We start from the raw sequence: 54005 nt of genomic DNA, 5'->3' as shown, positions 1-54005 counted from the left end.
GCATTGCTGCTTCTTGCATCGTCCGTATTGTGATGCTCGGTTGCTTCCCACGGCAAATGGTGGGCATAGGCGCCCCCGCGAAACTCGTCGTTAGCATCACCCCTTCACTTTGCTGATCACCTACGACGGTGATGCACTTCTCTTTTGAAGATGGAAAGAGTTGTGGTTCCACTCTTGGCGTGGCTTTGATGGAGGATCACACTAGAGAGGAGTTCCGCTCGTGGGCTACCATGAGCTAGCCCCGAAGAGAACCGCGGTGGGTTCAAGTGAAATCATGAATGACATAGCTCTCATAATTAAGATCCGCCATGGAAATGGTGACTAGAAGGTCACTACACATCCATGGTGAAACGTTTTGGATGCTGGATGAAAATCCTTGTCCAGCCGTTTACACGTTGGATTGATGTGACGGAGCTGTCTGATTTACCCGGAGGAGAGGGTATACCTTTATTTTTCGATACCATCCTTTTTGGATCCTAGCAAGTGAGTCAAATTACACAGGAAGACCCTTTCTGCGAAATGCGCTGGACAAGGGCATAATTGATTTAGTGCCACAAATTGGCATGTCAATGTTTGGCATCATGCCAAATATTAGCTATTCATTGGTTGCCGAGTTTTGTTGCCTATCTCATATAATGTTGTCAATATTTAACAAGTCTTGATACCGCCAACATTTGGCTAGCTGAATATTGGCAACAAACCAATCATGCTCCAAGTCCTCAACCGATTCCACACGCCACGACCAATGAGCTAATCAGACACCACGAAAGCCAACAAGTGCCGTGAGACAACCAACGAAATATTTAAAATTGCTGGGGAATGTGGGTGCACGTACAAATAGTCTCCATTGCAACAACCGACGATGCATTCACAAAAAATAAAAACACGGACGCAGGTCCGTCTATTTTCTTCCTTTCTTCAGATCACAAGGGAGAGAAGTCCATGCCCCAGCGGGCACACGTCGGCATCACTCGCCCCCTCCTCCCATCTCTTGCCCGCGTAGCTTCCCGCAGTTTGACCACCTCCAAGCAGCCACCAAGCAGAACTGCACAAGAGAGGAGAGAGGCCGGCACAAGCGAAGCCGCCATACACAAACTGGATCATAGACAGGCGGCCAGCGGAGGGGGTCAACAGGCAGAGCGAGCGGCGAAGGGGCGAGGGCGATGGACATGAAGCGGGCGCGGAGCCCCCGGGCTCCGGCCGACGGCGGCGACGACGACAAGAGGCGGGCTGCCAGCGCCAAGTGGGGCGGCGCCGTCCGGCCCAAGATGGTGCTGGTCGGGTTCCTCGTCACCCTGGCCCTCCTCGCCTTCACCTTCGGCGGCCGCCCGGTCGCCCTCCCCTCCGCCCCCTCCTCGCCGTCCTCCGTCCCCAAGGCCGGCGGCCGCCACGTCGTCGCCGGCGCCGGCGGCAAAAGCGCAACGCCCAAAAGTAAGCTTCCTTTTCCCCGTGTGAATTTCGTTGCGGAGATCACGTCCCACGTATGGCCGAAAAGCCCGATCGTTGACCGCCAGTACGCGGAGGAATTCCTGGTCGGGGTTGGTTCGGTTGGCCTACGAGCACGCCGCCGCCGCCGCCGTCGTAAGCAAAATCCGCGTCTTTATTCACACCATCCAGCAGAGTAGTGCTAGCAGTGCGGAAATTGGCTTTTTGCAGGAGGTACGAGGATGCCATCTTCAGCAATTAGTGAGTACTCCTACTCGTTAATTAAAACACCGGCATTATCATTACCACAGATCTGGCCGGATTTGTGCCCGGATCGCTGGCGATCTCGTGGATCAGACCATCAGATCGCGCTCGCTAGCTAGTACTCCCTCCGTTTCAAATTACTCGTCGTTGAAATGGATGTATCTAAAACTAAAATACATCTAGATACATCTATACGTGCGACAAGTAATTCGGAACGGAGGAAGTAGCTAGCAGGAGCAGGGCGACTGTCCTGCTCCTGAATAGTCAGCTCTCCCTCTGGTTCTGGCGCTGTGGCGACAGTGCTGCCTCTGACGCTGGCGCATCCTTTTGCGGATCTTGTCCTGCCTCATCAATCTTTTCCCGAAGGGATGTGGCTTGTGCCGTAATGTCGGTGGATTGCCCCTGCAAAGGGTGCTCCAAAATGTCCACACCTTTTTACTTGATGATGAGTGGTCCCTCACTTTGTGAGACAAGTAGTAGTACTGTTATTCTTCAAGTACTACTCCATGTGTCCATCTGGCTGGGTGAGGCTCCGTAAAAGTAATAATTTGTTAAACTACTGAGGGCCAAAAGTGGTGAGCCTGACTCCAACCTGAGTAGTCTCTCAATCTTCGCTTGCACAATGTCAGGAAAACACTCAAAATTAAAATGTTACGCCGTTCCTGAAATCAGCTCTCAATTGTAGCACAGTAGATATTACTCCCTCTCTCCCAAAATATAAGAACGTTTTTGACACTATGCTAGTGTAAAAAATGTTCTTATATTTCGACAAGGAGGGAGTAATTGCTTGATGTTACTGACAAATCAAAGCCATTCTTCGTCTGCAAATTTTTGAACGGGGCACTACCCCCTTTTTCATCAACCGAATAACAACGGAAATACAGAGTTCCGAGCCTGAGAGTTTAAGGGGACGGGCGAGTAGAAAGCGAGTTACTAGCATTTTACTAACCATTCAGTTAACTTTTTCGTCTGCAAATGCCTCCAAGATATGTGATTCTAACCATTCAGTTAAAATTTTCTTGCAGAGAACGTAATCCCTCCGAAGAACGTAACCGCGCCAGCAGCCACAACTCCGTCGCCGTCGCAGGACAAGCTCCTGGGAGGGCTACTCTCGGCGGCGTTCGACGAGTCCACCTGCCAGAGCCGATACAAGTCGTCCCTGTACCGTAAGCCGTCGCCGTTCCCGCTCTCCCCGTACCTGGTGAAGAAGCTGCGCAAGTACGAGGCGTACCACAAGAAGTGCGGCCCGGGCACGCAGCGGTACCGGACGGCCGTCGAGCAGCTCCAGGCCGGGCGCAACGCCGACAGCGCCGAGTGCAGGTACGTGGTGTGGTTCCCCTGCAACGGCCTCGGCAACCGCATGCTCACCATCGCCTCCACCTTCCTCTACGCGCTGCTCTCCGGCCGGGTCATGCTCCTCAACGTGCCGCCGGAGCAGGAGGGCCTCTTCTGCGACCCCTTCCCGGCCACCTCCTGGGTGCTCCCCGGCGGCTTCCCCGAGGGCAACCCCATGAAGCTCAACGTCGGCGCGCCCGAGAGCTACGTCAACATGCTCAACAACGGCGTCATCCGGCACGACACGCCGGCGGCGTCGCTGCCGGCGCACGTGTACCTCCACGTCGAGCAGACCCGGCTGCGGCTGTCGGACAACATCTTCTGCGACGACGACCAGCGGCTGCTCCGCAAGTTCACCTGGATGATCCTCAAGTCCGACAGCTACTTCGCGCCGGCGCTCTTCCTCACGCCCATGTACGAGAAGGAGCTGGCGCGGATGTTCCCGCAGAGGGAGGCCGTGTTCCACCACCTCGGCCGCTACCTCTTCCACCCGACCGACCGGGTGTGGGGGATCGTGCGGCGCTACTACGAGGCCTACCTCGCCCGCGTGGACGAGAAGATCGGCTTCCAGATCAGGATCTTCCCGGAGAAGCCGGTCAAGTTTGAGAACATGTACGACCAGCTCACCAGGTGTATCAGGGAGCAGCGCCTGCTGCCGGAGCTCGGCGACCCGGCGTCCCCGGCGAACGCGACCGGCGACGACGGGAAGGTGAAGGCCGTGCTGATCGCGTCGCTCTACTCGGGCTACTACGACAAGATCCGGGGCCTCTACTACGAGAGCCCCACCAAGACGGGGGAGATCGTGGCGGTGTACCAGCCGAGCCACGAGGAGAAGCAGGAGTACGCGTCCAACGAGCACAACCAGAAGGCGCTGGCCGAGATCTACCTCCTCAGCTACTGCGACAAGATCGCCATGAGCGCCTGGTCCACCTTCGGCTACGTCGCCTACGGCTTCGCCGGCGTCAAGCCGTGGATCCTGCTCCGCCCCGACTGGAACAAGGAGGTGTCCGACGTCGCGTGCGTCCGCTCCACGTCCGTCGAGCCGTGCCTGCACTCGCCGCCGATCCTCGGGTGCCGGGCCAAGAAGGAGGTGGACGTGGCCCGCGTCAAGCCCTACGTCCGGCACTGCGAGGACGTCGGCTTCGGCCTCAAGCTCTTCGATAGCTAAACATGACATGGAGCTAGGAGCGTGTTCTGTTCAGTTTCTACGTTCGGACAACAGCATAAGTGAAGGTTTTTCAATTCTTCTTCTCCTCCCTGTGGATTAATTAGGTGCCCTCTTGCATTCGTTTCGTACTGTATTTAAATTCGTTCTTTGTACAACATGTCGCGTAAGTACGTACACGCGTATACACATTACACTGATCACTATTTGACCTCCGGCTATACACCTACCCATATCATTTTCTTTGCCGACATATTTTAAAAATCCATGAAAAATGCATGGCAAATTTCTGATAATCTTTATATGCATCATGGCAATTTTTACTTTAAAACATGATGAATTCTTATACAACAACATGACAAATTTATCTGCTTTCGCAAGGCAATTCTTAAGCGTTTGTTGGGAGTGTTTTTTCTTTACCAAACGAAAACATTTGTTTTGTCTTGGCTGGGGGAACGGTCGTTCGCTCGTTCTACCCTCTAGAGGGAACATTAGATGTACCTTGGTATCCTTTTATTCTCACCCGGTGGCTGATATAAACTGCGTGGGCGAGCTCTCTCCTCATTCCAGCTCACACGGGATCAACATGTAGCCGTGTTGGATATCCCACTCAATGGATTATGTTTTGGGATTTCAATCCAGATTTTTTTTCAAAACTATGATATATTTTATAGCATTTTCGAAAACTATAGCATGATTTTCTTAAAAATCAAAAGTAGTAGCCCGTCGGCTATCTCTAGGCCGAAGTAGGACTTTTCGGCCACAGCTAGGCCGAAGTAGAGTTTTCGGCCATCTCTTGGCCGAAGTAGGACTTTTCGGCCACATATAGGCCGAAGTAGGACTTTTTGATCAAGTCTTGGCCGAAATAGACTTTTTGGTCAAGTCTAGGCCGAAATGTACTTTTTGGTCTCATGTAGGCCGAAGTTGCATGGCTCATATAATACACTAAAATGTATTTTCTCGCCACCTGTTTCTTGCCAACCCCTTCCCGCCATATGTTCCCGCCACCCGTTTCCCGCCAACCCCTTCCCGCCAATCCTTTCCCGCCTTATTTTCCCGCCAATCCCTTCCCGCCTTATTTTCCCGCCAACCCTTTCCCGCCATACCGCAGTTATTCTTTCCCGCCGTTTTCTCCTCTGTATCTATAAAACCCCCTTCAGACGGAGGTGGATAAGCATTCCAGTGTAGTGTAGTCGAGATATCCCATTATCCATTCGATCGTAGTTTTCACCCTGAGATGAGTAGCACTCTGCTGAGTCTAGCTACCGATTTCAGGATGGACAATAGGATAGTTCCATGGGACGAACTCACCGGTAGTGACACCATAATGAATGAGTTGGCTCACGAATTACATAGGTCTGGGTGGCCTGAAAGGACCTATGAGGAGGTACGTAAAGAACTTCTTAGGTTGCATGGAAGGTGGAAGAAGGTGGTGGAGCCGAAGAGTGAAACTTTCAGAAGGACTGCAGAAAAGCATCCATTTTTATGGACTGAGGAGAGCGAGGACGACGATGATATCTTCATGCCGCCGCTTCCGGGTTCTGCATCCTCGAAGGGCAAGAGTTCTGCATCGTCCAAAGGAAAGAGTTCTGCATCCTCGAAGGGCAAGAGTTCTGCATCGACCAAGGGCAAGAGTTCTGCATCGACGAAGGGCAAGAGGACCGCATCGTCGAAGGGCAAGAGGGCTGCATCAACGGAGGATGACGATGATGACTTCATGTAGTATGTAAGATGTATTCCAGTTGTACCGTTTCATTTAGATGTATTTGCATTATTAGTTTGTATTGTATTATTGTAGGGCATTATGTTCTATCTGAATTTCATTTTGTAGTATGTAAGATGTATTGCACAAGTTCAGCCGCACCGTTTAATTCAGATGTACTTGTAGTCTATTTGGAAATGTAACTGGAATAAGAATGCGAATTAATAGTAATATGTCTCTCGCATACATAAAACAATATATGTCTCCTGATCACATAGAAGCAAGTGCGATAGTAACACATACATGAAGCATGTCTCATACATAAATACTGACACACAGCTGCGAATAGTCTGAAACTAACATAGATAATGAGTCATACATAGATAGATAAGCATATCACTGCGGGGGAAGGCGATAAGCGCTGAGGCGGTGGACGAGGCTCGCGATAACCACGACCATAGTTAACCTCGTCTGTCACGGTCTGTGTCTCCTGCCTCGGTGGTGGTGGTGGAGTGTGAAACACTGTCTGCGAGAAGTCATAAATGTTTGTAGCTTGGTCATCATCCTCGCGGTCGCCCTCAAAGTACGAAGCACCACCACTAAGGATCGGTGTCTGCTCTGAATGCATGAATGGTTGCGACTGGTTGCCGCCTGCGATAAAGTAAAACATGTAAAATTGATACAAATGCATGAACGAAGCACCACCAGTAAGCATCAGTGACTGCTGAGAATGCAAGAACGATTACTACACTGTTCAAAAGAATGTAGTGAGTAGTGTTACCTAGATTCATCTGCTGATGCCAGTAAGCGTTCCCTAGCTGTGAAGGAGGTGGCTCATGCCAGGAAGAGCTCCCTGGCTGTGAAGGAGGTGGCTCATGCCAGGAAGCGCTCCCCGGTTGTGAAGGAGGTGTCTCATGCCAGGAAGAGCTCCCTGGCTGTGAAGGATGAGGTTTTGCACGGTGCACAGAGGGTCGTGGTTCTGAACGGTGCACAGAGGGTCGTGGTTCTGAATGCTGTACAGAGGGACGTGGCGGACGATGTGCTGGAGGAGGAAGTGTGAGGGAGTCCTGGATTAGGGGGTGTCCGGGTAGCCGAACTATACCTTCAGCCGGACTCCAGGACTATGAAGATACAAGATTGAAGACTTCGTCCTGTGTCCGGATGGGACTTTCCTTGGCGTGGAAGGCAAGCTTGGCGATGCGGATATTCAAGATCTCCTACCATTGTAACCAACTTTGTGTAACCCTAACCCTCTCCGGTGTCTATATAAACCGGAGGGTTTTAGTCCGTAGGACGACTCGATGATACAACAATCATACCATAGGCTAGCTTCTAGGGTTTAGCCTCCTTGATCTCGTGATAGATCTACTCTTGTACTACCCATATCATCAATATTAATCAAGCAGGACGTAGGGTTTTACCTCCATCAAGAGGGCCCGAACCTGGGTAAACATTGTGTCCCTTGTCTCCAGTTACCATCCGCCTAGACGCATAGTTCGGGACCCCCTACCCGAGATCCGCCGGTTTTGACACCGACATTGGTGCTTTCATTGAGAGTTCCTCTGTGTCGTCGCTTTTAGGCCCGATGGCTCCTTCGATCATCAACAACGATGTAGTCCAGGGTGAGATTTTTCTCCCCGGACAGATCTTCGTCTTCGGCGGCTTCGCACTGCGGGCCAATCCGCTTGACCACCTTGAGCAGATCGAAAGCTACGCCCCTGGCCATCAGGTCAGGTTTGGAAGCTTAAACTACACGGCTGACATCCGCGAGGACTTGATCTTCGACGGATTCGAGCCACAGCCAAGCGCGCCGCACTGTCTCGATGGGCATGATATAGCTCTGCCGCCGAACAGCGCTTTGGAGGCCGCACACGCACCGGTTCCGACCATTGATTCGGAGCCTACTGCGCCGATCAAGGATCAACGGTTGGACGCTGCCTCAGGGGCTGCGATCTCAGAGGCGATCAAGCCGAACTCCAGCCCCGCACTCCGCATGGCCCGTGACTCCGAGGAGCCGGATTCCTCTCCGAACTTCGAGCCCCCCGCGCCCCTGCCGGTCGAATCCGATTGGGCGCCGATAATGGAGTTCACCGCCGCAGACATCTTTCAGCACTTTCCCTTCAGCGACATCCTGAATTCTCTAAAGTCTCTCTCTTTATCAGGAGAGCCCTGGCCGGACTACGGTCAGCAAGGTTGGGATACGGACGATGAAGAAATTCAAAACCCACCCACCATCCACTTTGTTGCCACTGTCAATGACTTAACCGACATGCTCGACTTCGACTCCGAAGACATCGACGGTATGGACGGCGATGCAGGAGACAACCAAGAACCAACGCCTATAGGGCATTAGACAGCCACCTCATCTCATGATGTGTACATGGTGGATACCCCTAAAGGAAGCAACAACGAGGAAAACGGGGATAGAAAGAGGGATCGATCTCTCAAAAAACAATCAAAGCGTCGGCATAAACGCCGACCCAAGCCCCGCCTCGATAAAGACCCAGCCATAGAGCAGGATGAGCCGGTAGATGATGAGCATGCCTTAGAGCAACCGTCCCAACAGGACAACCCGGATAGAGAAACCGAACATCCCTCCCCCGGCGAAAATGGCATTCCGGACGACCCTACGCCGGACAAGCCCACGAAGCAGAAGAACCTCCACAGACAGCTCGTTGCAACCGCACGCAGCCTGAAAAAGCAGAAGCGGAAGCTAAAAACTGCGGAAGATGCACTCAGGATCAGATGGAATAAAGTAATCAATACCGTAGACAAATATGGCGACAGTTGTCGCACTAAAAGCTATCCGAAGAGAAAGCTACTGCCTAAATTCGACGAGGAGGCCTTAGAGCCCTCGCATTCAAAAAGTAAGAAAGCCACACGGTCGGATAAACGACCCCATGGCCAGCATAAAGCGGCAAGCAGCGCCGCACTTAAGCCGGCATGCAACCCACTTAAGGATTCGCATCATGGCCGAGCCAGGTCCATTTACGGGCCAAGAAAGCAAGCTCTCGTAAGCAATGCAATAAAGCCATTATCAGAATCCGGCACACCCAAATACAGGGGTGCCGCACACCCCCTATGTTTCACCGATGAGGTCCTGGATTATGAATTTCCAGCGGGATTCAAACCCGTAAACATAGAGGCATATGATGGAACAACAGACCCTGAAGTCTGGATCGAGGATTATATCCTCCACATACATATGGCTAGAGGAGATGACCTCCATGCCATAAAATACTTACCCCTCAAGCTTAAAGGGCCAGCCCGGCATTGGCTTAAAAGACTTCCTGAAAACACAATCGGAAGTTGGGAAGAGCTCGAGGACGCTTTCCGAGCAAATTTTCAAGGGACCTATGTCCGCCCTCCGGATGAAGACGATCTTAGTCACATAACTCAACAGCCCGGAGAGTCAGCTCGGCAATTCTGGAATAGATTTCTTACTAAAAAGAATCAGATAGTCGACTGTGCGGACGCTGAAGCCTTAGCAGCTTTCAGGCATAATGTCCGAGACGAATGGCTCGCCAGACACCTCGGCCAAGAAAAGCCAAGAACAATGGCCGCACTAACAAGCCTCATGACCCGCTTTTGCGCAGGAGAGGACAGCTGGTTGGCAAGATGCAACACCAGCGACCCAAGTACATCCGAAACTAGGGATGGAAAAGGAAAACCGCGACGCAATAAGGACCGTCGCCGGACTAAGGAAAAAAGTCCGAAGAGCACGGCAGTCAATGCCGGATTCAAAAGCTCACGACAGAATCAGAAAAAGCCGCCCCTGCAAGATAATAGGGACGACCTATCCAACCTAAACAAAATCTTGGATAGGATATGTGAAATACACAGTACTCCCGAAAAGCCTGCTAACCATACCCACAGAGATTGTTGGGTTTTCAAACAATCCGGCAGACTCAACGCCGAACACAAGGGGCTTGACACACCAAGCGAAGACGAGGACGAACCCCAAAAGCAGAGTACCAGGAAACAAAAGAATTTCCCACAAGAAGTAAAAACAGTAAACTCACTCCACATAAAAAAACGTGCGGCGCCCATGAAGGTACGCGCCCCACGGCCTATCCCAAAGGAAACCCGCCACTGGTTGTCAAAACCAATCATCTTCGATCATCTGGATTATTCTAGAAGTATCAGGAACCCAGGCTGGACTGCCCTAGTACTCGATCCAATAATTTGCGGACTCCAGTTTTCAAATGTCCTTATGGACGGTGGCAGCGGACTCAACCTGATATATCAGGACTCAATCCACCACATGGGGATCGACCTAAAAAGAATTCGCCACAGCAAAACCTCCTTTCAAGGAGTAACGCCAGGTCCGGACACCCATTGCATGGGTTTTCTCCGGCTCGAGGTTATTTTCGGCTCTGCCGATAACTTCTGTCACAAAAAGCTGACTTTCCACATCGTCCCATTCTCAAGTCGAGCACTACTGGGACGCGAAGCTTTCGCCCGCTTTAACGCAATACCGCATTATGCATCTCTTATGCTTAAAACGCCCGGTCCACGCGGCATCATCTCCTTAAAGGGGAAGTAGTGAGGGCGCCTCCCCCAAGCGGAGGATTGTGTGGCCGCTTTAACAGCCCCACAATACAAATGGCTTCACCAGCCAGAACATCGGAACAGGTCATTAAGACCACGAACACGGATAGACGAGTCCGGCACAAAAGTATCGTTGATAAAGGCTTAGTGGCCATATACCCCTGCACTAGGGGCTTCACACGTATAAAATAAGAGACAATAAAGCTCAATTTTCCATATTTTACTTTACACTTTGTTTATTTCATATAACTTTTGTTCGGCACGCCCCTTTTTCAACTTAGTTGTTCTTTTTACAGATGAACGTCGTGCTGCGCCCGTCCAGGATACGGCACAACGGAGACACAGGCGCAGACGTGCAGTAGAGACCCGTTCCAAGGATTCTTTTCAGATTAAGACCCTGCGTAAACCTTTTTTACTGTCTCTTGTTGATACACATCCCCTGGTTCTATGACCAAGGAGGAGGCTGGCATCTTGGCATGTGGCCACGTCAGAATTCTTGCGCGTACCTGGACACTAGGGGCTTATACCTCAGAGCGTTACCTCGCCCGCTCTCATAAAGACCGAATACCTTAGGGAGTGTTCGGGTTGCGAGTTTGGCCTTATATGCATTAGCTCTGAGTCATGATTTTGGTCAAATGTTGGGTTGCCCGGCTCTTGTGTTCGGCCGCCTTACGTTCCGCTCTATTGGCTAAGGCGGCACCAGGAGAACTACTGCGATTGTGCCCTGGTTTGGCCAGGCAAGCACCTTAGTAGAGAAAGCCGAAAACCGACTTTCATGATATGGCATGAGACTGGTCAACCACTCGATGACTCTCTGGAATCTATAGGATTCCTCCGCATTAACGAAGGGCCGTTTTCCGGCCAGGCACATACGCGCCCCGAATTCGGGCGAGCGCAGTCGCCACCAGGGGCTACCTAAATAGTCCCATTGTCAAGCTCCTATGGCTAAGTGAAAGTGTTAAAGCATTATAGTCCGGTTGCCTAGCTCGCTGCGCTATCACCTCCTTTGTAGGACCAAGACGTTGGATTAAGTGTGAAAATGCGCCTTCTGCGAGCACCCCCGCACTATGTGCGTGGGGGCTGAAGCCAACGACTGCCATCTTTCAGATTTTGTATGTATATCTTAAAACGGCCGCACAGGAGGTGTTCCAAAAACTTGAAGGCACAAGTATAAAAGGCTACTACAATTCATCAAAATATTGCTTTATAATTACATATGCTATCAGAACATAGCATCCTTCGAGCACTGCGTCTCTATTACACGAGCGCCTTCAAGGACTTCCTGAAAATAGTGCTCGGAGGGTACTCGGCTTTTGTCCGAATCTCGGGATGCAACGATGGTCTCCATCTCTGCCCAGTATGTCTTGACACGGGCAAGAGCCATCCGTGCATCCTCTATGCACGCTGATCTCTTTATCGCATTGATACGTGGCATCGCGCCAAGGAATTGCTGCACCAAGCTGAAATAACTCTCCCGCTCCGATCTCCGCGGCCACAGATGACCCATGACGTACTTCATGGCGAGTCCCGACAATCTATTCCGCGGCCACAGATGACCCATTGAGCCAGACGACCGTCCACTGCCAGTGGACGCTCTGGATTGTGGAACTGCGACCAGAAAAGCCTTTCCACTTCGCGACCTTCTTGATCTCGAAAGTGTTCGGTTGCATCAGCAGCACTCGCTGCCAAATCCAGATAGGTGTCCTCCACACTCCACATCTGGTCCAACGGAGCAAACTTTGGATCGCAAAACTTCCTGCGCAGCATAAAGGGCTTTCCAGCCGCAATCTGTCCGGCCTGACGCAGCTCCTCCTTCGCAGCTCTCATCGCAGAGCGAGCGTCCTTGGCATCAGCAACGGCCTTCTCTAAGTCCGTCTGTCTCGCCCGGTCTTCTTTCTCAAGAAGCTTACAACGGTCAGCATCACTTTTTAACTTCACGGCCATCTCAGCCATCTCCTTCTTGCTTCGGCAATGAGCAGCCTGTTCGGCTCTCAGCTCTTCAAGGGCCTTCTCGGCAGCCGCATCACTTTTCATGGCTTGTTCCTTAGCTCGGGCAAGTTCCGCCCGAAGACTCTCCACGGCGGCCGCACCATCTGCGTCAAGCACACACATTGTAAGATACTGGCATAAAGCTCCTCTTACCAGATGCCGCCCGAAGAATTGCATACCTTGAGCCTCATCAAGCCGCTCGTTGACGAGCGCGATGTCGGCATCTGCCACGTCAAGTTGCCGCTTTAGTTCAGCAAAATCATCAGTTCGGCTCGATTCCGGACACTTTGCCCCCTGTATACAAAGGCGACATTTTAGACCTGGGATTATGATCCTCTGCGCGCCGTCAATTTTGACAATCCACAGAGTCTCAGGGGCTACTATCTACACAGGGTGCATCTTGTCTATGCGCAACTGACAAAGAAGTACATTGTCAAACATACCTCAAAACCCGTCAGCAAACTTCTGACGGCCTCATGCAATCCGCTTTCCGCGGACGAAATCCTTCCAATCACCGTACCCATCAATGCACGGTGCTCCTCTGAGATAGAAGCTCGCCCCAGCAGAATCATCAGCTCCTCCGACCGCGCATCGGAAGGTGCCGGACTCGTCCTATGACCTCCATCGAAGGCCGGACGCGGAGAACCTTGGGGGGCCATATGGCTACCTTCCACCCCTGTCGGATTCGGAGAAACCCTCCGCGGCGACACCTCAGGGTCGCCCGCCTTGCCAGGCGGTACGGCAGGGGGAGGCGTTCCACTCTCCATCATCTCCAGAAGAAGATCCCCCGAAGACGAGCTCTGCTGAGAAGGGCTGAGGTCCGAGCTACAAAGTAAAATTTCGGTTAATCTTCTCAGATAAAAAGCAAGGATTTCTCTCATTCCTCTAAAGGAAAATCTTTCTCTACTTACGGCTCGCTGGAGGGCTGATCCCTTTGAGGGCGTAGTTCGGCCGAGGATCTCCCCGGCGTCGGACCCTCTGACGAGGAATTTTCCCCCCGCTTTGAGGCCATGGTCTCCGGGTCGTCAGAGGCGGCCCTCTTCTTCCTCTTAGGAGAGGAATTGTCGGTTCCTCCCTTCGGAGCAGCCTCCTTTGAGGAGGCCATAGTTTCCTTGTCCTCCCCCTCACTTCCCTCCAAAGGCACGATCTTCAACATCCTGACTAGCACGGGATCCGCCCTGGTCTCAGGAAGGGGAGCCGGACACCTGATCAGCTTTGCCTTCGCTATCCACTCCTGTTTAAAAGGACAGCTCTTTTAGGGGCGAGTTTATGACAATTTTATGGATAGCGAGTCCGGGCACAAGTTACTTACTTGAGTATCCGGGCGATTGCAGCTTAAACCTGCATCCTCGGTCAAATCCGGGCACATTGCTTGTGATCCGAAGAACATTTTATACATCTCCACGGGCGTTGCGCCCATAAAATGCTGGAGAGATCGTGGTCCCTCCGGATTAAACTCCCATAGACGAAGGGAGCGACGTTTGCCGGGCAGTGTTCGGCGAATCAGCATGACCTGCGTCACCTTGACCAGGTTGAGGTCTCTTTCTAAGAGATCCCTAATGCGGCCCTGCAACAAGGGCACGTCTTTGGATAACCCCCAATCTAATCCTTTGTTGACCCATGACGCTAGCCATGGTGGGGGACCCGAGCGAAAGGCGGGAGGCGCCACCCACTTGGTGCTCCTGGGAGCGGTGATATAGAAACACTCTCGTTGCCACAAGCCGAGCTCCTCTTGAAAGGAGCCCTCGGGCCATGGAGCATCAGCATTCTTACTTATGACAGCGCCTCCGCACTCTGCGTGCCGTCCCTCGATCATCTTCGGCTCCACTCCAAAATTCTTGAGCCATAATCCGAAGTGAGGAGTAACACGAAGGAACGCTTCGCACACAACGATAAATGAGGAAATGTGGAGGATGGACTCCGGAGCTAAGTCATGAAATTCCAGCCCATAATAGAACATCAGCCCCCTCACGAAGGGATCCATCGGGAAGCCTAACCCCCGAAGGAAGTGAGACATGAACACCACGCTCTCACCGGGTTGGGGATTGGGAATAGCCTGCCTTTGAGCAGGCAACCTATGCGAAATTTCGCCGGTCAAGAACTTGGCCTCTCTCAACTTTAGCACGTCCTCCTCCGTGACGGAGGAGGGCATCCATCGGCCTTGAAGGTCGGAACCGGACATTGTCGAAGGTCCAAAGCGCCTGGAATTTGGAGCCTAGGGTGTTGGAACTCGAGGCGACGGGCGAACTTGTTTGACATTGGAGAAAAGGAGTAAGGCCTTGGTCTCTTTATTAGAGGTTGAATACCAGGAGCCTTCCCCGTAACCGTTTGGGACTCGCCTTTAATCGAGAAGACACGCTAACGGGCACGATTGGGTTACCCACGTCCGTATTAATGAGAATCCCGTAAATAAGGGGGACACGATCTCTGCTTTGGCAAGACGTGCCAAGGAAACCGCCTCGCAAAACACGCTGAGGTGGAGAGGTGAAAACGATTCGAATAAAGGCTTAGCCATAGTGTGATGGACGCTGCGGAATACGTCAGCAGATTAGATTTGTGTTAATATTATTCTCTCTATGGCAATACGTGGAAACTTATTTTGTAGAGCCGGGCACTACTCTTTGTTTACAAACTTTTATGAAGAATTTGGAGGAGGAACCCGCCTTGCAATGCCGAAGATAATCTGCGCGCCGGACTCGTCGTCATTGAAGCCTAGTTCAGGGGCTACTGAGGGAGTCCTGGATTAGGGGGTGTCCGGGTAGCCGAACTATACCTTCAGCCGGACTCCAGGACTATGAAGATACAAGATTGAAGACTTCGTCCCGTGTCCGGATGGGACTTTCCTTGGTGTGGAAGGCAAGCTTGGCGATGCGCATATTCAAGATCTCCTACCATTGTAACCGACTTTGTGTAACCCTAACCCTCTCCGGTGTCTATATAAACCGGAGGGTTTTAGTCCGTAGGACGACTCGATGATACAACAATCATACCATAGGCTAGCTTCTAGGGTTTAGCCTCCTTGATCTCGTGGTAGATCTACTCTTGTACTACCCATATCATCAATATTAATCAAGCAGAACATAGGGTTTTACCTCCATCAAGAGGGCCCGAACCTGGGTAAAACATTGTGTCCCTTGTCTCCTGTTACCATCCGCCTAGACGCATAGTTCGGGACCCCCTACCCGAGATCCGCCGGTTTTGACACCGACAAAGTGCAACATCCAAAGTCCGTCTACACGTAACAGCTGCGTAAATCCCGCGTAGCTTGTCATCAAGACGCCTCAACCATGAGACGCCCTCTCGCGGTGGGATAGTTTCTCCCCTCTGAAAGCGCCGCATTAAAGCGGAAACCTCCTCTCACGCCTGTACTGTCAAGTCACCCTGTACACAAAGAGTTAACCAATTATATCCTCATTGTATGATATACACCACGAATAGACAACCAAGCGAATATGTCCAGATTAACAAAAGACTTAACATATGAGAACCAAGGCATTTACCGCGTGGTGTCTGGTTCCCACAACAGAGGCAGTTGGGTACATATCGCTGGTGAGAGGGGCTTCGATCTAATCCGGAGCAGCTGATGGAACCAAGTAGATCCTCGTTGTATGCCGGTAACGCTGCAGATACAACCCGAACATTTCCCAGTTAAAGGGCCGAACCTCACCCCAGATATTTGTCGCAGCGGTAGTCCATTCGTCAACGTAAGGGGTAATGCGCTGAAGCCAATAAGCCATGGACTTGTTTCCTCCTAGGCGACTGTCCCTGAGATTGACATGCGCGATACATGATTAGGTATATTATGAATGCAGAGCTAACAACTAAAATAGTATTAGTACTTACTTGTGCACGTGTTCTGGCAAGTGTGGAATATCTGGAATCTCAGGCTCTTGATATAGACCGAACTGTCTCATCACCCTATGAAGAGACATCTCCTCAACCGTCACGTCGAACACTAACTTGGCCTTGTTCATCCAAAAGTGCCGATCTCTAGTGCACAATCCAGAAATCCCAACTGGGTACCTCGATGATATAGCCTGAGGCGAGTATGGCTCCCAAATAACTTGATCCTCATGCAAACTATCAAACTGCGCCATGAAGGACGGGTAGCATCCCCTAACCTGAGTATGCGCACACTGTCTCTGTGCATGACAACAAATAAGCATTAGTAATACTATTGAATGGCAAGAAATAATTGAATTAATTGTTACTTAATATAAAAGTACCTCTCGCCGTGTCCAAACAGATCCCATAGTAGGTAAGCCGCTGATAGCAGGCACATAAGTCCCAGCTAAGTCCTCCAAACCAAAAGGTTTATCAACGTAGACATAGGGTCGTCCAATAGGAAATCTCTCATATGACCAGAGCTGCAACAATAATGGACATCCAACAAGACTAGATTTTCTAGACTTCAACAAGCAAGCTTTGCACAGGCCTCTGTATGTAGCCGCTAACACAGCAGAACCAAAACTCCTCTGTAGAATATCCGCAAGGCAACGTGCGTCAACTATATCTCGTGCAATACCGATGAGTCATGCATCGACAGTGGTCACGTGGTTCTCCGTAAACATTGTCTTGCCGAACAGCCAAAGAATATATGCCTCTAGGGACCGGTCAATCTGTGCGTCCGACTACTGAATGCCGGGATGTCCTAACGAGACAATCTACATAGAAATGTAATAATTGTATGAACATCGGACAACTAAAAAACAACATTTGTTTAAGTGGCTGTGATGGTTACCTGAAACTGGCTCAACCATCTAAAAAGAGGTCCATGAGGATCGTTGTCTATGGCCCTAGCAGTCGGGACCGCAGCCAAAAAATGGGTCTGCATCGCTGCTTGCCACCCAGATTCTGCCTCTAAGGGACCTATGGCAGCACCGGCCAGAGGTAATCCCAACAAGTAAGACACATCCTGTAAAGTAGGCGCCATCTCTCCCCAGGAAAAGTGAAACGTATGTGTCTCTGGTCTCCATCTATCTACTAAGTAGGTAAGGAGTGACTTGTCGTAAGAGAAACGTTTCACTTGCCTCTTGTGTAACTGCAATGGTTCACCTGCCTCATCTAAGTCCGGACCATCAATCCACTCATCTAATGTATCCTCAACCAGCCGTGTCAAGGGTAGAAGTCCAACCCAACTTAACCTACAAAATAAAGAGATTGTTAGCGGTTATGAAAAGTATGTCAAACATAGTAAGTCATTATATGGACTCCATTATATGCACACATACCTATCAATCCATTAATCATGTATCAGCCAGTTAGTCTTTGGGATACGAGTGACCAACACGTCTAAGTTGTTGCCCGCTTCCGTAAGGGCGCCCCAGTGCTTTCTATCGATGTTACCATTAAGCAACGGATACGAAGACATATCTGCAATTCAAACAACAAATATCAGGTGCAAATAAAACATAGTACGGCATATTACAAATTATAACATAGTCCTGACATATTACGAATTAAAACATAGTCCTGACATATTACATATTAAAACATAGTCCTGACATATTACAAATTAAAACATAGTCCTGACATATTACAAATTAAAACATAGTTCTGCCATATTACATATTAAAACATAGTCCTGACATATTACATATTAAAACCCACTACGACACATTATATAGCTTGTGAGTTATTTCTTCCTCGTCCGCCCCTTCGGCCTCGACTGCCACGACCACGTCCGCCTCTTGCTCCTGTTGTGGCAGCCATCGATGTGGAAGCACTCGTCGATGCGGAAGCACCATCTTTGTTCAGGTCGGGACAATATTTCATCCTATGCCCATAAGCCGCGCATAACAAACATTGTCTGGTTGCTCCACCAGCTTCAGACTGGTCCATATCATTCCGGATGCGACGGGCCTTTCGTCTGCCCCTACTTGTTCGCCGAAGGTCTGGATGCGGGATGTATACTCTCTCACCGTCGTTTACCTTGTTGAAATTGCCGACGACTCTAAACCCTGTCATCTCGCATGTCGAGGTGTTGAGAACTGCCTCTTTTAAATAGTATGGGGACACGAAGGATATAGCATCCAACTCAATCTAGCCACAGGCAGCCAACACATGAGAGCAAGGTAGGTGCAACAACTTCGGTTTGTTGCATGTACACTCACATGTTGGATAAAATTCCGTTCCAATTTTTACCTTGTGTGTCTTCACCTCATTTCCAGAACCAAAACCATCGGTAGGAAGCTGAACCTCATACTTCCTTTCTTGATTCCCTATGAGTCTGACAGTGTGCTTCTTTGCTTTCTCTATCTTCTTTGCCATGTATTCCATGACAGGGCTACAATAAGGTGTGTTCTGATTATCTTCAATATGCTTCTTTGCTAACTCGTGCCTTTCTCTGAAATATCTCAAAGTGCTATGGAATACAACATCCACAATAGCTGTGAGTGGCAATGCTCTATTCCCTCTCAGCACAAAGTTATACACCTCTGCAAGATTGGTTGTCATGTGGCCATACCTAGCTCCATGTGTGTCATGCAGCAAATACCAATTCATTGGAGGCTCTTTCTCTATCCACTCAGAAAAATTCTTTATTGCCCTTCCCTTCTTTCTCTTAGTATTAGGAGGGTCAATTGCTGGCAAGTCACAAAGACCTACTGGCTCCTCTAGCTCCGCGATGAGTGCTGCTAATTTAACCTGATCTTCTTACATTTTCTTCCTCGCACGAACCTGCTTCTTAGTAAACTCATCTAGTTTTGACCAAATAAATTCGTATTTGCGCTGCTGGCTCTGCTTGCATAATTTTTTGAACAAGTTCATCAACCGCTTGTTCTTGAACTGTGAGAAAAAATTAGCCCCAAGATGGCGCATGCACCACTGGCTCTGCAAGTGCCTCCAAGGTGTTGGTTCGTCATCTGTTGGATTACGAAGTGTCTTCACGGCCTTCAATATACCAGCATGTCTGTCATGAATGACACACACGTTTGGTCGGTCATTCATGATGGCAATTTTCACTTGGCGGAAGAACCATACCCAGCTGAGAAAGTTCTCACCCTCCACAAATGCCATGGCAAGTGGGATGGTTTGATTGTTCCCGTCCACACCAATAGCAGTCATGATTTGCCCTCTATACTGACTGGTCAGGAATGTACCATCCACAAACATAACAGGAGGACAATGCCGGAAAGCTTCGATGCACATAGCAAAAGAGAAGAACACTCGTTTCAACACCTTGAAATCTGGTATACTCAGCAACCTCATGTGTTGTACGTTCACATAAGTGCCGGGATTCCTCTCCTTTAGTATGCCCAGGAGACGGACAACATTATCATATGAGTTGAAGAACGTCCCAAACCTTTCCTCCATAGCCTTCTGCTTAGCCCTCCAAGCCTTCCCATAAGGAATGACATAATTCCATCTGACCTTCACTGCTGTCTGGATGTGTTTTGCTTCCATATCTTTCTTCTCTACTATCTCAGTATACATGAGTTGCGCAATGAGACTTGAAGTCAGGTTCGGATGCTTGACCAGTAGGTTCTTCCTCACACAATTATGTGGGACGACAATGGTGACAACCCAGTGGATGTCATACTTCGGCATGTGCCCGTGCACCTTCCCAGGACAACCTGTTACAACACATTTCACGGTATAGTTTATTGGACTTGATATGTGTGTCCGGAAAACCCTCTGCGTAGACATAGCCCACTTTATCACCGCATACTTCAATTTTTTCTTTGTATCAGACATAGCCCCTATGTGTACTTGGTTCAGATTATACTGCCATGGAGTCTCATGGCCATTGTTGACCGTAAGGCCGGTGGATATGTCGTGCTCCCATGCAGAAGGAATCGGTACCTCCACTTCATCCTCAGAATTTTCAGAATCCAGTTCCTCCACCAATCCATCCTCGTCCTCTTCCTCCATCACCCTCTGCATTTCATCCCCTTCCTCATCACCATCAGCAATACCAGAACCAGCTAATATTATCGACTGGCTACTCTGCCCAGTATCAGGACCACAAACATTGTGTGGCACGTAGTCTGACTCTTTCTCGGGTTGGCTAGCATCCACATCTTATGGCTGTGACCCGGATAAAACAATCTCGTTAGCTACTTCACTGCCTTGGCCGGGTTCATACCCCCTGTGGAGTTGTACGATATTCTCCTCCTTCGGCACAGGTTGCACAAGTGCATATGGGTGGATTCTTCGGTCTCGGCACCGTCTTAACAAGGACAACCAATGCTGGCTCCTATCTACCGGCATCAACTCCCACTTGACATTTTTACAAGATTTGGTCCACAATGCATGAATACTGACGGAACATACTTCAGGATCCAGCCCGAAACTAGTTGTCAACCAGTACTTCAATTGTCTAATGTCCAGTCTGTCCGGGTCTGCTAGTGTCATGACGCCATTTTTAAACTCGCTAAGATCAACCCCCAACTCATTATATCGAACATTACCAGCGCCATAGTAAACATTCAGATTTACTGATTCGGACATTTTCACCTGTCAGACATTGCCATCTTCTCATTAATCACAACGAACACTAATATTATCCGCTACACTAACTAAAATCCGCTAAAATGCCACCACATACAAATTAGCACTAACACAATTTTTATTATCCCCTAAACTAACACAATCATTATTATTCTGCTACACTAACACAATTATTACTCCGCTAAAATGCCACCACATACAAATTAACACTACAATTCGCAATATAATTTATCTACGCTAACTAAACTATGCAACTCAGAGAAAATTTGTGAGGAGATGATTATACCTTAGCGGAGGTGCTTGCACCACCGAACAACGACAGCACCACCGCCGCCCCTCGACGATCGGAGGTTCAACTCCACTCACCCCCAAGCTGCACCTCCTCCTCCACAGCTGCTGCTCCCCCACAACTCCTGCTCCTCCTCATCAACACCTCCTGCCCAACCGCATCTCCTCCTCCCCACCATGGCTCCTCCTCCCCACCATGGCTACTCCTCCCCAAACGCACAGAAAACTATCCCATAGCAAAAAAAACACCGTAGGCCGTTTGAGATTGCTACAATCTACCGATTCAGTGGCTTAGATGTGAAAATGGGTGGCAAACGGAGGAGATCAGCTAGGGGTGGTGAGGTACAGAGAAGAAACGAGAGAGAGAAAGAAGAACAGAGGCGCACAGGCGAGAGGAAGGAGACGCCGCGTGGTGCCTTATCCGGCACTTTTCGGCCGATGCGTGGCCGAAAGTACTTCGGCTGTTGCCTGGCCGAAAAGGCCCACTTCGGTCGGCCCCAGGCCGAAGCTACTATTTTCGGCCATACTTCCACCGACGGCCCAGCTAGGCGTGTCTTCGGTCAACCGCGGGCCGAAAAGCCCATTTCGGCCAAGCTGCGACCGAAAAGTGCCACTTCGGCCAACACCTGGCCGACGGGCTACTAGTTTTGGTTTTTTTTTGCATTACGTGCTATAGTTCTCGAAAATGCTATATAATATATCATAGTTTTGAAAAAAAATCTTCAATCCAGCCACTCATTGAGGGCAAGATCCTCCTCCACGGTCTCCAACGCATAATGATGATCCTGCTCCATGCCCACCATCTGCTCCTCCTTCCTTGAGAGCGGCACCCAGTCTGTTCACATGAGGAAGCGACTTGGGGGCGTGGAGTAAGGTGGAAGGGTGGATGTGAGGTGTATGGTGGCAAAATGTGGCAAGGCGGGGGAGGTGAACTATTGGGACATGGCGACGACCATTTTATAGCCGTGGGCGGCGAAGGGAAAATATGGCGAACTACGGATAGTTGGCATGTGGCGACCATTGTTAATTGGTATGTTTCTTGGTGCCATGGGCGTCTGTCCGTCTGCCCATTGATAGAGAAAGAAGATGGACTGTGCAGGCGGTTGAAGAGAGAGATGAAACTTTCCACCCACACAACACAAACGATTGACGGATGGCACACACTCTATACCAACGCCCACAACCTCCATATATGGAGGCCCGCAACCTCGATATGGAGCAACCTCCACAAAGTATGACGATCGCAAGCCATATAACAACGGTGCTAAATTACTATCTTGATTCATTTGACATTTAATATGGCGATCAGAGATATATACTTCCCGCAAAAAAGAAAAAAGCAGCAAGAACAAACACTTAACGTTTTGCGTGTTAATTAAGCTTCCTAGACAAAAAGAGCACACACAACTCCTCTTAGAAACGACTTGAAAGGAGAAGGGTTAATATACGCCCTGATTATACACCGACCTAGCCATCTGCATTTACCTGGGCTGTGTAAGATGGCAACACCGCCATTAATTAATTAGCGTACGATGAACATAAACAAATCTCGCTAGCGTTACGTTGACACCTCCGTGCCGTGGACGTTGCCCACACGCGTCGTCCCAGCGGGAATGGCCTCAAGTAAGCTAAGCTAGGGGACACAAAGCGCAGTCGCAGAGGCAAATTAACCGGGCGATCCCCTAGCAAGGCGTTGGCCGTCGGCACCGTGGACTGCTTGCGAATCCAGATCATTCTGTTGTGCCGTACGTGGCGCGCGATGTAACTGGCTGTTGTCCCAGCGGAACGTCGGGCCAACGGATGGAGGCGGAGAGAGCGCGCACGCCCGGCGGAGCGCACAAGGCCGCGGCGATCGGCCGGGAGTTCGCCTGCGTCGGGACGTGGGGTGGCGGCAGCGGGAAGACGGTGCGGCGGGGATGGCGTGCGCCCGCGGCCGAGGTGGTCGTGCTCGGGCTGTTGGCTACCGTGGCGTTGCTCGTGATGGCTTTCGGCGCCGGCGGCGGCCTGCTGCCGTCCGCGTTGCAAGGGCTGCGGTTCGTGCAGAAACCAGGTAAGCAGCAACGGTCGTATTCATTCACTTACGAGACGATGGTTGAGCTTGCACTTACTCGGTGCAAATGCGGTGCGGTCGTAATCTTGAAGCCTTGTACCGTGCAGTCGACGCGGCGCCATCACCCGTGCATGCGGCACCCGACCGTGGCAAGCCGGCGACCAAGACGTGCGCCTCCTCGGCGGGCTGCTCTCCCCGGCCTTCGACGACCAATCGTGCCGTTCCCGGTACGCGTTGCCGTCTCTCTAGTCTCTACCGCCGTCCGTCACCGTTCCGCCCGTCGTCCTACCTCGTGGCGCGGCTCAGGCGGTACGAGGCCCAACACAGGCGGTGCGGCCCAGGCTCCCCGCTCTACGAGCAAGCCGTCGAGCGCCTGCGCTCCGGCCGCAACGCCGCGCGCTCCGAGTGCCAGTATGCGGTGTGGACGCCCTTCAACGGCCTCGGCAACCGCATGCTCGCGCTCGCCTCCACGTTCCTGTACGCGCTGCTCACCGACCGCGTCCTGCTCGTGCACGCGTCGCACGAGTTCGACGGCCTCTTCTGCGAGCCCTTCCCCGGCAGCTCCTGGACGCTGCCCGCCGGCTTTCCGATCGCCGACTTCGACGGCACCTTCACCATGTTGTCGCCCACGAGCTACAAGAACATGAAGAAGGCCCGCACGATAAACGGCGGTGACCATCTCAACGTCACTGCCGAGTCTCTGCCGTCCTACGTATTCCTCGACCTCATCCAGTCCTACACCGGCGCCGCATTCTGCGAGGCCGACCAGCGCGTGCTCGCCAAGTTCAACTGGACTGTGGTCAAGTCGGACGTCTACTTCGCCACCGCGTTCTTCCTCATGCCGATGTACCGACGCGAGCTCGCGCGGCTGTTCCCGGAGAAGGAGGCCGCGTTCCACCACCTCGCGCGGTACCTCTTCCACCCGTCCAACGACGTGTGGGGCATCGTCCGTGAATTCCACGAGGCCTACCTCGCCGGGGCAGACGAGCGCATCGGCCTGCAGGTGCGCGTGTTCCCGGAGCTGCCGGTGCCGTTCGAGACCATGTACGGCCAGATCATGCGCTGCTCGGAGCAGGAGGGTTTGCTGCCCAAGGCCGCACAGCGGAATGCCGCCGCGCCGAGAAACACCTCCGACGTGCCGCCGCCGGACGGCAGGAAGACGAAGCGGACACCGATACTGGTGACGTCGCTGTCCCCGGAGTACTACGAGCGCATCCGCGGCGTGTACCACGCCAACCGGACGGAGACCGGGGATTACGTGGCGGTGCACCAGCCGAGCCACGACGGCGTGCAGCAGACGGAGGCGCGCGGCCACAACCAGAGGGCGCTGGCGGAGATATACCTGCTGAGCTTCTGCGACCACATCGTGACGACGGCCGTGTCGACGTTCGGGTACGTGGCGCACGGGCTGGCCGGGGTACGGCCGTGGGTGCTGCTGCGATCGCCGTCACCGGAGACGCCTGCTGAGCCTGCTTGCGTCCGGTCGTTGACCGTGGAGCCCTGCATGCAGGCCGCGCCGAGACAGATGTGCGGTGCGGCCAAAGGGAGCGACGTTGGAGCTCTCGCGCGATATGTCCGGCACTGCGAGGATGTGCATGGAGGCGTCAAGTTATTTAGCTAGCGCGCCCATTTCTTTGTCTGTGTACATAATAGTCAATTGCACCGGTGATGTTAGAAATTGGCGTGAACGGTCACTTTGATGCTAAAACTTGCGGCATACATTGAACTGGTGTAAAAAGGATGCAAATTGCGTTTGGATACCAAAAGCGGTGCTGACTAGGCTCGCATGCGTGGCGCGGGTCCCGCTGTCAGCCATTGGAAGAGGTGTGGCCTGTTATTTTACCAAAAAAACCTTGGAAGTTTTGTCCTCACGAAAAAGCCTTTGGGTTTCATATATCAATAATGTACACAAATTATTATATTATTAAGACGTCATACGTGTGACACGAAGCAATTCTACCCACATGTGCAGGCTAAAGAAGAACCGGCGGTAAGTTGTGCAGTGGGAACGATCGATCGAACCGAAGGTTTAACAACATGCTCCCATTCAACCTCTAATCTTTCAGCCCAATGGCCTCAAGCGGACCAGCCCAGAAACACTAATTGCCTTCAAAAACTAAGAAAACACAAGAATTAAAATGTTGTCGGCCCAAAAACCGCTCCAGGACCAACAAAGCATTCCTGAAAATAACCTAGAAAAAACATATTAAAGACAAAAGGTTGCTATCCTCTAATGAATAAAACTACCACATATTCTTGTAAAAACAAAAAAAAAGCCCAGTAAAAGAACACTGATATTCACCACACATGTGGCAGGAGTAGCACCGTACCGAACGAGTCATTTGGTATGAGAGGACCGATCCGCCAAACGAATTCGTTCGGTAGGAGGAACCGACAGCCCGAAAGTCTCCATCACTCCAGGCCCTTTTCCTCGTGAAAATCAAAAAAAGGAATAAAAGGCCCACTGACAACGAATTATATGAATAGGCCGAGATTTTTTTTCCTATGACAAATCAGGGCCTAGTTTTTGCTCAGCTACTAAAAATGCCATCAGCTTTAAATGGCAGAAAAAATGAAATTTCCAGAAAAATTGACATTCGAGTTTGACCCAACTACTTGCCAATATATTGTTTTCTTTAGAATGGCAAGGTTTATAAACACATATTTTATTCCACAATGAAGCATGGCAAATCTGACATGACAAAAAAATTTCTATATTGCCATGTGAAAAAAACACAAAAGGTAGAAAATTCATGTGAAAAAAACACAAAAATTTGCGAGGACACTAAAAGATAAAAATACCATGGCATTTTTAATTAAATTGCAATGAAAATTTAATTGAAATTGTCGTGTTTTGAATGAGAAATTTTCCATGTGTGAGAAAAAACACAAAAAGTTGAAAATCAAGTATGAACAAAACATTTGCCATGGCACATTCATTGTATGATGAATTTACCGTGTGCCAAAAAATACATATAGTTGGAAATCAAGTATGAACAAGAAACTTGCCATGGCAAATTCGTATCAAGAATTGCCGTGTTTTGTGTAATGAATTTACCGTGTGTGAAAAAACGCAAATGAAGTAGAGACTATAAAGTATCTCGCCAATCTTTCAAGATTATATTTCATACAAGCAACCAATGAAGTAGAGATGTTGTCCAGGTACCGCAAATTTGAAGATAACCATCATGCTTATACAATGCTCAACAAATTGCTATTAGAAGAATGCATACATAGCTAACTGTTAGTTTCCAAATATATTTAACTGGAAACACTTCACAGGTATGAATCTATGAAGCTCCCATTGGAAGACATTTGGTGAAAGTACTCCATCCAAGTCGGCTCGGATCAGTGGGTTTTGAGTGGAAGTACTTGTTTCTAACCAATTCATGCCAAAACCCTCTACAGTAAGTAAGTAATCTGTACAATGATTTATTAAACGAACACCTATTTTTTAACCATGGTCTTTTTGGTTGCAAATCAGACCCCACTCGTTCTTTTTTTTTTTGCATCGAATCAGACCCCACCTTGTCAAAGAGAAAATCTAGTAAGCCCAAACTTCAGCTAGTGTACAATCAAGGTCGATGGAGAGCACCAAGAGAAAGTATAAAATAAGATAAAAAAATATGTGTGCAAAGGTCAGCACTAAGACTTCGAGCACTGCGCCAATAGAAAGTTTACTGTATTTAGTATTATTTTTCTTCCTTCTATAACACTGCAACAAATTTCTTCTACCATGACAGATATAGGCCTCTCTCTCAATCAAGAAGAAAAAGAAAAGACAGAGATATAGGCCGTTGTCCCCATTGACTAGATCAACCTCGGTCAGCTGGAGTGCACATTGAGATTTGTTACTTACGTCGAGGCCGATGGACTGACTTGATCAAGACGACGGACCTTACAAACCAGCTGCTCGATCATATGAAAATGACAGCGAAAGAAAGTTCGTAATAAGTTGCCAAACCCACCACTACATTCCAAGCTCCGTCTTCAACCCTCCTCTCGCAAGGTGCAGCGCCCACGCGGCCGCGGCCTTCCAGCTTCGACCGCTCCGTCCCCGACACGGCGGATACCCCAAACCAAACCGCAAACAAGACGCATCTTGTAGCCTGCCTGCCTGCTCTATACGAGCACGGAGCGGAGCAAACGAGCGAGCTAGAGGTAGAGCCTAGAGCTAGCGTGGAGGCAGCTCGATCATGGAGAAACATCCGATCAGCTGGCGGGTGAGCAACGGCGGCCACGAGGAGAGGCTGCCCCTGCGCGGCGGCGGCGGCCTGGAGACGGAGGCAAGGGCGCCGCACCCCCACGCCGCGGATCAGCAGGAGGCGGGGCGGGGCAGGCACCGGCGCAACTGCGTGCGCGCCGCGCTGGTGGTCTGCCTGCTCACGCTCCCGGCCTGCGTCCTCGTCGTCGGGAACCTGCGGGCCGAGTCCTCCTCAGAGATGCTCTTCGACGTCGACGACCTCCCAGAGTACGACGACGGCTACCAAGGTACTGCCACATACGCATACGCATACACACATACTCGACCATTCACACATATGCGCATACGCATACGCAAGTACTGTGCGACTCTAGAAGCTGAAGCTGATCGATGTTGTTCGGATGGATCATCGTAGAACTTGCACTTATTAGCTGCGATGGCTTTCGCCAGAGAGACAAAGGTTCTCAGCTAGTAGTCGACGCAGGGAATGGACGAATGTTTTTTCTTTAGAAAAAAGAGGTCCAGGAAATGATGGACGAAGTTCACGGAGGGAATCGTAGGGGGGCGCAAGATACCAGACGATAGCATGGTTGCAAAGCAGATTCCCGTTGTCTTAATTAGCGTTGCTTATTTTACTCGGGGCGGCCGGGTCTAAATCCTATAATCTGACGTTGGTCGCATCGCCTGCTAACGATAAAATACTCTCGTCTTGCTGGCCTGCTGACGATAAACTTAAGAGAAAAGTATGCTTTTCGTCCCTCTGCTTTTGGTAAAGTCTAGATTTAGTCTCTCAACTCCGAAATCAGACAACTTGCACCCCCAACTAACGAAACCGGACAAGGTTTGTCCCTGGTCTCGATTTTGACCGGTTTTGGTGCTGACTGACCCCGGTTTTGACCGGTGCCGACTAAAATTCGCGTAATTTTTTCATATCCGTGAACTTTTTAAAATTCACATACGCTTTTCAAGTCCACATAGTTTTTCAAGGTCGTGCAATTTTTTCAAAAATAAACATACCTTTTTCAAGTCTGTGAACTATTTTAAAATTTGTGTACTTTTTCAAATCCATAATTTTTTTAATTTGCGTAATTTTCTCAAATCAGTGTATTTTTTCAACTCCGTGTAATTTTATCGAATCCAAGTATTTTTTTTCAAATCCATCTGTTTTTTAAATTCGCGTACTTGTTTCAAATCCGCATACTTTTTAAAGTTCGTGTATTTTTTTCAAATCCGTGTTCCTTTCCAATCCATGAACTTTGTTTGAAATTCGCATACTTGTTTCAAGTTGACATAAATTTTCAAATCCACACTTTTTTTCTAATTCGCGTAAAAGATATTCAAATCCGCATACGTTTTCAATTTCACATAAAATTTTCAAACCCAAAAAAGTATACGTGAATAGGAATAAGTATGTCAATTTTTAAAAATTACATGAATTTTAAAAAACCACAGGAACTTTAAAGAAGTACGTGGATTTAAAAAAAAGTACATGAACTTGAAAAAAGTACGCAGATTTGGAAAAGTACACAAATTTTTAAAAAGTTCACGTATTTGAAAAAAATACCCGAATTTGAAAACATTGAACGGACTTGGAAAAGGTATGCGAATTTGAGTCGGCACGGTCAAAACCGGGTTGGGACAGCACCAAAACCGGTCAAAACTGTGACCAGGGATGAATCTTGGCCGATTTCAGTAGTTAAGGGCGCAAGTTGTCCGGTTTTAAAGTTGAGGAACCAAATCTAGACTTTGTCAAGAATTAAAGGATGAAAAGTATACTTTTCTCTAAACATAATTAGACGCGAGGACACAGCAGAGGCGATCAATCAACAAGCCAAAGGCCAGTTAAAATCGGTTGAGTTAGACACAGAAGATCCGAGCCATGCGGTTTTCTTTTCTGAACCTAGACTAGCTTGAGAATTTTTGGGTGGACGACGTCGGACGACGGTCTTTTTTCGAGTCAAAAGAGAGTAAAAGACAACACCGCTGTGACCGCTCAGTCATCTCGAAAGCGGACCGTCAAACCATTCAGACTGCATGGTTCAAAGGTATTAAGCCATCTAACGTGGATTTGTATCGGTCTATCGAGCAGTACGGACGCATCTTTTTCTACAAACTCAAGACAAAATGAGGGCTTTGTAAGCGTTCAGACAGCAATCACGTAGGACATCAACACCCTAGCCACCTAAAAACACTCCTAGACCCCACACATTCGTGCTTTCATTTTCTCTTCTCCAGTCTTTCTCTCTTGCCTTCGCCGCTGCTCCACCACCCCGACTGCCATGCCGCACCCCTACCGAAACTCGATGAGTCCGTCACCTCCAACTGTACACCCGAGCTCCATGCAGCTTCTCCTTCGCCATCGTTCCTCTCCTCTTCTCCGACCGCCGCGCAGGTACCATCCGCTCCAATGATGCTCACCATGCCCGGCAACTGTTCGGTGAATTGCCCGAGCTAAGTTTTGTTTGTCCCTTCTTCTTTGAAGCGATGGATTCGGATATGGAGAGTACATATACGAGCACTATGTTGAGTCGTCTGACAGCTCGTCTGACGAGGATGACTACATGGATGACACGGCGATGATGCCGATGGTGCTTGCAGACGCGGAATGTGCGGGGCGTGTTCTGAATTTTAAGGGATCAATCAAGAGTCATCGAGTGCTCAGCCGCAACTGGGCGCGCGGCCACTTGACGCTAATGGATGACTACTTTGCCCCCGATGCCCTCTTCGCTGACAATAACCGATGTTTTTGGATGCGCAAAAATGTTTTTGATCGTCTCTACCATGGCGTCCGGTCCTTTGATGACTGCTTCATCTTGAAGAAGGACGATGTGGGAAGGATTGGGTTCTCTGAATACCAGAAGTGCACGGGCGCACTACGAATGCTTGAATATGGCACGGTCGCTGATTTGTGGGACAAGTACCTACGGATGTCCGAGAGCACATGTGAAGATGTCATGATCAAGTTTGCAACTGTCGTGGTCGAGGTGTTTGGACCTCAGTACCCCAGAGAAACAACTATGACAGACACCGAGAGGCTCTTGGCAATCTCGGAAGTAAGAGAGTGGCCAGGTTTGCTCAGATCACTTGACTGCATGCATTGAAATGGAAGAACTGCTCGAAAGCATTACAAGGGCAAAGAAAAAACACCTTGTATCCCCAGCTCATTGTGAATAAGCAGGTGCTACATAGGAGTGAAGACAATATCAGGGTCGTGGTAAGAAGCCCACCATCATTCTTGAAGCAGTTGCATCGCAAGATCTTTGTATTTGGCACACTTTCTTTGGCATATGCCCGAGTCTCACAATGACATCAATGTGTTGTAGCGATGACCATTGTTTGCTAGACTAGCTGAACGAAATGCTCCTCCTTGCCACTATACTGTCAATGGGCATGAGTATAAATTGGGCTACTATCTAGTTGACGGCATCTATCCTCCTTGGCTATCTTTGTGAACACCATCTCTAACCTTATGTGTCAGAAAAATTCTCACTTTGTCCAAAGAATAAGCAGCTAGAAAGGATGTTGTGAGGACTTTTGGAGTTCTACAAGAACATTTTGCAGTTGTTTGTGGACCTGCTAAACAATGGGATCGGGAGACCTTGTGAGAGGTGATGACCAATTATGTGATCGTGCACAACATAATCGTTGATGATGAGGGTGACGATGCTGCCGCAGGTCTTGAATTTGAGAACACGGATGATCATGTCAAACTTCCACATCGAAATCCGGTCACATTTGAAGAGTTTGCTCTAATGCATCAACAAATTCGATATCGAGCAACTCATGAGCAACTAAAGGAAGATCTAATTTAGCATATGTGGGCGGTTAAGGGGGACAACATTGTTGGAGTGTAATATTTGTTTTTTTTAATTTGAACTACTGATGCATATGAACTATTTTAGACTATATATGTGGCTATTTGATCGGATGGACTTAAAAAAAATTGGTGTCAAATGTATGCGAGCAATGTTGGGTGGCTTACTGTTGGGGAACGTTGCAGAAAATTAAAAATTTTCCTACGGTTTCACCAAGATCCATCTATGAGTTCATCTAAGCAACGAGTCAAGGGGAGAGTTTGCATCTACATACCACTTGTAGATCGAGTGCGGAAGCGTTCAAGGGGATGGTGATGATGGAGTCGTACTCGCCGTGATTCGGATCACCGACGACCAAGTACTGAAAGGACAGCACCTCCGCGTTCAACACACGTACGGGACGATGGACGTCTCCTCCGTCTTGATCCAGCAAGGAGGAAGGAGAGGATGAGGAAGACAGCTCCAACGGTAGCACGACGGCGTGGTGTAGTTGGTGCAGCAGTACTCCGACAGGGCTTCGCCAAGAACGTACGGAGGAGGAGAGGTGTTGGGGAGGGGAGGGGCTGCGCCTTGGCTTGTCTTGTTGCAGCCCTCCCCTCACCCCTCTATATATAGGGGAAGGGGCAAGGGGGGCCGGCCCTCTAGGGGAAACCCTAGAGGGGGGCGGCGGCCAAAGGGTGGGGGGCTTGCCCCCCAAGCAAGGGGGGTGCGCCCCCTTTAGGGTTCCCCCCCCCAACCCTAGGCGCATGGGCCCAAGGGGGGGGGCGCCAAGCCCACTAGGGGCTGGCTGCTATCCCTATGCAGCCCAAGTGGCCCCCCGGGAGGGGAGGTCCCTCCCGGTGGACCCCCGGAACCTCTCCGGTGGTCCCGGTACAATACCGGTATGACCCCGAAACTTTCCGGTGTCCGTTTAACAACTTCCCATATATAAAACTTTACCTTCGGACCATTCCGGAACTCCTAGTGACGTCCGGGATCTCATCCGGGACTCCGAACAACATTCGGTGATCACATACTTGTCTTCCTGATAACCCTAGCGTCACCGAACCTTAAGTGTGTAGACCCTACGGGTTCGGGAGACATGCAGACATGACCGAGACTCTCCGGTCAATAACCAACAGCGGGATCTGGATACCCATGTTGGCTCCCACATGCTCCTCGATGTCGTCATCGGATGAACCACGATGTCGAGGATTCGATCAAACCCCGTATGCAATTCCCTTTGTCAATCGGTACGTTACTTGCCCGAGACCCGATCGTCGGTATCCCAATACCTTGTTCAGTCTCGTTACCGGCAAGTCACTTTACTCGTACCGTAATGCATGATCCCGTGACCAAACACTTGGTCACCTTGAGCTCATAATGATGATGCATTACCGAGTGGGCCCAGAGATACCTCTCCGTCATACGGAGTGACAAATCCCAGTCTCTATCCGTGTCAACCCAACAGACACTTTCGAAGATACCTGTAGTGCACCTTTATAATCACCCAGTTACGTTGTGACGTTTGGTACACCCAAAGCACTCCTACGGTATCCGGGAGTTACACGATCTCATGGTCTAAGGAAGAGATACTTGACATTGGAAAAGCTCTAGCAAACGAACTAACCGACCTTTGTGCTATGCTTAGGATTGGGTCTTGTCCATCACATCATTCTCCTAATGATGTGATCCCGTTATCAACGACATCCAATGTCCATAGCCAGGAAACCATGACTATCTGTTGATCACAACGAGCTAGTCAACTAGAGGCTCACTAGGGACATATTGTGGTCTATTTATTCACACGTGTATTACGATTTCCGAATAATACAGTTATAGCATGAATAAAAGACTATTATCATGAACAAAGAAATATAATAATAATACTTTTATTATTGCCTCTAGGGCATATTTCCAACAGTCTCCCACTTGCACTAGAGTCAATAATCTAGTTACATTGTGATGAATCGAACACCCATAGAGTTCTGGTGTTGATCATGTTTCGCTCGCGAGAGAGGTTTAGTCAACGGATCTGCGACATTCAGATCCGTATGTACTTTGCAAATTTCTATGTCTCCATCTTGAACATTTTCACGGATGGAGTTGAAACGACGCTTGATGTGCCTGGTCTTCTTGTGAAATCTGGGCTCCTTCGCAAGGGCAATAGCTCCAGTATTTTCACAGAAAAGTTTGATCGGCCCCGACGCATTGGGTATGACTCCTAGGTCGGTGATGAACTCCTTCACCCAAATAGCTTCATGCGCTGCCTCCGAGGCTGCCATGTACTCCGCTTCACATGTAGATCCCGCCACCACGCTCTGCTTGCAGCTGCACCAGCTTACTGCTCCACCATTCAACATATACAGGTATCCGGTTTGTGACTTAGAGTCATCCAGATCTGTGTCGAAGCTAGCGTCGACGTAACCCTTTACGACGAGCTCTTCGTCACCTCCATAAACGAGAAACATGTCCTTTATCCTTTTCAGGTACTTCAGGATATTCTTGACCGCTGTCCAGTGTTCCTTGCCGGGATTACTTTGGTACCTTCCTACCAAACTTACGGCAAGGTTTACATCAGGTCTGGTACACAGCATGGCATACATAATAGATCCTATGGCTGAAGCATAGAGGATGACACTCATCTCTTCTATATCTTTTGTCGTGGTCGGGCATTGAGCCGAGCTCAATCTCACACCTTGCAATACAGGCAAGAACCCTTTCTTGGACTGATCCATTTTGAACTTCTTCAAAATCTTATCAAGGTATGTGCTTTGTGAAAGACCTATGAGGCGTCTCGATCTATTTCTATAGATCTTGATGCCTAATATATAAGCAGCTTCTCCAAGGTCCTTCATTGAAAAACACTTATTCAAGTAGGCCTTAATGCTGTCCAAGAATTCTATATCATTTCCCATCAAAAGTATGTCATCTACATATAATATGAGAAATGCTACAGAGCTCCCACTCACTTTCTTGTAAATGCAGGCTTCTCCATAAGTCTGCATAAACCCAAACGCTTTGATCATTTCATCAAAGCGAATGTTCCAACTCCGAGATGCTTGCACCAGCCCATAAATGGATCGCTGGAGCTTGCATACTTTGTTAGCATTCTTAGGATCGACAAAACCTTCCGGCTGCATCATATACAGTTCTTCCTTAAGATAACCGTTAAGGAATGCCGTTTTGACGTCCATCTGCCATATCTCATAATCATAGTATGCGGCAATTGCTAACATGATTCGGGCGGACTTAAGCTTCGCTACGGGAGAGAAAGTCTCATCGTAGTCAATCCCTTGAACTTGCCGATAACCCTTAGCGACAAGTCGAGCTTTATAGATGGTGACATTACCATCCACGTCTGTCTTCTTCTTCAAGATCCATTTGTTTTCTATCGCTCGCCGATCATCGGGCAAGTCAGTCAAAGTCCATACTTTGTTTTCATACATGGATTCTATCTCGGATTTCATGGCTTCTAGCCATTTGTTGGAATCTGGGACCGCCATCGCTTCTTCATAGTTCGAAGGTTCACCGTTGTCTAACAACATGATTTCCAGGACAGGGTTGCCGTACCACTCTGGTGCGGAACGTGTCCTTGTGGACCTACGAAGTTCAGTAGCAACTTGATCCGAAGTACCTTGATCATCATCATTATTTTCCTCTTCAGTTGGTGTAGGCATCACAGGAATATCTTCCTGAGCTGCACTACTGTCCCGCTCAAGAGGTAGTACTTCATCGAGTTCTACTTTCCTCCCACTTACTTCTTTCGAGAGAAACTCTTTTTCCAGAAAGGATCCGTTCTTGGCGACAAAGATCTTGCCCTCGGATCTTAAGTAGAAGGTATACCCAGTGGTTTCCTTAGGGTATCCTATGAAGACGCATTTTTCCGACTTGGGTTCGAGCTTCTCAGGTTGAAGTTTCTTGACATAAGCATCGCATCCCCAAACTTTCAGAAACGACAGCTTAGGTTTCTTCCCAAACCATAATTCATACGGTGTCGTCTCAACGGATTTAGACGGTGCCCTATTTAAAGTGAATGTAGCTGTCTCTAGAGCGTATCCCCAAAATGATAGCGGTAAATCGGTAAGAGACATCATAGACCGCACCATATCCAATAGAGTGCGATTACGACGTTTGGACACACCGTTACGCTGAGGTGTTCCAGGCGGCGTGAGTTGTGAAACGATTCCACATTTCCTTAAGTGTGTACCAAATTCATGACTTAAGTATTCTCCTCCACGATCTGATCGTAGGAATTTTATCTTTCGGTCACGTTGATTCTCTACTTCATTCTGAAATCCCTTGAACTTTTCAAAGGTCTCAGACTTGTGTTTCATCAAGTAGACATACCCATATCTACTCAAGTCATCTATGAGAGTGAGAACATAACGATATCCTCCGCGAGCCTCAACACTCATTGGACCGCACACATCGGTATGTATGATTTCCAACAAGTTGGTTGCTCGCTCCATTGTTCCGGAGAACGGAGTCTTGGTCATCTTGCCCATGAAGCATGGTTCGCATGTGTCAAACGATTCATAATCAAGAGACTCTAAAAGTCCATTAGCATGGAGCTTCTTCATGCGCTTGACACCAATGTGACCAAGGCGGCAGTGCCACAAGTATGTGGGACTATCGTTATCAACTTTACATCTTTTGATATTCACGCTATGAATATGTGTAGTATTACGCTCGAGATTCATTAAGAATAAACCATTGACCATCGGAGCATGACCATAAAACATATGTCTCATATAAATCGAACAACCATTATTCTCAAACTTAAATGAGTAGCCATCTCGTATTAAACGAGATCCAGATACAATGTTCATGCTCAAACTTGGTACTAAATAACAATTATTAAGGTTCAAAACTAATCTCGTGGTTAAATGTAGAGGTAGCGTGCCGACGGCGATCACATCGACTCTGGAACCATTCCCGACGCGCATCGTCACCTCGTCCTTTGCCAGTCTCCGCTTATTCCGCAGCTCCTGCTGTGAGTTACAAATATGAGCAACGGCACCGGTATCAAATACCCAGGAGTTACTACGAGTACTGGTAAGGTACACATCAATTACATGTATATCAAATATACCTTTAGTGTTGCCGGCCTTCTTATCCGCTAAGTATTTGGGGCAGTTCCGCTTTCAGTGACCCTTCCCCTTGCAATAAAAGCACTCAGTCTCAGGCTTGGGTCCATTCTTTGACTTCTTCCCGGCAACTGGCTTACCGGGCGCGGCAACCTTCTTGCCGTCCTTCTTGAAGTTCTTCTTACCCTTGCCCTTCTTGAACTTAGTGGTCTTATTGACCATCAACACTTGATGTTCTTTCTTGATTTCAACCTTTGCTGACTTCAGCATAGAAAATACTTCAGGAATGGTCTTTACCATCCCCTGCATATTGTAGTTCATCACAAAGCTCTTGTAGCTTGGTGGGAGCGACTGAAGTATTCTGTCAATGACTGCCTCATCAGGGAGGTTAATATTTAGCTGGGTCATACGGTTGTGCAACCCAGACATCTTGAGTATGTGCTCACTGACAGAACTATTTTCCTCCATCTTACAACTATAGAACTTGTCGGAGATGTCATATCTCTTGACCCGGGCGTGAGCTTGGAAAACTAGTTTCAGCTCCTCGAACATCTCATATGCTCCGTGATGCTCAAAACGCTTTTGGAGCCCCGGTTCTAAGCTGTAAAGCATGCCGCACTGAACGAGGGAGTAATCATCAGCATGAGACTGCCAAGCATTCATAATGTCTTGGTTCTCTGGGACGGGAGCGTCACCTAGCGGTCCTTCTAGGACATATTGTTTCCTGGCAGCTATGAGGATGATCCTCAGGTTCCGGACCCAGTCCGTATAGTTGCTGCCATCATCTTTCAGCTTAGTTTTCTCTAGGAATGCGTTAAAGTTCAAGTTGACATGAGCGTTGGCCATTTGATCTACAAGACATATTTGCAAAAGGTTTTAGACTAAGTTCATGATAATTAAGTTCATCTAATCAAATTATTGAATGAACTCCCACTCAGATTAGACATCCCTCTAGTCATCTAAGTGTTTACACGATCCGAGTCGACTAGGCCGTGTCCGATCATCACGTGAGACGGACTAGTCATCGTCGGTGAACATTCTCATGTTGATCGTATCTTCCATACGACTCGTGTTCGACCTTTCGGTCTCCGTGTTCCGAGGCCATGTCTGTACATGCTAGGCTCGTCAAGTTAACCCTAAGTGTTTTTGCTGTGTAAAACTGTCTTACACCCGTTGTATGTGAACGTAAGGATCTATCACACCCGATCATCACGTGGTGCTTCGAAACGACGAACTGTAGCAACGGTGCACAGTTAGGGGGAACACTTTCTTGAAATTGTTATAAGGGATCATCTTATTTACTACCGTCGATCTAAGTAAACAAGATGCATAAACATAATAAACATCACATGCAATTATATAAAGTAGTGACATGATATGGCCAATATCATATAGCTCCTTTGATCTTCATCTTCGGGGCTCCATGATCATCTTGTCACCGGCATGACACCATGATCTCCATCATCATGATCTCCATCATCGTGTCTTCATGAAGTTGTCACGCCAACGACTACTTCTACTTCTATGACTAACGCGTTTAGCAAATAAAGTAAAGTAGTTTACATGGCGTTCTTTAATGACACGCAGGTCATACAAAATAAAGACAACTCCTATGGCTCCTGCCGGTTGTCATACTCATCGACATGCAAGTTGTGATTCCTATTACAAGAACATGATCTCATACATCACAATATATCATTCATCATTCATCACAACTTCTGGCCATATCACATCACATGACAATTGCTGCAAAAATAAGTTAGACGTCCTCTAATTGTTGTTGCATCTTTTACGTGGCTGCAAATGGGTTCTAGCAAGAACGTTTTCTTACCTACGAATAACCACAACGTGATCTTGTCAACTTCTATTTACCCTTCATAAGGACCCTTTTCATCGAATCCGCTCCAACTAAAGTGGGAGAGACAGACACCCGCCAGCCACCTTATGCAACTAGTGCATGCCAGTCGGTGGAACCGGTCTCACGTAAGCGTACGTGTAAGGTTGGTCCGGGCCGCTTCATCCCACAATACCGCTGAAGCAAGATAAGACTAGTAGCGGCAAGCAAGTTGAAAAGATCCACGCCCACAACAAAATTTTGTTCTACTCGTGCAATAGAGAACTACGCATAGACCTAGCTCATGATGCCACTGTTGGGGAACGTTGCAGAAAATTAAAAAATTTCCTACGGTTTCACCAAGATCCATCTATGAGTTCATCTAAGCAACGAGTCAAGGGGAGAGTTTGCATCTACATACCACTTGTAGATCGAGTGCGGAAGCGTTCAAGGGGATGGTGATGATGGAGTCGTACTCGCCGTGATTCGGATCACCGACGACCAAGTACTGAAAGGACAGCACCTCCGCGTTCAACACACGTACGGGACGATGGACGTCTCCTCCGTCTTGATCCAGCAAGGAGGAAGGAGAGGATGAGGAAGACAGCTCCAACGGCAGCACGACGGCGTGGTGTAGTTGGTGCAGCAGTACTCCGACAGGGCTTCGCCAAGCACGTACGGAGGAGGAGAGGTGTTGGGGAGGGGAGGGGCTGCGCCTTGGCTTGTCTTGTTGCAGCCCTCCCCTCACCCCTCTATATATAGGGGAAGGGGCAAGGGGGGCCGGCCCTCTAGGGGAAACCCTAGAGGGGGGCGGCGGCCAAAGGGTGGGGGGCTTGCCCCCAAGCAAGGGGGGTGTGCCCCCTTTAGGGTTCCCCCCCCCCAACCATAGGCGCATGGGCCCAAGGGGGGGCGCCAAGCCCACTAGGGGCTGGCTGCTATCCCTACGCAGCCCAAGTGGCCCCCCGGGAGGGGAGGTCCCTCCCGGTGGACCCCCGGAACCTCTCCGGTGGTCCCGGTACAATACCGGTATGACCCCGAAACTTTCCGGTGTCCGTTTAACAACTTCCCATATATAAAACTTTACCTCCGGACCATTCCGGAACTCCTCGTGACGTCCGGGATCTCATCCGGGACTCCGAACAACATTCGGTGATCACATACTTGTCTTCCTGATAACCCTAGCGTCACCGAACCTTAAGTGTGTAGACCCTACGGGTTCGGGAGACATGCAGACATGACCGAGACTCTCCGGTCAATAACCAACAGCGGGATCTGGATACCCATGTTGGCTCCCACATGCTCCTCGATGTTGTCATCGGATGAACCACGATGTCGAGGACTCGATCAAACCCCGTATGCAATTCCCTTTGTCAATCGGTACGTTACTTGCCCGAGACCCGATCGTCGGTATCTCAATACCTTGTTCAGTCTCGTTACCGGCAAGTCACTTTACTCGTACCGTAATGCATGATCCCGTGACCAAACACATGGTCACCTTGAGCTCATAATGATGATGCATTACCGAGTGGGCCCAGAGATACCTCTCCGTCATACGGAGTGACAAATCCCAGTCTCGATCCGTGTCAACCCAACAGACACTTTCCGAGATACCTGTAGTGCACCTTTATAATCACCCAGTTACGTTGTGACGTTTGGTACACCCAAAGCACTCCTACAGTATCCGGGAGTTACACGATCTCATGGTCTAAGGAAGAGATACTTGACATTGGAAAAGCTCTAGCAAACGAACTAACCGACCTTTGTGCTATGCTTAGGATTGGGTCTTGTCCATCACATCATTCTCCTAATGATGTGATCCCGTTATCAACGACATCCAATGTCCATAGCCAGGAAACCATGACTATCTGTTGATCACAACGAGCTAGTCAACTAGAGGCTCACTAGGGACATATTGTGGTCTATTTATTCACACGTGTATTACGATTTCCGGATAATACAGTTATAGCATGAATAAAAGACTATTATCATGAACAAAGAAATATAATAGTAATACTTTTATTATTGCTTCTAGGGCATATTTCCAACACTTACTCCCGCATCCGTGTTCGCGGACTGGTCCCTCACTATCCATGGACGGGTAACAGAGCAAAACTTCGGGTCAGTGTTGGAGATGCTCTCAAAGAGTCACCAGCTTTCTTATCGGTTGATGGAACTCACACATTTAGACCAGTCCATGAATGTTTGATGCCAGTGCCACACTGGATGACACAAAGTGTCCGTGCTAAACAAACATTTAGCGTCGTTTTAGGGGCCGTTTGGATGGCCACCAAAACTGGCCATACCAATAAATTGGTCATGCCCTCAATTTTTGGCTATTATTTGGATGAGGACCAATTTTGGCTTGCCCCACCAAACTTAAAGCATCTTCAACAGACGTGCAACGAGCGGTGCGCTAAAATAGTTTTTTGCGCGCGGAAATAGCGGTTTTTGGCTTGCGGCAGGGCGCTGGCTTCAGCAGCTGCTATAAAATATTGCGCGCACCCCCCGCTCCAACAAACGATTCAAGAAAAACGGCACGCGCCAGCAACCAGAACACAAACTAGTTCAGCCCGCGACCCTTCCTCCTCGTCTCTTTCCTTATTTCTCTCGTCACCCGATCTGCATCTATCGATGGCGTTGACCTGCACTGCACCACCCGGTACCAGCGATGCTCCACCTCTCTTCCTCCTCTCTCAAGTGAATCACACTGAAAGGTCACCAGCCGGAGCCCCCCCTCGTTCCCTCAACCAGGCCCTCGATCCCCTTTCCTCTATCGTAATTTCCCCCACTCTTGTTAGATCTTAAATTTCTTACCCAATCAACTTTCTCTGCTGCTACTTCACACGCATGTTGATTTCATTAGTGGGCTGGTATCTAATACTGTACGTACTCCTACTATTGAATTCTTCTCTGTGCTGCAACTTCACACGTTCTTGCCATCTCTGTTCGCTATTTAGACGAGACAAGCTGTTCACCCAAGTAAATGTACAGCTACGATTTTACAAGATTTATGTCCGAGCTAGTATGCATCGATCTGCAGTCACCTACTTAATTACTTTTTGCACTGGTGCGACCTATCAGCAGGTAATGGGGAAGCAAAAGTTTGCTGTCATAATGTTCTAGCATATTCAGTTGGTTTGTGTTTTGTAATCCAGTTTGTGTGGTCTTGTATTATTATCGCCGATCGAAGCATTAAGATCAGCTAAACTGAGTTATCAAATTATCGCCGAAAATAGGGCTATCTATTTAGAGTATCATTGATACATGATACAATATTCTCAGGGTTAGTTGGAGTTGTTCTAGTATGTCTTTATAACAGCCGTTTGGTTGGATGTTTATCTGTCGGGCTACCTTTGGTTATGCCTGGGAGCTTTGAACTCTGTTGCTTGGTTTCATAGCCGGGGGAACCCCTTTATTAAAAAAAAAACTGATACAATATAGCATGGGCGAATTGGCCGCATCGAAGCTGCAATTTTGGTATGTGTGTTTTTTTGCCGGGCAAATTGCGGTAGATGTTGGGCATGAATGATATGCTTTCTCGCGAAAAGAAGGAAAGGTGATACGTGCACCGATTGTTCTTGCTGGACCTCTCTATAGTTAGCTTATGTGTTAATGGTGCTAAGCTGCTAGCTACTTTTGTTTGCATCAATGATGAATGCCACTAGAGAGTATCTTTTCATGCCACACTGCTTTCTCAAGGAGATGATGAAAAATAAAGTAAGATGAGGAATATGGTGTGGTTCAAGTTCTCGATACATATCTAATCAAACATTCACAAAAATATCCGTCGTCCTCACCTTGAGAGATAATTCGAGTTAGTTTTCGTCATAACAATCGGTGGGTAAGATAGTCTTGTACATGAATGTTGGAAGGGGCATATCGAACCAATAAAATATACTAGTTTGTCTTAGTATAATGTTATTTCTGTTGAAAAATTAATGGAAAGGGTGATAACGCCCTTTTTGTAAAGAAAAGTGTTTAGTTTGGTATAAATAATGATACTTTTTAAGACTCTACTAAAATGCTTTGATCTGTGAATTGTTTTGATCCAAATGTTAGAAGGGATATTTTTTTCAAGAATAATATCTTTTGTGATTAAATATTTGTCATAAAAGGAATCAATACGTTGGGTATACCACTTTATATTTGTAGCATATGTTATGACAACACGCATAGGAAAGTTGAAGAAATTTGTACACATGACAACACACGTTGATTCAAATGTTCAACTAGGCATTTGAAACAATATGCTGTACGTGAATGTGACGACATAATATATATATATATATATATACGCTGCCACTGAACAAAACCGGGGGCAACTAGAGGTCCATGTCCAGTTAATTATTCTAGATTGTACCCAGTTAATACCTTCCCCACTGCATGAGGAGGCAGCAAAGAACTGCTTCTTCTCATCATGTCCATTGAATTGCACAAAGGGCAGCCCAATTGTACTCCAAATAAGGTGCATGATCTCTTGCAACTTGCAAGTAACTGTAACGAGGAAAAGAACAAGCAACCAGCCAACTTCCCAAATACTGATTCTTAAAACAAAAGTTGCTTCAAGTTGTAGAAAATTGTAGGATGGCTGAATATTTGTGTTGTATATTGTTATATTGATCTGACCCTTATTCGGGGTATATATAGGAGTACAACGTGGGGTGAGACTTGGTGTACAAGACAAGTCGTAGTATATTTAAACTATTCTATCTCTACTCCTAATCTCTACACAATTATACTTCTAACATTTCCCCTCAGTCGTAGCGGGAGTGAAGCAGACGATTGCGACTGAATTTGAAGTCTTGCGCTTCCATCATCTTCTCTGTTTCGCCTTCGTTATTGCGTCAGCACCTAGGGCGGTGACTGCATTCCCTTCCAGTGTCTTCCTTGTCTCTCCTCTATTCCCTCCCGCAGTCACAGCGGGAGTGGCGTGGATGTTGGTGACGACGCGGACGCTGGTGACTGGAGTTGTTGCCGATGAGTAGCTGTAGACGTAGCCATATATGCTGATGTCGAGGTAGCCATGGTCGAGGTAGTCGTGGTCGATGGTGTAGTCATCGTAGATGATGAAACCGCACAAAGCCAGGGGCGCAAAAAAAATGCGCTACGATGGAGCTGCAGACGTAGACGATGCACCTTGCGGATGTCAGAGGGTGTCGTCGGCGATGAGTCCACCGGTTTTGCCAAGACCGGAGGAAGCCCATCGAGCACACATCGGTTTTGCCAGAACCGTGTGGCCAAGTAGGGTCGTCACTGAAGTGACGTCGTGTCGATGCAGTCGTGCCGTCGTGAAGGACGCGGTCGATGCCATCGTCGTGACGCGGTCATTGCCGTCGTCGGGGGCGCGTCTTGCAAAAATGTCTGTCAGAGGACGCTAGGTGTCCATCTTGTGAACGAGGTGTCGGCGGTGTGTTGACGAAGATGTTGATGAAGACCACGTTGATGAAGACCTTGGCGATGAAGTGTCGGCGATGGGGTTGCAGCGGCATGTCGACAGTGATGCGTCGCTTGAAGGCGTCCCTCTGCGTCGAGGAAGTGTCGAAGCCGTGTGGTGCTCAAGAAGTATGTTGCTCGATGCAGTGATTCGGGGTCGATGAAGACTATCTGGTGTAGTGCCCTCCCGTGATCGGAGACACGGTGCGTCGTGTAACATCTCGATGCAGTCTGATGCTGGCGCGTGCTTGAAGTTTCTCATCGCTGAAACCTGCATGCGAACATGTAATCTGCTGGTCACTTTGGGTCCCACGTCCATGCATGTGGCGTGGATGGTTCCAGATCGAAGTCGCTTTGCGCCTGAGCTGGATGGAACCGCGGCGTCGCGTGGTTGAAGCTGGCTGCTCCAGCGCCTGGGGTCGGCACGCCTGCTCCGGATCGTGCAAGCGCCGACGTACGACGCTGATCCGCGAAGAAGCCACACAAATCTGGCCTGCTCGACGAAGCTCGCAGGACGATGCGTACGGCTGGTGTAGACGTAATGCTCGGTGTGCAGCCGGTGGCGTCTTGCCGACGTCGACGTCTGGCTCGATCAAGTGCATCTAGTCTTGTTGCATGCATCTCCAGATCTCCTTGTAGGAGGTCAGTTTGCGTGGCCGTGTGCTGGCTCCTGGATGGATACGTGAGCATGCAAGTTTTCTTTGCACGAGCGTACCTATGCATGGCTGGATGGACCTTTGACGATGGAGACTGCTCGAGGAGGCTTGGTGGAGTGCGGCCGCACGCTTTTTGTTGATGCAGATCGAGTAGCCGGATTCGGAAGATCGCCCTTCTGCGATTCCAAACTTCCCTGGTGGACGACCTGGTGCTTCGTAGCCGCGTATACATACGCTGAGCTGACACCGATCTTCAAGATTTATTTGGTAGCTAACAAAAAATCTACGGGATGGAATTGCGAAATTGATCTAACATAAACTAAAGAACCGATCTAATCTTTGATGATCGGGTGCCGCACCCCTGAGGAGAGCAGATTAATCTCCCCGGGGGCGGCGCGCTGCGGAAGTGGTGGAGAGGCCTAGGATCGGCGTCGTGAGACTAATCGCTCTAATACCATGTAGAAAATTGTAGGATGGCTGAATATTTGTGTTGTATGTTGTTATATTGATCTGACCCTTATTCGGGATATATACATGAGTACAACGTGGGGTGAGACTTGGTGACAAGACAAGTCGTAGTATATTTAAACTATTCTATCTCTACTCCTTATCTCTACACAATTATACTTCTAACACAAGTTGCTATGAATTGTCTTTGTTGCATTTTTTTTGTATTGTTCATTGAAAAGACATTCTTTCGGTCTGTCTTCTCTTGTATTGTGTTTGGGTACAACCCACTTTGTTATAATATTCCGTTACTGGCTTACTCAAGCGATACAAAAAAAAAAAACTTTCGGTGCTCCCTAACAGTTTCCATGTCCCAATCCTTTCTAGGGATTTTAAGTAATTCAAGTGATTGTTTCCGCTATGAGAATAATGACAACAAATGTAATTCGACTTATATTTACCATTAGTTTTTTTTCTAACTACAAAATGCAGCAGCGAACCAATACTATTATTTGGTCCTCTCCTTGTATTGTTTTCTTGCGCTGACTGAAAACATCTTATCTTTCTCAGATATAAGAGATGATATGCCTGATGATTTATCTCCATCGGCACAAATTGATTATGACAGACTTCTGGGTGGCCTTCTGGTCGAGGGATTTGATGAAAGATCGTGTCGCAGCAGGTACCAGTTTGCACGTTATCACAGGAATGCAGCAAGAGTACCTTCTCCATACCTCATAGAAAGATTAAGAAGGCAAGAAGCACTACAGAAGAAGTGTGGTCCAGGCACCAAATCATACAACAATGCTGCAAAACAGCTCACGTCCACTCAGAGCATCAACGGCACATCAGATTGCAACTATCTCTTCCTGATAATCCATGCCGGGATGGGGAACCGGATGCTTGAGATGACTTCAGCGTTCCTTTACGCGCTTCTGACAGGCAGGGTTTTGCTCGTGGACCGTTCTAAGCAGATTGCCAGTACTTTCTGCGAGCCTTTCCCTGGAACTTCATGGTTGATTCCTTCAGATTTCCCTCTGAGCTATAATGAGTTCACCGAGCGTAGTCCAGAGAGCTACGGCAACATGCTGCAGGATAATGTTATCCGTGGCAACACATATCGGTCTCTAGCCAGTGCTAGGCCTCCCTATGTGTTCCTCTATCTTGACGGCGATTGCGCTTCCAACGACAAGCTTTTCTACTGCGAAGATGATCAACAGTTCCTGCAAGGTGTGCCGTGGCTGATCATGCAAACTGACATGTACTTTGTGCCGTCTCTGTTTCTTATCCCAAGTTTCCAAGATGAACTGAGCAAGCTGTTTCCTGAAAAGGACGCCGTTTTCCATCACTTGGGCCGGTATCTTCTTCATCCAACAAATGATATTTGGTATTCGGCGACAACTTACTACAGGGCCTACCTTGCTAAAGCTGATAAAGTAGTGGGGATACAGATCAGAATACTTGAAACGGAGGGCATCCTCCAAAGAAATGGGGCATTTCCACATGTTTTAGAGCAGGTCCTTTCTTGTGCTCAGGGTGAAAAGTTGCTGCCAGAAATCGGCTTGACCGATGAAGCAGCCACTGGGAATAATCGGACAATTGCTGTTCTTGCGACTTCTTTAAGCTCTTGGTACAGTGATCAGATCCGGGTAAGGTACAGCGAGCACCGGACCGTCGACGGCACCAGGGTCAAAGTGTACCAGCCGAGCCACGAGGAGTACCAGAGGTCCAAGAACAAGAAGCACAACATGAAGGCGCTGGCGGAGATCTACCTGCTCAGCATGAGCGATGTGCTCATGACCAGCGGGTACTCCACCTTCGGGTACGTCGCGCAGGGCCTCGCCGGCCTCACGCCGTGGATCATGTACAAGCCCGAGAAGAACCTGTACAAGCCCGAGAGCCATGTCGTGCCGAAGCCGCCATGCGGACGCGCCATGTCCATCGAGCCGTGCTTCCACCAGGCCCCCTACTTCGACTGCAAGGCCAAGAGGGACGCCGACCTGGGCATGGTGGTGCCATACGTGAGGCACTGCGAGGACGTCAGCTGGGGTCTCAAGATTGTAAATGAAACTCGGTTGTAGCTGTAACTTTTCTTTTCTTTTCTTCACACGGTAACACAATTGCTTGCTAAGATATAGAGGGTAGGCTTCTCTTTTTTTACAGGAAAATATGTTCCACAGATGTAATTTTTTTTCCATCTCGTGCATTTGATCCGAACTGTAGATAGTTGATAAACAGGTTCATCAATAGGAAAATACTATAGTTGCCATGTTTCCTGTCATTCTTACTTACCGGGGCATTGTTTTGCACTTATTGGGTGGTGTTTGTTGAGTTTTCGAGGGCATGTAACTCAACAGCAATGTACAGCATAGAGAACAATACCCTCGATCAGGGCATGTCTCGTGAGAATGCTGAAAACAGGTTCCGAAACAGCCTGCACACCTCTCACGAGGCCAGTGCGCCAGAAGCTTCCGAAACACACCACATACCTCCTTTCGCCGCCACGCAACATATCCGCGGTCGGTGCTTGACATGATGCTAAACTGCTGCCGAAGACCCCCCATGTCATTCGTCGTAGAACACACACAGTGTGAAAGACAACTCTGTAGCCATCTTAATTGGTACTCCCTCCGTTTCTAAGTTTTTTTAGAGATTTCAATACAGACTCCATACAAAGTAAAATGAATGAATGTACACTCTAAAATATGTTTATCTACATATGTGTGTAGTTTTTATTGAAAAATCTATTAAAAAAAGACTTGTATTTAGGAGCGGAGGAAGCAGTTTTGAAATATTATGAATATTATTGCGTTTTTCATATATATGATAGGAGTAATAAAGATGTGGATACATGCATGTCTGGATTGGAGAGGTGATTTTAACCATGATACACCCGCAAGAAGAGTAGACAAACAAAACCCATGTACTAAAATTCTACTAGCAGATTTTTACTTGTGATCGAGTTTGGGGTCTAAAACCGTACGTGTAACTAGTGCCTACTAGGTACTACTACTTGGGGTCAACAACAAGCTTTAGGCCCCATCTCACGTCCTGGCAGCGGCGGAGATGCGGCACCGACCTCGCCGTGTCCGCCGTGTGTTTGAGCTTGCAGTCGTACATGGGCGGCGTGTGGAAGCAGGGCTCCATGGACACGTCCCGGGCGCAGGGCGGGTCGGGCGTCTCGCTGACGTTGAGCGGGCGGTACATGACCCACGGCGTGACGCCGGCGAGCCCCTGCGCGACGTACCCGAAGGTGGACCAGCCGGAGGTGACGAGCACGTCGCAGAGGCTGAGCAGGTACATCTCGGCCCACGCCTTGGTGTCGTGCGACCTCCGGCCGAACTGCTGGTACTCCTCGTGGCTCGGCTGGTGCACGCCCACGTCCTCGCCGCTCGCCGTCGGCTGCTCCCAGTACATGCTCTTGATGCGCTCGTAGAACCACGGCCTGAGCGAGGCGATCAGGACGGTCCAGGACACGCCCCCGGGCGCCGGCGTGACGGCCGGCTCGCCGGCGGCGAGGAGCTCCGGGAGCAGCTTCGCCTTCCACACGCACGACGTGATCTGCCGCAGGATGTGCGGCGACTTGCCCTGCTCGCTGTCGAAGACGCGTAGCTGGATGCCGACGAGCTGTTCCGCACGCGCGAGGTAGGCGCGGTAGTACCGCGAGACGAGGCCCCAGACGTGGTCGGCCGGGTGGAAGAGGTACCGGCCGAGGTGGTGGAACACGGCGTCGCGCTCCGGGAAGAGCGCGGCGAGCTCCTCCGCGAAGGACGGGACCTGGAACAGCCCCGGCACGCTGTACGTGTCCATCCTCGCCACCAGCCACTGGATGTTGGACATGAGGCGCTGGTCGTCGTCGCAGAAGAACCTCTTGTCGCCGTCGCCGTAGTCGTGCTCAAGGTAGGCGTACGCCAACGCCGGCACCTGCATCGGCGTCGAGTGAGTCGAGTCCGTCGTGAGCACCTTGTTCTTGAGCATGTTGCCGTACGTCTCGGCGGCGTCGACGGTGATGTTGGCGAGGCCCGCCACCGGGAAGTCCGGGGGCAGCAGCCACGTCGCGCCGGGGAAGGGCTCGCAGAAGAGCTCGCCCATGCCGTTGCCCCGGTCGACGAGGAGGACGCGGTCGGTGAGCAGCGCGTAGAGGAACGCGGACGCGGCGGCGAGGATGCGGTTGCCGAGGCCGCGGTTGCAGACGGAGACGACGTACTTGCACTCGGCGTCGACGGCGCTCCTGCCGGCGCTCAGCTGCTGGACGGCGCGGCCGTACGCGTCGCTGCCGGGGCCGCACCGCCGCTGGAGCTCCTCGTGCCGTCGCAGCCTCGAGACGAGGTGCGGGGAAGGCCGCCGCGGCGTGCTCCGCCGGTACGCGGAGGACTCGTGCCTGCTGCGGCATGTCTTCTCGTCGACCCCGTCGGCCAGGAGGCCGCCGAGGAGTTTGTCCGGCGCGTTCCTCGCGTACGGCAACCAGGCGTGACCGGAACCTGCATGCACGTGAAAAGAGAAAGTTTAGCTCGTCAGAGTCAACTTCATCGGGCACGAACAGTGCTAGCGTCAGTTGGCACACCACTGCCTCTACACTGAAGCAACAGTGGACTGGGGTTTGGAGATGCTCTTATGTGCAACAGTGCAAGCAATATGGCTAACTTTCAGTTCGGTAAGCAGTGACCCCTGTCTGCACGATGCTGCTATTACAGCTGCCGATGCTGCGCATATGTAGCCTGCGGCAGACTGGAAAGAAACGCAAAACTTGGACAAATCTATGGTCTAAGATTACAACTGCCAGTCTACCCCGATCGAAACACATACTATTGTACAGAGACTTGTAAGCATGCATGTATGATACTGTGTGCGAAAACTAAGCTTTGGTTAATGGTTACCTCGACGCAGCTGGGCTCCGGCAGCGGCGATCCAGACCGCGGGAGCGCGGCCGCCGTCGACAAGAAGGACGACGGCCAGCAGCACGGCCACGACGAAGGCGACGAGCAACAGGTTGACCACCGGCCTGCACCGCCTCTCACCGGCGCCCGCCTGCCTCCTCTTATTCTTCTTCCGCGGCGTCATGGAGCACTGGTCCTCCGCCTCCTCCGCCTCCAGCAAGTCGCGCGCCGTGGCGGTCCTCGGCAGCACGGCCGCCGGCGACGCCTCCTGCTCCGTGGCGCCCTCCGCGCACGCCTTGGGCGCCTTGCGCTGCTGCATCGCCGACGCGCGCCCGGTGTGCCCCGGCCGACCAACTGAAGCTAAGCAGAGACGTCTATCTATCTATCTATCTAAGCAGAAACTGCGGCGGGGTCTGCACGGGATTAGGCGCTGCGCATTTCTCGCGGATTTGTTTTAGTCGATCGATAACGCATTGGATTTGTCAAATCTTAAGAGCTACTACGGTCTACGGCCTGTCCTGCACCGCCGCTACTGAAAACAGGACAGGAGCAATTAATCACACCGTAGAATAATGTAGGATCGTACTGGCACTTGCGTGCATGCTTTTTGGATCGCACCCGCGAGTCCACGGTTCATCGTCAAATGTGATTACGCAGAGCCACAGCAGCGAATCACGAGCCGAGTGCTGATGCTAAACCAACTGAAACGAAGCTTATCTTTTGCCCCACTTGCGCATGGTTATAAAAACAGAGGTTTTTTTTAAAAAAAAAATAGAGTTGTTTAGTACTACTCCCTCCGTTTCTAAATATATTTTTTAAAGATTCCAATGTAAAGTACATACAAAGCAAAATGGGTGAATCTACACTTTACAATGAGTCTATCATTTAAAAACGGAGGGTGTATCCCACTAACCCACGGGGCCTCATTTGATTTAGAGGTTTTTCATAGAAATTTCGAAGGGTTAGAATTATTAGAAACTCCCCTCTCTTTTTTTGAGAAGATTTCAGAAAATTCCCTAAGTGGTCATTCAATTCGTAGGATTGGATCTTGTTGAGATTTTTTTCCTAAAGAATAATTTGTTCCACGTTCCAAAAGAAATTTAGCAACCACTCCAATCCAATCTCAACGGAAAATTACTTTTCTGTGAAGCAATCAAATACACAAATCATGTAGGATTCAAATGGACAATGTCAGAGAAGCTTATAACGCATGTGTTTATCGCCTATGTATCCTATCTAATATCTGTAACACCTCTGGTTCAAATTATAAGACATTTTAGATATTTTAAAATAAACTACCACTACTAGAGAAAACCCTAGCAGTAGCGCTGGTTTGTGCTCACTAGTAGCGTGGGTAGGCGCCCTACTAATAAGGTGCTACAGCTATTGCTTAGCAGTAACGCGTGTCGCACGCGCTACTGCTAGGACAAATAGCTGCAGCGCTTGTTCACTCCCATGCTGCTGCTAATGTAACTACTTGCAGCGTGTTTTCTTTCCATCGCTACTAGTATTGTTTTTTTATTTTTTTATTTTTAGTGTATTTATGCGCCATCGTACAAATATTGGTACAATACCAGTTATGAGGTTTACATCATTATGTCCATAACAGTGTGTCAAATGAAGGTGGATTAGGTTCAAGTGGAGGCAATATGTGGTGCATGTCAAAAATATACTACTAATCCAAACTTGATCTAGTTTGGACTAGTAGTACTTTCGATGTGCACCACATGTTGCCTCCACTTGAATCTAATCCACCAGCACAAGCTATTTAATCATCATTATAATCATTAGCACCAACAATATTTATTTAATCACCACTAACACTAGCTAATAATAATCATCAGTCATTACCACCAACACTAGCTATTTTATCATTATAGTAATAGTGTAGCACATCATCATCCTCAAACTCATTTTTAACTAATCACTCCTGCTGCTCTCTCTTAGATAAAACAACATAAAACATGTGTAGCTCTCCTCCTTGATCAAGTTGGAGCATGCAGATGAACATGTCTCCTAATTTTGGGTAGCACATCTGTTTGCTGCCCCCTAGTACTTATTTGCGCTCCCCCATCACATATTTGGTCCAGTCTTGCACTATTAAGCATTCATCGCTGATCTTTGAATGCACTAAAGTAACATGTAGGATATCTTGGCCGTAAGCTAATAATACCATGGTACCTTAAGTCTCGATCCCATAAGGCACAACATTCATCGGGAGTCCCTGTTGACGAACATCGTATGGTCACATACTTAGCAATGAAGTTTAGCTTCACAAATAATGTATGGAAAAGATGCACTGAGAACAAATAGTAAAAATCTTACCATCCTTCCTAAATAGATGTGACCGTAGTTCATGACGAACACTATTGGTCGCATGTTTTCAGTACTAAGATTTCTAAGTCCAGGAAGAAAATTTGTCTTGACGGTATCAAGATCTTCAAGCCATGAAACATAATGACTTAGCTCCTCGCAGTTTAGTTCAGCCCCGAGACAGTAGTAGGTCATGTCTACCAAGCGCTGGACATGTTTGCTTGCACCGAAATAAGCTGACAATACAAATTACTTGTCAACTATTTTTGAATAAACAATATCAAAGACATAAATATGGTTGAGAAACTTACATTTTGGTGTAACTGGAGGCGTCTGCACATCGACCCAGATGTCGGTATTACCTTCAATATCATCTTCCGGACGAATATCAAAGGTGATAACCATATCAGGCTGAAATGCATAAGTCTTGCATAGTGCTCGCTATGTTTTGCATCCAAAATAGGTGTAGTCGTCTGAATTGTATAATTTTGCGTGGAAAATATAACCATGCTCGGTCTTCAAATAAACTTTCTTTACCTCCATAGTATGACTGAAACCTATCTTATCCAATACAAAAACTCTTCCATGGCAGGGGATACGCTAGTAGAATTGTAAAAAAAATAAGTTGAAGCAAATGAAGCAGATGTCATGCTTAATTACGAAAACAGACTTATCGTTGTGACTTACTGTATCCACTTCGAAATTCTCGTCCAGCTTGATGCTGAAGCGCCTATCATCATCTAGGAAGATTTCGTTGCACAGGCCGCGCTCGTCTTCGCAGTATTTGCAAATACCGAAATCCTTTTTGTCGTCAGACATTTCCTATGTTCATAGTTAAAACATTAATTAAAAATCGATAGAAGACAACTACCAGGATACTCAACACACAAATCCGGGGAACTCGATATTTCCTACATATTCTGGCAAAAGTCATGCCAAAATTCACGAAAAAATCCGGCATGACCTTTGCTAAAATAGGATATATCGAGCGCCTGAAATTTGCCGGAACGGAAATGAATCAACACTCCGGCAAAACATAGGCCACTCGGAGGTGTAACCTGCAAACATGACGGGCCACTTGGATATTGAGCAACACAAAATATACATTTCAAAATATCTTATAAGACTCAAATTAGCATGCATTCAATAAGCAAAAGTAAATCATCTCATGCGTCCATACATCATCGAATATTATCACTAATATATCCTGAATAGTGTCATACATATAACATCACTAGTACAATTAAAACCCTAGCACACGACGGGTATCGGCGCGGGCGGTGGACACCCACAGAGAAGGAACCATCACGGGATCATAGCTCCAGTGAGATCCCTGGAGAACCTGCTAGGTATTGGAGAACCTGTGCTCCAACGCAAACAAGTAGCGACGGACGTGCGCGTCCTCCTCACTGACACGGTGACGCACCACCTCCATGGAGTCCTCGAGCCTCTGGACCGTCACTGGCCCACGCGACCGCCACCAAAAAAGGTTCGGGTCAACGACAGGCTGGCTCCTCACCAACCTGCGCCCCTCGGTAGGTAGCGCCTCCCAGTACCACCCCGGCGAAGCCCAGTCCTGGACATGGCCCATCTGGTCAAGCAGGTGTCGTCCTCCGCCGACTCGACGACGAGGATGTGGGATAGGCATCGTCCACGTCGATGCAGGAAAATTGCTTTAACTAAAAAATAGCAACAAGTTCTTACTAACTAGTTCTATTAATTCAACTAGTTCTTACTAAAAATAAACTTACTATAAATAAAAATATTCTAGTACCTAATTAGTACCTAGTTCTTACTAACTAATTAGTACCTAAGAACTACTGCCCTAATTACCATCTAATTTGATGAACCTATAGGGGTGGAAAGTGGTAGCGGATATTCCAATTATCCAACTATAAAGTGAAATAAGTGGTCAAATTTTACTCGTTTTATGATTCATCTTAGAAATTTGATTCGTTTCCACCCTTACATGAACCCTAACTCATTTGAGCCGCATCCGCATCCGATTCGTTTCCACCCTAACTAATTTGATGGAGGTAGAAACCCTAGGCAGAGGTAGGGGAGAGGGAGGAGCAGGCGTGCTCACCTCGGGTGCCTGCGACGAGGGAGGGGCAGGCGGCGTCGAGGTCGTGGTCGG

At 48.8% G+C, this 54005-nt stretch overlaps 3 protein-coding genes and 1 pseudogene across 3 annotated transcripts; 3 read left to right on the top strand and 1 right to left on the bottom strand.

Annotated features, from left to right (window-relative positions):
• Positions 1–919: 919 nt before the first annotated feature.
• Positions 920–4410, top strand: LOC119317979 (probable fucosyltransferase 8). The gene is made up of 2 exons (XM_037592486.1): positions 920–1431; positions 2715–4410. Exons 1-2 carry the CDS (start codon positions 1164–1166, stop codon positions 4190–4192), a joined length of 1746 nt encoding a protein of 581 aa, XP_037448383.1. The 5' UTR covers positions 920–1163; the 3' UTR covers positions 4193–4410.
• An 18740-nt stretch (positions 4411–23150) lies between these two features.
• On the top strand, positions 23151–24841 carry LOC119315986 (annotated as a pseudogene).
• A 20411-nt stretch (positions 24842–45252) lies between these two features.
• On the top strand, positions 45253–46809 carry LOC119314230 (galactoside 2-alpha-L-fucosyltransferase-like). The gene has a single exon (XM_037588982.1). It carries the CDS (start codon positions 45263–45265, stop codon positions 46757–46759), a length of 1497 nt encoding a protein of 498 aa, XP_037444879.1. The 5' UTR covers positions 45253–45262; the 3' UTR covers positions 46760–46809.
• A 633-nt stretch (positions 46810–47442) lies between these two features.
• LOC119317978 (galactoside 2-alpha-L-fucosyltransferase-like) lies at positions 47443–49951 on the bottom strand. Its single transcript, XM_037592485.1, has 2 exons — positions 49556–49951; positions 47443–49159 (listed from the first exon to the last, which is right to left on the bottom strand). The coding sequence occupies exons 1-2, from the start codon at positions 49872–49874 to the stop codon at positions 47688–47690; spliced, it is 1791 nt and encodes a 596-aa protein (XP_037448382.1). The 5' UTR covers positions 49875–49951; the 3' UTR covers positions 47443–47687.
• Positions 49952–54005: the final 4054 nt, after the last annotated feature.

Source organism: Triticum dicoccoides, chromosome 6A (genome assembly GCF_002162155.2).
Source record: "Triticum dicoccoides isolate Atlit2015 ecotype Zavitan chromosome 6A, WEW_v2.0, whole genome shotgun sequence".
Taxonomy (NCBI): domain Eukaryota; kingdom Viridiplantae; phylum Streptophyta; class Magnoliopsida; order Poales; family Poaceae; genus Triticum; species Triticum dicoccoides.
The sequence above is the reverse complement of the archived record's forward strand: the minus strand, read 5'-3'. Positions and strand labels throughout refer to the sequence as shown.

What these genes read in the sequence shown, in the direction of transcription:
- LOC119317979 (XM_037592486.1), top strand. Translation starts at nt 1,164, where the DNA reads ATGGACATGAAGCGGGCGCGGAGCCCCCGGGCTCCGGCCGACGGCGGC. An exon ending in CAAAAGCGCAACGCCCAAAA is followed by an intron (nt 1,432 to 2,714) that starts GTAAGCTTCCTT and finishes ATTTTCTTGCAG; the next exon opens with AGAACGTAATCCCTCCGAAG.
- LOC119314230 (XM_037588982.1), top strand. Translation starts at nt 45,263, where the DNA reads ATGCCTGATGATTTATCTCCATCGGCACAAATTGATTATGACAGACTT.
- LOC119317978 (XM_037592485.1), bottom strand. Translation starts at nt 49,874, where the DNA reads ATGCAGCAGCGCAAGGCGCCCAAGGCGTGCGCGGAGGGCGCCACGGAG. An exon ending in CGGAGCCCAGCTGCGTCGAG is followed by an intron (nt 49,160 to 49,555) that starts GTAACCATTAAC and finishes ACGTGCATGCAG; the next exon opens with GTTCCGGTCACGCCTGGTTG.